The following is a 72,089-nucleotide window of genomic DNA, read 5'->3' on the forward strand; positions in this document are numbered from 1 at the left end:
CTTAATGGGCAAATCCAGAGTTTTCTTTGTAGTTATATTGAGATGCAAGGTTACCAGGGTTTATCAAGCCCTTTCTGAAGGCAATTTTCTTGTAAGACTGCCACTGCCCAGAGTGACCTTGGACAAGTTACTTAAGCCCTTTGTTAAATTGTTTCATTTATCATTCTTTTCACATCAGTAAAATTGGGATAATAAAATAACAAGTTTGTAATGACTTTGTGAAGATTGAGTAATACATAAGAATCCCTCAGAGGATTGCTTGTCATATGCAAACAATGGCTGTTAGTTATTGCTGCTCCTATTTAGATATTTTTGTATTTGACTTTGTGTCCATTTTCTGTTGTCATCATACTTGTGCAAAACACACAACCAAAAACTTCAGTGATGACCAACAGCAGGATCTTGACTCACATATTCTAAACCTGGGGAAAGTGAGATCCTTGCCAGCTCCTTTCATGTGGCCAGGTGTTGATGGACAGTCAACTGGAGTGAAGGGAAGACTGGGCTCTGCTCCACAGTTCTCTCACTGTATAGTAAGTAAAGCAGCTGTGTTCATGGAGATGGCGGGGGCATGAGAGCAAAACAGATCCCAGCAATGACGTTCACACTCCATATTCAATGGTCTCTCTGCATGTCCATGATGCTCAAATCTATTTCTGATCTGTCCAGAGGTCAGAAAGCAGTAAAGGATACCTGATGAAATTTGCATTTCCAAAAAATGAGAAAACATTTTTAGTATAAATACATCTATAATATTGCATGTAACAAGCTTAGCCAAAAAAACAACAACAACAAAAAAAAAAGAAACAAAAAAAAAAACTATGGTTGTTTATCTAAAATTCAAATTTAACTGGACTCACTGCAGGTTTTATCTGCTAAGTCTGGCATCTCTCCCAATCTGGCTTTTCTTCTATTTATCTGCCTGAAAAATGATTCCAAATTTGTGTCTACATGACAGCCAAACCTCAGCATGTTTTAACCAAAAGATCATTTTTTCCCACACATTGCCTTTCTGTTCCTCTCCCTCCTAGAATTTCTATTCACTAGGTCCTTTAAAATGAAAAATTTAGTCATGAAAACAATTCTCCATTTATCTCCTTGTTCATGGGCTGCTTATTCTTACTCTTGGGATTTATATGTTCTTTGGAAAGATACTGTTTTCTTCATCACCAGTTTTTCCCTTATTTCAGGTCTTTTCATGTCTTCATCACAAATTGATGCCCATCGATTAAGTCAGACTGTTTGGATTTCAATGTGAACTTGACTGCTGATTAATGCTATGACCTGGGGCAATTTATCTTATCTTATTAAATCTCATTTTTGCTATGTGCAAACTAAAGATAAAGGCAGTGCAATGTAGTGGGGGTTAAAAGAACTAATGTTCTCAAAGCAAAAAGAATGGACAGAAACAGAATAAACAATAGATCCTGGTCATAATGATAATAATCATCATTATTATTGTGATACATTTGTCTTTTTCTAATACCTTACTTCTCTGTTTCATTCCATAGAAACAGCTTAATACTCAAAAGCTACTCTGACATCCTGGTATGTGAAATTCAATGAGCAAGAAACACTTTATCCTAAACTATACCCTTTCTCCATGTTTTCATTTCCCCACACCTATTTCTATTTCACAGTGTAATATTTGCAAATATTTCTCTTCTGCTCAATTATTACCTTCTTATTGAAACAATTTTAATGTATCTAAATTGAAATTCATTTCAGACTCATAAATTTAAATGTTTTACTTTGTATTTCACTCATGGTTATAATACTAGATGGTTATTTAACTTTATCTGTTTCCATTTTAAGAGGTATTTATTGTATGTTATATTTTCATGTTAAAATGTTAACTGACATAGTTTACCAAAATGATATAAATAGCTCATATGAAATAACAGGATTGCTCTATTGGCAGATGGTAAATGCATAATACTAGTACAATAAATTATTAGCACCTCCCTTCTAATACACACATGCAGGAAGAGACCCACACCCCTGCTCTCTCCACCAGGCAGCAAGCTGCCTCTTTTACTTCAAGGCTCTATTCAAATATCTTAGGATAGCCCTATTTAATAAGGAAACAAATAGTTAAAGAAAAGATTACAAAACCATCAAAATGTCTTGCATTTTTTCTAGGAATAAAGAATGTGAGAAGAATTAGGATTTGTATCAGATAAGGTGGAAGTTGCTGGCAAAATAAAATAATAAATTTATTATGGATAGCTCAAAACACCTATGGGAAATCCAGGAAGGGAATTGACACACTACACAGAAGTCAGTTGACAAACTGATAAAGCGGTTGTTTTGTTAGGATATTGTTTTTGTCTTTTCCGCCATTGCTGCTTTTAGCTACCACTAGAGTGGACTGCTGTCACTGCCATTCCTGGACACTGTTGGTGCCATCTCTTCTGCTTCTGGATACCTGCACTCTAGGTGAGTTCTGACTCATCCTACTGCCCTTGTGGCACTTTGTGCAAGATCCAAGACCAAGTGACACTCTTGATTAGACAAACCTAATTAAGTACCAAAGACACATAATTAATTAATTAATCAATTAGTTAAAAAGAATTAGATATTCCTCTTCAAGTTCTGTTCTGGGGGCCATGGTCCTTCATTCTTGTCCCAAACAAGAACAAGACTTAGATATTGGGGAGCCTCCATGATGGCACGTCAAGGACACCAAGTTATTTCAAAGTGAAGAGTGAACTTACATATTTTCCTCCACAGATTCAGCTGAGTCTGCAAATAAGCACAACTCTCTTAGCTAAATTACATGAGTACTAGTGAAAATGTATTTCTCCACTATGCATCCCAAAAGATGCTTCACTTTTCTAGAGTGACTGCAATCCCCTGAATCAAACCATCTAGTACCAGGGTTAAGACACATGGCCATGTTTAGAACCATAATATCATTTCCTGAGGATTTAGGGAGAGACTAGTACTGTTCATTCTCCTTTGCCCTAGAACACTGGGCACACAAATGTAGTGAGGCAAAGGGGAAAAGAGAAGGAGAAAGTGAGAGGACATATCCAGAGCCAGCAACATAGCACCAAAGGGACAAGCTCACTCAAGTGACACAGGATAAGTTTTCCCAGGAGGGCACAGGTGGTGACTGGCTTCTTGAAGGTGAATGAGACGGGGATGAGTGTCAGCAACCTAAAGGAAGCAAGTTCTTCTCTGTGAATGAGAAGTCAAAAAATAAATAAATAAATAAGCCACCTCCACAAAACTGGCGCCAGCTAAGCATGCTGCAGCAAAGCCCATGAAGAGACAGCAGTCCCACCTCCCTTCTGCAGGGCTCTCTAACTCAGCGTTGCAGCTGAGTGGGAAACACAGGCTCTGGAGCCAACTGACCCAGGTTCTAATCCAACTTATGCACTTAATCACCACTTTGGCTTTAAGCACATCATTACCTCAGCTGTTGAAGCCATCTATAAATGAGGGTAATAGTAGTATCTACCTCATATGGTGATTGTATTAAGTGAATTCATTCATCTGAAGTTGCTGGGACCTAATACATTTTAATAAACACTATTCATACTATTATTATTGCTAGGATGAGGAATGTGTACATCCCAGGGATTCAGTTGAAGTGGTTAACCATTTAATGGATGTTGGTTTTGAAAACTGGTGAAAAGACCACAATGTTTACCTAAAATATCTACTTACAGGTAATGTCAGAAGCAGTCATATGTAATTAGTGAACCCAAACTATCTTTCAAAATACGGTTGGAGTATTACCTCATGTCCTGGAGTAAATTTATGGGAATTTCAACCAGGATCATAAAAGGCAAGGCTTTGAGGATAGAAACATTACCTCTAATAGGCACAAAGGTGATTAAAGGTACAGTGAATTAAAATATGTGAAGATGCAGGAAGCCCTCCCTTTCTGGAATCAAGAGAATATTAAAAGGCTTTGGGGGCTCAAGATGTAAAGGCTGCAGGATTTATCACTGCCACTTCTGAGGGTTTGTAAATTCACTGTGCAGAGAGTGACATTTAAGAACAAGTAACACGGCTTTTATTACCCAACTGATTTAATTCCTGTACTGAGAGTAAGCGTGGGTTATTGATAATGCAGGCTTCCAGAGGCTGGGAAGGGAGTTTTGTGACCCGGCCAGGGTTGAGGTCACCAATCTCATTTTGCCTGTGAAGATGAGACCTTTGTGAGACAGGTGAGAATAATACTTTCTGGCCACAGAAGGTATACATTCTCAGTAACCAATTGATCCATGAACAAGATGCTGACATTCTTCACTTATTGAGTTAGTATTATCTTTGTCCCTTTATTTGGACCTATATTGATCATTTGCAGACCAGGATCTTTAAAGCATGATCTTATGATCATTTTTTCCCCCTCAAACTATTTTGGTGGATTTTTTCAGGTGTGGCTTGTACCACAGTTGTTTTCTTTCCATTTAATTACTACAGGCAGTTTTTTTCCCCTCAAAGTAGGAAATATAGAAATATCATAATATTTAAGACCAAAATCAGTAATTGTAAGAGCAATATGTATAAGCAGTATTCCGAAAGAGCTTAGGAGGCTATATTAGAACTAAGTCTGCATTAATCAAGAAAAATCAACTCCATAAATGGTTGGCTAAATTGATTTTGAACCACATAAGGAAAAATATACTTAATTACTTATTTTTTAATTTTTCTCCAAAGTTTGGACATATGAAAGATTCAGTCTTTGGGGGGAAAAAGAGAACCTATATTTATCACAAAGACTTAGAAGAAGAAATGGCAATCTAACCTGAATAAAGATTTAATAATATGGAAAGTCAAGATTTGGAACCATATACAACATATTCAGTGCTTTTGATTGTACTAATTCTCAATTTAGACAGATTTGTCACAGCTCATGTCACATGGTGGTAGTGCTTGTGAAGTGACCTTTTGACATTGGCTTGATCTTGACCCCCTTATTAAGTTCACATTTTTTATAATGACCAGGAAGGTATTATTCTTCTCTATGTGTTTTTCTTTGAATTTAATTGTTGTTTTATAGGGCAATTATTTCTAAGAACCATGCTTCTTGTTGATTGGGTCTTCTAAATAAAAAGTGCTTTCTTCTTTTTAGTGACAGTAAACATTGCTCCCATAGACACTTGATTATGACAACTGAATAGACATGAGTTTTTGAAAGCAAATTTAAATAATGGAACTGATTTTAATATTCTTTTAACTCTTAACAAAAATTTGTATCTTCTTCTCTTTTAGAAACACCAGTAAAGAGTCTGTGGTGATGTTAGCAGTGACTTATCTGTGGAGTTGATTTTTTTTCAACCTTTATTCCAAAGAGTAGTGTAGTACAAGGTCATACAGCACTTACACACCTTGCTCATGTCCTGTGAAAGCATCCATAGTTCATCAAGCTCACGCTGTGCATCTACAAATTATGGCTATTGCACAAGTTTTACATCCTCGGCATTTTTACATTCCATCATCCTGATTGTACCATTATCACTGAGCAGAATATTAGAAAATGAAGTCATATAACTTCAAAAACAATATGAATCCTTTGGTTTTAAGATAAATGGTTAGGAAATCATCTATTACTGTAAGTTGTTACATATGTGTTTTAAAAATTTTATGTCACAAGCAAATATGCATTTATACAGTTACACATGGAGATATACATATGTCTCTAAGACAGGAAAGTAAAAGCCCTTCCACTTCATGAAACATGTTGTTTCTTATCCCTTTTGTCCCAAGACAGTAGTTGTCTTGGATACCCATGAACTCACAACGTTTTTGTTCTTTGTCCCAAGATTTTTTTCATTATACATGATTTAGGTCACTTTAGTAAACTCCTTTATCCAATTCCCCCTTATTTCCTCTAAATTTCCATTAAATGCTGCTTATACTAAAACAAACAAGAAAAATCTCTACCTCATCTGCCTCCCTAAATTCTTCTTACAGTGCATCTCTGAAGTAAAGGGAAATATTAGAATAATGCATAGAATTGACAGTGCACTCCTTAACAGATGAGCCAGAAACTACGAGTGTCAAAAATATCCTTCATTTTGAAAATATCAAGTATGAGTCTCCTCATGAACAAAAATATCTGTTTGTTGCTGTTTAAATTTGAACTTCCACTCTGTGAGAGGACCATCCTTATAGGCTACAAAACAGATTTCTGTTCATTTTTGCATGCATTGATGTTAAGAGGAATACCTTCCCTATTGGAAGGGAATTGTGTGGCTGAAAAACTTTTGAGAATCTAACCTATGAACAGGAAAATTTTTGAAAAAAACACACTTTTTAAATATAAATTGATAAAGCACTAAAATAAATGGTTTTAGCTTGACTGTTCACCAGCTGTCACTGAAAATTTGATGACATAGTTCCCAACACATACATTCCTATGTCTTTTTTTTTTTTCTTTTCTTTTCTTCTTAAATTGCTAAAGGAAGAGAATTGAATTTGGGGAACTCAAAATGAAGAGTGCAGAGAAATTTTTTAAAAAGATTTTGGTAAATTGCCTTTACTCTTGATATATAGAGGCTGGGAAACACTATCCTGGTAGGGAGGAGTTTTTCAGTTTCTCATATATACCTATTACTATCTGGGAATTAATCTCAACAATAATTTCCATCCAGTGTTTAAAAAACAACTTCTGGTAAGTTTAATAAACTCCTGATTACTCAAGCAATGTTCTCATCAAACTTTAAAGTACCATGTCTAGGATTTAAATATTTGTATAAATTTCTAGACCTAAGGAAAATTTTATATAACTCTGTCAGTTCCCATTTGGTACAATTCTTAGCCATTTCTGTTTTGAGTGAAAGATACTAGAAGTTTCATGGACGGCTTTATAAAGTATTGTTTCTATAAAATAAAATTAATATTGAAAATATAGTACTAAAGAAAAAAAGTGAGACTAGCTAGTATCAAGACCCTAGGAACCTTAAAAGTGGTATGTATAATAACAGAATTATTGCATACCAAAATAATATAGTGTCATTTATTTTGAATTCAAGCCAGGACTTTAAATACCTTACATAAATTCTGAAAGTGTTGTTATCCTGCATGTAAGGGTAAGAATATTGCATCAGAGAGGTTAAGCAACTCAAACAAGATCACATAGCTTGTATATGGTAAAGTTAGAATTTGAATCTGGATTTAAAATCTGTGTTGGTTCTTTTCACTGTACACTGCTGTAGTCAGAATCAGGCATCAAGAATAATATATGGGTCAATTAAGTCCTAAGAGTTGGTAGATTAAGTTTGTAGTCTTCACTGGTTAACTAAAATTGAGTGTAAGTTGGTAAAACTTAACAGAATTCTAGGAGCCAGGATAATAGAGGGCCAGTGGATCTTATTTAAGATCATCAGCTTTAGATTGGCCCATGTCTGGGAAAATCAAGGAGGCTAGTCTGGTATAAGCCAGTTCTAAGCAGTTCTCATTAGTACTTGTGTTTAGTGTATCTAATTTTAAGTGGAATAACTATCAATAATACTTTATGTGTGGCTGTTAAAAAAACTCATAATTCTAGATAGAAAATGAACAATAAAGTTACTTTATTAGAGGCTAAACTGTAAGGTTCAGGATTTTGATGATGAGATCCAAGGTAGTGAGATATGGCTAGGAAAGAGCAGCTGAGCCAGCACAAGATTCCAGTCTTCTCTCTCCTCTTCTCCTCCTTTTACCTTTCTCTCTTTCATCGTGGGATAGATTATGTTTTAAAACCAATCTGCTAACTTTTAAGGTAAGGTAAATTTCGTAACAGTGTCCCCAGGAAAAAGATGACTTTTCATTGATCATAGACTAGAAGTTTAGATGGAGACAATTTTAAAAGATGATTTGAAAGGACAGTGAATTCTGAGAGAGGGAAGAACCAGTCTCCCATTCACCCATCAATTTTCTTTTTTTTTAAATTTTTTAAATTGATTTTTAAAAATAAATGATGGCAGAATGTATTATAATTCTTATTATACATATATAGCACAATTTTTCATATCTCTGGTTGTAAATAAAGTATGTTGACACCAATTTGTATCTTTAGACATGTATTTTGGATAATGATGTCCATCCATCCCACTATCCTTGCTAACCCCCTGCCCCCTCCTTTTCCCTCCCACCCCTCTGCCCTATCTAGAGTTTGCCTAGTCCTCTCATGCCCCCTCTCTCTACTCCACTATGAATCAGCCTCCTTATATCAGAAAAAAATTTTTCCTAATTTTCAGGACTACTTGGCATGTAACAGCCAACTCCTCTACTGAAAGTGGTTGGTAGTTCCAGAGGGGGAAGTTTGAGCCACAGAGGTTACATACATGGGGTGTTCATCAACAAAGTTTTAAAGAAAACAATATTTGAAGGTAAAAGAAAATCATGATTGTGGAGAAATTCTGTATAATTCCTTTCCAGTTCTAGCATCTCTAGAAATTTCCTAACATATGTCAGTTTCTTCTTGTAGGTGAAGACCATAAAAGGTCGTATGGTACCTTCCCTACACAAGGAGCATCCACACTCATCATCCCAGACCTTCTATTCATTCTCTGTCTCCCTCATCTCTCCATTGACCTTGGGTATATTTTTAAAGACTGCTCCTGGTGTCTCTTTATACCATTGTCGAGTCCAAAGTCTTCTAGTTAGCTGGGAGTTTCTACTTGAAATGCCAGTTATAGGGCCATAGAGAGCTATTTTAAGATTGGAATAAACTTTTTCAAATTTTTTTATTCATTAGCTCTAAGCCTAAGCTCTTTGTTCTGTGAAGCCTGACATTTCTGTTGAGGTAGAAACTGCTGCAAATTAGGATGAGCACGACCTAGTTTTGCATGACTTACATCCTTTGAGTGGCTGTATTCCACTTTTAGATCTTACTAAAAAGAACAATTCCCATTAAATCAATCACAGAAAAGAAATACCTAAAGACACACCAAAAAGATTCCTAAACTATTGTTTAACAATTCAATCAAAAATATTTAACAGTAAAAATATTTTCTTTTTAGTTATTTAAAAGTGTAATACTTTTGAGAACTATTGTAACACAACGTTTCAGTGTAAAGAACATACCACTGCAGACTTTCTGCCTTTGGTCAACAAAAGAAAAAAGCGAAGAAAAAAGAAAAAATAATATAACAATTTTAAGACACATGGTAAACACATATTGAATTCAAAAAATGTTTTCTTTCTCTTTCTTGATAAGGCATGTCAAAGTTTTATTATTTGGTGCACCAATATTCTAGAGAAAGTTTTGTCAGCTAGTTGATTTTTAATGCTGGAACTTGAAGGAAACAGAGGTTGCCCCAGTAATGGAAAACATGATCTTCTTTGGGCTCTGAGAACACAGCATTTGTGAGGTGGGTGCTTCATACAGGACAGGTAAAACAATGAAGAACAGCAACTGGTGTAGTTTCCGAGGTGTGTCATAAATCATACCCTATTTGGACTCCAGAAATATCTCTGCTAGCAATCACCTCTGTATTTGGGGGTCAAGTGGAATACTCATCTCCTATTAAATTCAATGCAAACTACAAAGCAAGGCTTAGTGACTGTGTTGTGGTTTATTTCTCAAGAGACTATAGTAATTATAAGTGAAAAAATCCTGGACTGTTCTCATGATAATTTTTTTGGAAAAAAAAATTGCACAATGTTGCTTAGCAACATGGTTTTCAGAAGAAAAAAAAGAAACAATTGTAGAACCTCTCAAAGAGTCACTGCATTGAGTGAACTATATCTTCATTCCTCCACTGAAAAGGTTGAAGAATTGGCAAATTTTGACCCCACCACCAATGCCAATCTAGCAATGCTAACCTGTGAGTTCAAATATTGGTTTATTCTCACAATAATTTACATTTCATTGAACATCTATAGCAAGCTATATCTGTATTCTAAATTTAATAACCCTTCACCTCATCAGGATATCATCTGCTGCTCTTTATAGAAGTATAAGATTATCAGTAAAAACGATTACCTGTCCTAGTATTTCCATGCTTGTTAATGGCGACAGAGTTACAGACAAGTGCAATTATAGGAATTATTATTTAAAACATTGTTCATCCAGATAGCTCTCTGTATATTAAACATAACCAATAAACATTAGTGGAGGGTATAGTATGTAATAATAATAATAATGTTGTGCTGCTTGCTATATTAATTTTTAAAAATTTGCCACAGGCAGAATTCCTGATTTAGAGTTCATACTCAAAATGTAGAAAATAAATACATATGAGTGCCCATGATTCAAGAAGAAAAATAGTTAACACAATCTAAGTGCCAGTCTCACAGGGCACAAAACTACGGCTGAGAGATGCAAGTGAAAGAAAACTTGGATAGAATCTAGGATTTAAGCATGTTAAAAAAAAAAAAAAGAGAGAGAGAGAGAGAGAGAGAGAGAGAGAACAAGAGAAGTAAAAGCAACGGATTATAAAAGCACAGAATAAGGGGAGGCTGATGAACAATTTGGAGTGCAATAAGCAACAAATTGCCAAATAGCTTGAAAGCAAACCATAGCTCAACAGGCTTTGGATTCAAACAGAGATAAACTTGATTCCTGTCTTCAAAAATTATTAACTGTTTGACCCTAGTTATGCTGTTTGTTTGCTGTTTTGGTAACCACACAAAGAGCTGTAAGAATTAAGTAAGTAAGATAGGCCATGTAAAACTCAGACCACATATTCAAACAGCAACAAAATCCAGACAGCTTATATCATGAGTGCAACACATTTCAAATGGCATCTTAAGTTTATTTTTCCTTTTCTATACACACTTGACTGTGTGCTCAGTATGTAGAAATCACCTTCTTTAACAAATTATTTTTTCATTTATATTTTTTAAAATATAGATTTCTCCATTGATTTTCGTCACTTTTGATAGACACTAGAGATAAATTAATGTTTAGCTAATTTTTAAATTTTAATATAGAAAATAGTACAAACCCATGGAGAAATTCTAATGCTAGTGTTCAGTGTAAAAAAAGAGGACTGCAATAAACTGGAGAAAATATACTGGGGCAAAAGGAAATATCTACACAAAATTAGTAGCTTGTTGTACAAAAAATATCAGCCTGAAATTTATCAGATTTTAGAAAAAAATAATAAAGAAGATTTTTTTAAATCTCACTAGATTACAATGTTAAAAACCTGTTTAAATAAAAATAATAGGTCAATCAGCTATGTCAGTTGGAGAAAATATGGAAAAGTCATTGACATACAGAGGGACTCACTGAATGAATGATGAATGAATCAATAAATAAATTCAGCCCCACTTTGGCCCAAAGGGTTTTGACTTCTGAAGTAAAGCATGTATCATGTATCTTAACAAATACTAAGTATCAGTTATTCATTGATGTTTTTACTCTGGCAAACCACTGAATGTCTTTAAAAGGAAATAAGATGATGACTTTGGTTTATTTTCAAATCTGTCTTATGATGAGATTCAGAGACTAAACTAATGGGAAAAGAAATTAGAAGCAGGAGGTTATTGATGTACTGCTTAGAAAGAAGTCACACAAGCTGAAAAAGATGGTAGAATAGCAATGAAAAGAAATGATAAGGAGTATGAATTAGTTTAATTTCTGTGAAGGTTAAAGGAAAGATAATAATCAAATTATTACCAAAATTTTAAGTCATAGGAATGGAAATAATGAACCATCAGTGTTTATCCCAAAGAACTAAAGTTAGCACATTATAACAATACATGCACACCCATGTTTATGACTTACATGAATTCTAAGAAGGAAACATAATTGAAGTTCAAATTTTAACAAGCTATATTTGAGATGGTGATGATACATATGCATATGTATATATATTCATATATATGTTCATATATATATAAAATAATGCCTAGGAATTATATAACAGAATTTCCTTAGAATAGTTAATATTTCATACGCACATTTTAAAATTTTTCAGCCAAATTGTTAGAAAAATACATGGCAGTAGACACAATCATCTTGGAAGGGAATATGGAGCTTAAATAAAGGGAGCATGGTATTACTGCATCTCCAAAGAAGAGTACATTTGAGAACTGAATAGAAGAAAGTGGAAATAGAGAACTTACAGTGAGATGGTTAGTAAAAGATTCAGGGGTATGCAATAAAAATAGTAATTTCACAAGAAGTTCAAGGGAACAGAGAGAATGTAGTAGAGGGAAGGGAAATGGTCCAACCATTGGGCACTTGAGAGTAGGCTGGAAACATTAAAATTGAGAACTAATAAACGAGTCTGATCCCTAGGACAGCATTAAGTGACCTCTGACCAAGCACTTCCAGTGGAGCAGAAGTAGTGATGGCCAACAATGAAAGGATTGGTTATCTGATGTCTATAAGTGTCATGGAGGTGACAAATGGGATGAAACTGACAACTTAGTTGGAGGAAGGTGGAAGGACATCAGCCAATAGATTTTACCAGCTTTTTTTCAGTTATTCTCTGTTCTCATGCCACTTATAAATTCAGCTTTGCACTTTTTCTTTGCTACAGGATAATGGGTTTCGTTGGGGTTATTCTTGAACTCAACATTAATGGCTTTTCCTTCCAAATTATTTTCTACAATAAGGGAAAGGGCATCCTGGGTTCACCCTTGGCCATGGGCAATTATGAAGAGAGCTGGTAACATTAACAATGGTGTGACCTTTCTTAGAGAATGGGGAAAAGGTACAGTGGCATGAAAAGTGATTTCTCAACTTATAGGTTAAAATTAGACCACTTTTCTAAAAAAAAATTCCCAAATAAAATATATATGGAAAATGTTAAATAAAAATACAACATGAGTTTCTTCATACCCTTGATTCTTTTTAAGTATTTTTGAATATGGTAGATTTCTGTACACAATCTATATATGACATTTTCTCAGTTGTTTATAAAAAAGCCAACTACAAATGAGGTGGTGCTTTATTAAAAATACAGAAAGCACTGCAGTAATAATTTGTGCTTTCTCGTTATCAATATTTTGGATGGTTTTACCACTGTGACTCTGGTTTTGTTGATTGGTGATTGTTTACTTGATTCAAACTCACTAATTACACTTTAGAGTTTTACCAAATATAAGCACTATACTGGGTTTTATAGAAAAAAATTAAATTTTATAAAACATGGTCCTTGTTTTAAAGGAGCAGAAAACTTAGGGCATATAAGACTCAAATATTGTGAGGCTTGTTTTAAGAATCAAGTCGTATATTTAGTATTATTAAAGGTAAAATGAAACACCAGCAATACCTGCTATCTAAAACCATATTTGTTTTTAATTCCAATAATAATTAAAATTTATTAAACTATAATTTAATATTAAATTAAATTAAATATAATACTAAAAATGATATGTATGTATAATGAATAAAAAATAAAGACACTCTGATAATTTTAATTTTCTCATTTGGGCAAATACTCTCAATAAGTTAAACCTAGTTATTATAAAATGAGCATTATGTTATTATTTATGTGATTAGATTATGAGAATAATTGGAAATAGGTATTATATGCATTTAGCATAATGCCTGATACTATAAGTCCTCTCTTGATATAAACTATGGATTGGAAAACTTTCTAAAGTGCAAATCTTCATTTACTCATTAATTCATTCATTGCTTTATGCATTCAGCAAATACTATAGAAACACAGACTTGACCATGGCTCTGTATAGACACTGACTAAACAGCAGTATAGAAAACAAATGATGGCAGAACATGCATTGTTTGCATGTTGTCCTTTGAATTATCTGTGTAGTTTGTGAGGTTAGGCTACATATTTGTATCATGACACTGGAAGAAGAATTGCTCAGACTCTTTACTTTGAATTATGATGCTATTAATTTTAAAGTAACCACTTTCAGTTAAAATTTAGTAGTGTGAATGGGAAAGGTCAGGAGGAAACATCAGAAATAAGAAGGAACCAGGAATTTCACATGGCCTTTTCTAGGGGAAAAAAACAAACAAACAAACTGTTATCTGAGTTAGCAGATATATGTAGCAAAATTAGCATTGGCCTGAACAACTTGGATTATTATTGATTTAATTACTAAACTGGTAATGCCACTGGGAGGTGAGCTATCTGCAGTCAGCGATCTTTTTTGCCTTTTCCGTGACCCTATAACAAGCATGTGCATGACACCTAATGGTTGATCAAAAGATGTTGACCAACTGAGGTAGAAGCCCTTTCTGACTCACTTGCTCTATGGTTCTATGGTTCTAGGTTTTCGTCGCTTTCATCAAAATACTCAGATGTATTTCTCAAAATGATGGAGATAGGGAAGTGTAAAATCAAGGCGCTAGTCAATTTAGTTCCTGAGTATGGTTCTTTATTTTGGTTCGCAGATGGGGATGTTCTCTCTAAATCCTTATGTGATAGAGACTGGAGAAAGGTGAAGCAAGCTCTCTTGTGTCTTTTGTCCCTGTACATTAATTGAGATTAATAATTTGAGGACTCCAATAAAAACTAATCATGTTTCAAAGGTCCCATCTCTATATTTATCAAAGTTGAGATTAAGAGTTCAGTATATGGGAGTGGAGGTAAAAACACATAGTCTGAAACATGTGATAACAGAATATTTAACAGGAAAGGCAGGCACTGGTGAATTGTAAAGACCTTTATGTCCCTACTGAGCAGCATATAACATTGCTAGAAATCTGTTAATAAGGCAACATACAGTGTTCAAACTTATTATAATAAGAAAGAATGCAATCATAGCATGCTGAATCTACAAACAGAAATGAGATTCTGGATTCAGATGGTTTACGGTATGTCTTTCACTGCAGAAAACTAATTGGAATTTATTATATGATCCTTTAGAACTTGGGCAGGGAGTATGGCAAAGAGAGGGACTTGAAATAAGTCTTTTGATACACAAACTGTTGCTTAATTAGGGAGATGTTTATACAGGTTTGCAGACTATTATTTCCAATAAATCAGCCAGTAGGAATTTTCTGAAGCACCTATTGAAATGTTGACTGATTGGTACAATCTTAATCTTTTCCAAGCAAAAAGTTTGCATAACTGAACTACAAAGTGATGTTGGCACAGGTGGTCTGAAGAATGATATAGAGATGGTGGCCTCAAGGGTTATTTCATTTCCTCTAATTCTTTCCTTTTATTTCAAAAGAAGAAGGGAGGATAACCAAAGATGACAAGGTAGAGTAAAAAAAAAAAAAAGGTAATTTTATTTAGAAAAAAATAATCAACCTCCTCCAGATCACCAGTGATCTGTAGGACCCCAGGGCAGGCCAGATCAGCAAGAAGAAGGAGAAGATTTGATGTGGCTCTAAGATTGTTGTTTAACTCATAGTGGACTGGGTTGAGTTACTAATATGAAATAAAATATTTATTGGTATCCTAATGACCATAGATCTTTTCATTGTATCATTCAGATTTCACAGAAGTTAAAGCCATCAGATCAAGAATGAAGTTCAGTGGTGTTAGAAAAATGAAGCCATTTCCTAATTTTGTCCTACTGTGTTCGTTCTGCTTAATATATTAGTTTATATTAAAGATAACTATATAATAATTCTCAGTTCTCTCTTCTATTTGATTGTAGTGATAGACTTTCATTTAGTGGGCCCTGACTTGATTGGCTTTTGATTAAAAAAAGAAAAAAAATGAAAAATATAATATCATTTCACCATAGTTCATCAGTGAATTAGCTTACTTAAAATCAGAATAAATATAATGAACATAAAAGTTATGAAAATCAGTTTCTGATATCTTCTATTTCAGGTAGTATTATTGATTGATAGCCAACTGTGTTTGTGCCAAAGTCATGCTGGTGCTCTCTGTTCTTGGTCTGTGAATGAGCCTTGCAGGGGACCTATGGATAGAATGTTTTAGTAAGATTTGGGAATCCTTTGATGGGTGACTTCCTAAGATTTTCTTAAAGTTGCTTCTAACCCAGCCTCGTTTCTTCCCTTTTTCCTTCCTTTCCACCAGACATACATCAAAGCAAGATGGCTCTCCCAGACCTCCCCAAATAACTTCCTATTTTCCCTCACAAATATTTTTAATAACAAATCCCTTTCCTGTCTAATCCCATTTGGTGTCTGCTTTTCAAAGAACACAATACATCAGTGATATTTATATTATTTAAATGAGTATTACCTTGAGCTTTTTTGTTTTAAATAATGGACTTTTTGTGATTTTCTCAGACTCTCTGAAGTTCTTCCTTGTGTTTCCACTGAATCCTTTGTTTTCTCCCTATTATTGACTTGTCACATGATGTTAAGTTAGAATTTTATTTGTGTGAGTTTCTTGAAGGCAGATATTTTGTGTCTTTGTTCAGAACAATGTCTGTTGTACAAAGCAGCTCAATACATACTCTTGTCAATGAAAGCCCCTCTGGAAGCAAAATTTCTGATGCAATTATAAGAACACCTGAACTCATGAGAAGACATAAATCTCTTAATATATGAGATAGATGACATAGTTGTGTCATATATTTGAATTTTCTCTGAAAACTCCTCTTTTCATGTCCAAAAATATTAATGAAACATGAAACCGGGAAAACAAAAACTAAAGATGGTTGAAGGTATGGGGTGTATTAAATAAATGTATCATATTAATACAAGACAATGGAATGCCAGAATTCATGTTAGAGAATTTTTTTTAATTTTAAATAAAATAGTCTAATGAAGAATCACTGTATGGAGGGAAAATAAATGAGAGAAGAATTTCAGAAAGATGGCAACAGCATTGATTCTAAGCATTGGCATAAAAATTAAAATTCAAGATCAATCTCATGTCAAATTTAGGAAAGATCATAGACCCAAATTGCTTAGTCCACAGTAAATTATTTACTTCCGGGAGACTGTGATGGTGAATCCTAGTGGTGAAAATGGTCAGCAATCACAGGTATGGGACAAGTGGAAAGTTAAAGTTCCATAAAGTGCAGAAATAATCATGAGAGGATCAGGAATATTCAGCAGGATGATCCAAAATAGTGAGAGCCAATGGCTGGGCGGAAACAAGTCGACTGGCAACTCCTGGAAGGGAAGTAAGCTGGACGGTGGAAGCTGGACCCACATCCCACAGACTGGAACCCAGTGCTTCCAAATCCAAAACATCCATGGCCGGCGCTACCATATCCAAGAGATCCAGAGTAATTCGCTTGGCAGGGACTGGAGAAAATGAAGTTCTTTGGGCAATAACTAGATGTCTGGTAGGATCTGGTTCCAGGGCAGGATGTTTCATAGCTGATGGGCTCAGAGTAAGACTCCTGATGGCCACCATAGAAAGAGGAGCCCAGCTGGTAGGTTCCTGGAAAGTAGGCTACATCACTGGGGTAGAAGGAGTTATACTGGGAAACTGGGTACCTCAGGTAACCTCCAAGAGATTGGGAGGAGAATCTTCCAGAGCCACAATTGTAAGACATTTTGTCAGGAGTTCTGAGTTCAGGAGAGCTGCAGTGAGGAGTCTCAGGTAAATGTCACCTTCGACACTGGGTACTTATATACCCTGGAAGTGGGTGTAGCATGTGCCTATTTTAATAAGAATATTTAATTAGGCTCCAATAAAAAATGAAATACATCAATCTTCAAAGATCTTTATATGAATACAAACTTTTAAATGAAACGATACCATTAGTTTTTCAAAGCAGTTGTTCATGAAACAAAAATGTAATTTCTCATGAAAACCACCATGATTCTATCTATAAGACTGGGACTTTATTCATCCTGTTCTTCAAGATACTAAGTAAAATGGATAACATAGCAAAAATAGCAAAGATGCTTTGTAGTATAAGGGAGACAATTATACTGCTTCAAGTTTGGGAACTTAATGGAGAATAGAAAAAAGTAATGGTCTTTCTCCCAAATCTTGTGGAAATTATGAAAGAAGAAACCCACTAACCTTAACTGGTAATAATGCTAAATGAATAGATAATAAATAAATAGATAATAAATTCAGGTTTAGTTTTCTTATAATACAAATAGTGAAATTACTTTTGTCTATGTGAATATTTAGATCCATGGGTCCAAGTTTTAATGAATACTTTGAAGGTTAATTATTTTTTTTTTTCTGTGTGTGCGTGTGTGATGCTGAGGAATTAACCCAGGGACTTGTATATGCTAAGCCTACCAGTAAACTATATCCCCAACTCTTTCATTTGTCTCTTGATTGAAGTCATTAGTGAACTTCATAAACTTGGTTATATAAAACTCTCCACTTGTACAATGTTTAAGTAATATGTTTTGGTGTCACTGATGTATTGAGAAGAAAATAATGAGCACTATACAAAAAGTATAGAACTTTACTCTTTTTCCCCTCACAATGTAAAAGTTTTACTATGAAGGATTAAGAAAATGAGAAATGCCAAATGTTTCCATCCTGCATAGATTTCACAGAAGTATCAGGGATTTGAAAAATTCATAGTTACAAATGATCTTCATGAATTGAAATATGGTTGGGGGAGGGATCTCTGATGTAATACATCCATCAAGTCATCAATGTTTATCTTATAGGACTTGGTAGCCTGAGGATTTTTCTGGACTCTTTCATAAAGTTCACCAAAGCTAAATGTAAATAAAGATAGTGTATAGCCTGTGGGAATGGTAAAACATCTTAGGATACCTATCTTCAAAACTAATAATATTTTCTAATCACAATGAGCTGATTCTATGAAGAATTAGGGTTACTAGGTGGACATTTTAAGAAAAAATTTAAAGTTATCTGCTATTGCAACTAATGAGATTTCTATCTTGAGTGTCCTGGGAATTTGCAATCAGAATATAGTCAATAAAATTCCAGTCTAATAAGAATATGGAGATTTTTGCCAAACTTTCTTCTGAAATGTGGACTTTATGGGTCTGAACAGTTTGAGTTGACACAATGGTTTCATTTATTAGATAACATAGCTTGTCCACTGTTTGTAAAATAAACAATTTTTATTTAGTAGGCCTCTTAATTATGAATTGAAAGAAGCATTTTAGTAGTTTCCAAATCTGCTTCATTTGTCAATAAAATATTGAACATCAAAATCCCACATAAATATTTAACTGATCTTAATTGAATTTGCTTGCTTGCTTCAATGTTATCTGATTTTATATAGGATATTGCTGTAGAAAAAAATATTCTGTGAGATCAGATATTAAGTAATTTTGAGCATTCGTTTCTCAAAAAAAAAAGGATGCTTTTGCATCCAAACACTTTTGTTCGGAATTAAGAAGTGGAAAGGAAAAACTTTTCTATGAAACAAACAAATCAAACAGCTCATAAGCCACAGCAAGATAAACCTTCTCCATCTCTCTTATTCTTTCAGGTATCAGTCTTCATTAGAGTCTTACATAGACAAGGATCACAAGTCATGGAAGGAGAAGAAATATGGCCCTTCTTTTAGAAATGTTGTAATCCTTGTCAGAAACACCTGGAAACAATTTAAATCAAATTGATGTATGTTGCTTTCTGAGGCAAAGGAAGAATCTCCTTAAGATGGTTTCTTTGGTCTAACAATTATTTTATATTTTCTTTAGAACAAGAATATTTTCCAGATTCTGAGAAATCCTTTTAGTGGAACAGTGACTCTGATTAGAGATAGAAATGCATTGGGCATTTTGGTCTCATGATTTGTTCTTATTTTTAATGCTTTTTTCAGTAATTTAGATGAATAATCTCTAACATTTCAAAATACCATAAAGCAACTTATGTGTGCTATTAGGCTGACATCACAGTAAACACACATATGCAAAAAGAAAAGAAACAACTAAGATTGGCTTTTAGCTCTGAATGGTCCACAGTTTCAAGCAGAAGCTGGGAATCCAGGGAATCTTTCAGTAAATAGTTAACTAAAGCCTTTCAATTTGAAGTCTGATTTTTAAAAAAATCTTACACATTCTGCATATCAGTATAGCTGCTTTCTGATGACAACTTTCATTTAGTAAGCTTGACACTGTGCACGACAATAAACCTATGCTGTTGTTCAAAAGACATAACTATGAATAGGTTACTTAACAACATTGCTAGTTGGGTGTCAACAATTCTGATTGTGAAATGGGTTGCAATTATTTTTAATTAAGCCAGCTTCCCCAACCCAGATACTGTCTACCTCTAAAGCACTTCTCTGAGTGATCTTCAGGGCGACCTTTGCTAAGGGAAGATGAATAATAGCTTTGAAGTTCAACACTATTACCTGCAGTCCAAGGCCACAGACATGACTGCACTTTACAGTTGTAAAACCACAGTTCAATTAAAACCTGCAGGTAACTTGTTTTCATGAACCATGGGGTTGACACCACACCCAATGAAAAGGGTATATAAATGTGCCAGTCCAAGAAGTGGCATTCCAGCTGAGAACCTTGTCATCTAAAGTTCTATCTCCTGTCAACATGTCCTCCAACTGCTGTTCTGGAAGCTACTCCTCCCGCTCCTTTGGGGGCTACCTGCAACAACAGGACAGCTCCTGCGGCTCTTCCTGCCCCAGCAGCGCGTTCTACTGCCCTGTTTTACAAACTCCCGTCACCCACCAGCTGGGCTCCTCTCTCTCCAGTGGCTGTCAGGAGACCTGCTGTGATCCCACCAGCTGCCAGACATCCTGTGGGGTGTCCAAGCCCTGCCAGACGTCCTGCTACCGCCAGAGGTCCTCCACATTCTGCAGTCCCTGCCACACAACTTTCTCCGGATCCCTGGGCTTCGGGTCCAGGGGCTTTCAGTCTGTTGGTTGTGGCTTTGGATCCAGAGGGTTCCAGTCAGTGGGTTGTGCTCCTCACACATTCTCATCTCTAAATTATGGATCTAACTTTTACCGTCCCTCCTATTTCTCCTCTAGAAGTTGCCAGTCTGCTTCTTACCAACTGCCCTGTGGATCTGGCTTCTACTAATCATATATATTAGGTGAAGAGAAATTTAAAACCTTACTATCTTAAGATCCATGCTGTTTTTTGATCTCCCATATATTCTGTCATCAGCCTAAAAATCTGCTTCTACATTTACCCCCATGAATTAGTAATAACTTGAATTCCAGTAATTGGGAAATGTATTCTTTGGAGATAGATGTTAAAAGTTCTTTTTAAAAAAATTTTAGATAGGCATGCAATCATTGAAGCATAATTCTTTCTTCATGGACCTCCTAGTTATATAAATTTTACAAAGTAAAAAGTGTTGTAAGTTTAAATAAAATTATGTTATATCTTTCTATCGTGTTAGTATTTTCTTTTCCTTTAAAACTCTTTCTAAATATGTGTCTGGGTTTTCCTGTATCTTCTACTTATCATTTAACATTTTAAACTTTAAAGAGTATAATTATTTTTTTGATTCAAAAGATTTTTTTTTCATCTTTTATATTCACTCAATATTTTTACATGAGAGATGAAGGCACACAATTTCAAAACAACAAACTCATACCTGGCTTATTACTATGTAGAGAGTTAAAACTCCAATATTTAAATGGTTATAATTTGCAAGGAGTATTAAATTGTCTCTGTCACTTAATTTTGGAAGAAAGATTACTCACAAAAAATATGTTCTAAAATGCATGGGAAATTGTAATGAAGGTATCCAAAAAGAAGTTAGATGATAGTGAGTTAGATTCAGCAAGGGCTTCAATTCTGCTAGCCTTACTGCCAGATTAAAAATCCAGTTTCTAAATGAAATCTTTAATATATTCTAAGACTTTTTAAGTCAATAAGCCAAACATTTTCCATATAATCCATTTTATAAATTTGATGAACTCCCATTTTTTTTTCTAGTTGTTTTGTTTGAAAAAAAACCTCTTCAAAAACAAGGTAAATATTCTATTGTTGCAGCATTCTGAAGAATATCTAGACAGTTGGTAACACTTGAGCCATCAGTGATGTCCCAATTTGTTTTATCATTTATGTCAAGGAAAACCCTTTAGGGGTCAGGTGACAACCTTTTGGGGGTTCAGGTGATGTGGATCTTTACCCACAGGATCACTCTGTGTCTTGGTTTATTATTTTGTTTTAATATTTAGTCCCATTTGATAATTTTTCCAAAATTTTACATTTTATTTATAATCAATAAAAATTTCATTGGCACAAGTTGCAGTAGGTTTAAAGAACTTCCACTTTACTTTTGCCATGGATTCATTCATTTGGAAGAATACAAGATGCATATACAATAACACCTTTGGATTTGACTCAATTGTTGAAGTTGAAAATTGACAGGCATCCCTCTTTATTAACCTTCCTGAACAAAATAGATCACTTTTTGTTCAAAGACAGCATGTAGAGGGATCACTTGGAAAACAAATTACACTCATATACAATGAATAGGACAACCTACAGATTTAAACAAACGACCCACTGGAGTTTCATTGTTATTCTAACCTAGTTATACTAACTAGTAAGGCAAGCTCCACTCCAGGAAAGATGCAGCGATATATACCAAACCACCAGTAGGTGGAGGTAGTGGGAAACTTGAGAGTAACAGGTTAGATGGATGAAGTATGAATGAGCACCAAGCTGATGCTGCTTCAGAGCATATAAAGAATAATCTAAATGGTCTTGCTTCAGTGGTTAGGGGATGTATTGTATTGTTAAAATCTTCAACTTTTATTTCATTTTAGATAGCACCTTTCCTCTTTAAATATTATTTAGAAATGGGCAAAAAAGAAAAACTCGTTCTAAATTCAGTATATATATATATATATATATATATATATATATATATATATATATATATACACATATATATATACTGAATTTCTACTACCAAAAGAAAGTAGATGATAAGTACATAGATTACACAGGAAATCAATGATGTTATTATTCATCAGGACAATATTATATTTTTATCCAAGATAAGTGGCCTCATGTAAATTAAAAGACAAAATTTTACCAAATATCAACCTCTACTTCAAACACAGTCAAAGTTCTAAGAAAACTGCTTCCAAAGACGATGACCTGCCATTAGAAATTGCAAATGCTGATTCATATTTTACTTTGATACATAAATCTTCTTTTAGGTTAAATAATTTTGAAAACATTTTCATTCATATTAAATTCTAAGTTTTCTTGTGCATGTAAAAATAGAAAAAAAATGATAATATGCCCCTTCATTAGCAGAAGAGAGACATAGATATGAATAAAATAAGTAAGTTTTATATCAAGACTGTTAAATGAGCTGGATGGATGACTAACACCTGTCATTGCAACAGCTCAACAGGTTGAGGCAGGAGGTTCACAAATTCAAAACCAGCTTCATCAAATTAGAAAGGACCTAAGCAATTTAGAAAGACCATGTCTCTAAATAAAATTTGAAAAGAGGTTGGGATATGGCTCAGTGGTTAAGCAACCTTGGGTTCAATCCCCAGTACACACACACACACACACACACACACACACACACAGGACTCTCAGATGTTTCAAGTATAAAATGAATTCAAATGACTGTCAATTTTTTAATATGGTCCAAAGAATCCAAAGCTGTGAAAAGTCCACAGTGTTCTTTTTGATAATACTAATGTAAAGTCGCTTACAACTCTCAACATTGAAGATGCATGCACATACTGGTTGTCTTGGTAATAATAAAAATCACAAATTTTGGTGAAGAAGACATCAGATTTAAGACAACAAAAATGCAAGAGTTATTAATAATATTTTACTTCAATAAGATTTATCATCTGAATTTATAGCAATTTCTTTCTGAGATGCCATCAAATATTTCTCTATCTATATATCATTTGGTGTAATAGTTAATACAATTTTTCTTTTGTAAAGAACAACTCCTTTTTGATTTCTGGTTTTGATTTATAGTTTTTTCTTCATTTAGTCTTCAAGTCATCATAGATTTAAGCTAATTTTTTCTTATTTCTTTTTTATTTGTTCTTTTTAGTTATATATGATAGCATAATTCATTTCAACAAATTTATACAAGTGTGGAATAATTGTTTTTTAAATAAATTGGTTTATAATCATGTCATCTTCAAATAGTGATAATTTAAGTTCTTCTTTTCCTATTTTTATGCCTTTAATTTCTTTCGTCTGTCTAATTGCTCTGGCCAGTGTTTCGAGGACTATATTGAATAGAAGTGGTGATAGAGGGCATCCCTGTCTTGTTCCAGATTTTAGAGGGAATGCCTTCAATTTTTCTCCATTCAGAATGATGCTAGCCTGAGGCTTAGCATAGATAGCTTTTACAATGTTGAGGTAAGTTCCTGTTATCCCTAGTTTTTCTAGTGTTTTGAACATAAAGGGATGCTGTACTTTGTCGAATGCTTTTTCTGCGTCTATCAAGATGATCATATGGTTCTTATTTTTGAGTCTATTGATGTGGTGAATAACATTTATTTATTGATTTCCATATATTGAACCATCCTTGTATCCCAGGGATGAATCCTACTTGATAATGGTGCACAATTTTTTTGATGTGTTTTTGTATCCGATTCGCCAGAATTTTATTGAGGATTTTTGCATCTAGGTTCATTAGAGATATTGGTCTGTAGTTTTCTTTCTTTGAAGTGTCTTTGTCTGGTTTCGGAATCAGGGTGATGTTGGCCTCATAGAATGAATTTGGAAGGGCTCCCTCTTTTTCTATTTCCTGAAATAACTTGAAAAGTATTGGTTTTAATTCTTCTTTAAAGGTTTTGTAAAACTCCGCTGTATACCCATCCGGTCCTGGGCTTTTCTTCGTTGGTAGTCCTTTGATTGCTTCTTCTATTTCATCCATTGATATTGGTCTGTTCAAATTGTGTGTATCCTCCTGATTCAGTCTGGGCAAATCATATGACTTAAGAAATTTATCAATGTCTTCACTATCTTCTATTTTATCGGAATATAGGGTTTCAAAATAATTGCTAATTGTCTTCTGTAGAAGACCCAAAAGGGTCTACAAAGAAACTACTAGAATTAATAAATGAATTCACCAAAGTGGCAGGATATAAAATCAACATGCATAAATCAAAGGCATTCCTGTATATCAGCAACAAAACTTCTGAAATGAAAATGAGGAAAAACACCCCATTCACAATATCCTCAAAAAAAAAAAAAAATACTTGGGAATCAACCTAACAAAAGAGGTGAAAGACTTATACAATGAAAACTACAAAACCCTAAAGAGAGAAATAGAAGAAGATCTTAGAAGACGGAAAAATATACCCTGTTCATGGATAGGCAGAACTAACATCATCAAAATGGCGATATTACCAAAAGTTCTCTATAGGTTCAATGCAATGCCAATCAAAATCCCAATGACATTTCTTGTAGAAATAGATAAAGCAATCATGAAATTCATATGGAAAAATAAAAGACCCAGAATAGCAAAAGCAACTCTAAGCAGGAAGTGTGAATCAGGCGGTATAGCGATACCAGATTTCAAATTATACTACAGAGCAATAGTAACAAAAACAGCATGGTACTGGTACCAAAACAGGCGGGTGGACCAATGGTACAGAATAGAGGACACAGAGACTAATCCACAAAGTTACAACTATCTTCTATTTGATAAAGGGGCTAAAAACATGCAATGGAGGAAGGATAGCATCTTCAACAAATGGTGCTGGGAAAACTGGAAATCCATATGCAACAAAATGAAACTGAATCCCTTTCTCTCGCCATGCACAAAAGTTAACTCAAAATGGATCAAGGAGCTTGATATCAAATCAGAGACTCTACGTCTGATAGAATAAAAAGTTGGGTCCAACCTACAGACTGTGGGGTTGGGCTCCAAATTTCTTAATAGGACATCCATAGCACAAGAGTTAATAACAAGAATCAACAAATGGGGCTTACTTAAACTAAAAAGTTTATTTTCTCAGCAAGAGAAACAATAAGAGAGGTAAATACGGAGCCTACATCATGGGAACAAATTTTTACTCCTCACACTTCAGATAGAGCCCTAATATCCAGAGTATACAAAGAACTCAAAAAATTAAGCAATAAGATAACAAATAACCCAATCAACAAATGGGCCAAGGACCTGAACAGACACTTCTCAGAGGAGGACATACAATCAATCAACAAGTGCATGAAAAAATGCTCACCATCTCTAGCTGTCAGAGAAATGCAAATCAAAACCACCCTAAGATACTATCTCACTCCAGTGAGATTGGCAGCCATTATGAAGTCAAACAACAACAAGTGCTGGTGAGGATGTGGGGAAAAGGGTACATTTGTACATTGCTGGTGGGACTGCAAATTGGTGCGGCCAATTTGGAAAGCAGTATGGAGATTCATTGGAAAGCTGGGAAGGGAACCACCATTTGACCCAACTATTCTCCTTCTTGGACTATTCCCTAAAGACCTTAAAAGAGAGTGCTATAGGGACACAGCTACAACAATGTTCATAGCAGCACAATTCACAATAGCTAGACTGTGGAACCAACCTAGATGCCCTTCAATAGATGAATGGATAAAAAAAATGTGGCATTTATACACAATGGAGTATTACTCTGAACTAAAAAAATGACAAAATCATGGAATTTGCAGGGAAGTGGATGGCACTAGAGCAGATTATGCTAAGTGAAGCTAGCCAATCCCTAAAAATAAATGCCAAATGTCTTCTTTGATATAAGGAGAGCAACTAAGAACAGAATAGAGAGGAAGAGCATGAGAAGATCACCACTAAACAGGGATGAGAGGGGGGAGGGAAATAGAGAGAGAAGGGAAATTGCATGGTAAAGGAAGGAGACCGTCACTGTTACACAAAATTACGTATAAGAGGAAGTGAGGGGAAAGGGAAAAAAACAAGAGAGAGAAATGAATTACAGTAGATGGGATAGGGAGAGAAGACAGGAAGGGAGGGGATGGGAGGGGAGGGAAGGGGAAGGGAGGGGGGATAGTAGAGTTTAGGAAAGGCAGCAGAATACAACATACACTAGTATGGCAGTAGGTAAAAAAGTGGATGTGTAACCAATGTGAATCTGCATTATGTATATAGGGTAAAAATGGGAGTTCATAATCTGCTTGAATCAAATGTATGAAATATGATATGTCAAGAACTTTGTAATGTTTTGAACAACTAATAAATAAATAAATAAATAAATTGGTTTAACATCATTGATGCTCTTTTAATTAATCTAAATTTATTTTTACTTTTACTCTATTATGGATACTACTTGTGAGGCTAATCACATAGATGGGGTAGTAGATTAAATCTATTCTGTTGAAATAATTGTCACAGTGTCAGAAGTACATAAGACTCCATGGTTAATCTAAGATTTATATATTCACAAACAAAATTCAGGAAAGAACCACAAAACAAGATTCCTTTTAGAATTCAGAGTCTTTGATCTAAAACTTTGGCCAAGTTTCAAATACATATTTAGTCTCCTTTCCTTTGTATATGCAAATATCTATAGAATATAATCGGTCTCTCTCATGGGAATGATTGAATGTTAAGTTAAAATTGTATGTTTGGAATTATTTCCTGCCATATTGCATGCTCTCACGATGATCCCAGGCATAGCTATGTCAAACAATTTTATTGAGGCTTCAGGCACTTTTGCACTCCTGCAAGCATAGGCAACACTTGTTTGACTGTCCCCAAATATTTCAAAAGTCACACTAAGAAAACCAGAGAGTCCACTGTGATTCCTCACGCTCACAAAAATGAGGATCAAGGAGAATATATGCCTTAGGCAATGATCAACCAATGAAAGATAGAAGCTGATGAAGAAGTGTTTCTCCCTGTTGATCATATGCTGGAGTGAACGATTTAAAAACTCATTGCACGTTCTTCAAGAAAGTGCCTGCAGGATTGCATCCCAACTGTTCATCATGAAATCATGCAAAAAATGTGACTTTCTGAGATTTTCCTCTTTGGTTGTTTCCATGGACTGTCATACGTGCTTTTTAGGGTCTTGTGACAAATAAACTAAACCCAGATCTTGGATTTTAACTCTGCTTTGAATACAGACTACAACTAATGAATGAAAATGGTAATTCAATGGGGCTCAGGTGTAGGACTCTTAGCTTGAAGGAAACTGAGCCTTGGAGAAGCATCAGGAGCTTACCTGTACCTCATACGATTGTTGATTCTCCTTGTACATGGTCAGAGATGAGGTTTAGGAAGATCTCAACAGTGGGAGGCAGGAGTCCTGGCTTTTAAATCAGCTAAGACCAAAGTGTCTACCCTGAAATTTGCTTAAAGCTCATTTTCCCTTGACTGAAAAATCTATTTTCGTATACCAACCATACATAAGATTCTGTCTATGTATACAGCTCTCCTTATATATTACACACTATTATTGTTGTCCATATTTCTAGTTTATGTACTATTTATTTTCTTATATCTGCAAAAATGAATCTCCTTCATTCTCAGGCAATGAGAATCAGCAGCAATTCTCATTGCTGCTCAGATTGGTTTGCACATGTAAATAGTGATCTTCCAAGAAACAATTATTCCTACAAGGGAATTTATCAAATGGAAACAAAATTTTCTAACATTTATCAAATTATATGTTCCCAAAACCCAGTTTAAAGTCAGAATAATCTGTATTTAAATCTCCCAAATCCTTGAATGAAAAAGCTCCTTGCAAGAAATAATCATGTGAACAATGTATTTAGATGTCAGATTTCGTACATTTATTAAATTAAAATTTTCATTTTCAACTATTTTGGATGAAAGCCAGATAATATACAACATTATTAACATTTAATTGGAAAGATACTCATGAACTTGAGAGTTTGCTAGAAATTGAAGAGGCAAGAAGTTGTCAATAGAAGAATAAAAGGAGCAGGTGACAAGAATGAAAATAATGCTGCTCAAAGTAGACTTTAATCTACAGGTTCAGAATGCAGGCACTTAGCAAGTGAATCTATAGATGCCAGATCCACAGGCTGGTCTGTAACAAGAAGACTGGTAGCTTCTAGAAAGAAAAGAAATTGGGTTGCAGAAACTGGATCTGTAACCCAGAAAAGGGAAGCCAGAGACACCATAATTCAGGGATCTGAAGCCACTGGATCCACAGCCCAGTGAGTAGCAGCTTCTAGATCCATAGCCCAGGGAGTGGCAGCTGCTGGACCCAAAGCCCAGAGATCCAGCATAGGTCCTCTGGCAGGGCCTGCAGAGTGTGGATGTCCTCTGGCCATAGCAGGAAGGCTGGCAGGGGCTGGACACCACACAGGACTTCTGGCAGCTGGTGGGCTCACAGCAGGTCTCCTGACTGTCCCTGTAGAGAGAGGAGCCCAGCTGGCAGGTGCTGGGATAGCACAGGTCAGTGCTGTAGAGCAGGTTGCTGGGGTAGGAAGAGCCACAGGAGCTTGGGAAGCGCAGGGAGCCCCCAAGGGAGCGGGAGGAGAAGTTTCCAGAGCAGCAGCTGGAGGACATGTTGAGAGGAGATGGGAGCTCAGCTGAGTGGAACTGAGAAGATGCTGAGTTTTAATGTCCCCTTCTGGACAGAGGCATTTATATACTCTCTGCAGTAGGTGTGGTACCCAACAGGTCATCTTTTACATATTTGTGTTCCCTCATTCACAAATGTATAACTCAGTGATCTCTTTGTAATTGCTGTTGCATTTGAATAGTTTTCCTCATAGTGCATTTATGGTGCTATGATTCTGTTATTACAGGGAAAGCCAAGGAACTATTCCTATGTCAGAAATGCTATGACTGTTTTATATTATTGCCTGTTCCATCTCAGCAAGGGAAGAACTTCCTGCTTCTCTTTTACATGCTTCCTCTTTGTCTACATTTGGCTTTACTGGTGGATGATTTTCTAAGATTAGAGAAAGAGAACATTAATTTTCTTTTGAAATAATAGATCAGTACTCACCTGGATCATTTTCCCATTGTCCATTATTCCTCTGTGGTACTTTATTATGACGGTCACAAAACAGTATCACACTAAGTACCAAGTCACAGTCTTGTCTCTCATTCAATGAAGAGAGCCAGAAAACAGGTAAAACAAAGAGACTAGGAGAAAGACCTTGCCATGTTTTTAGGGACAAGTGGACACCAAAGGTATCCATTGAAACAGCCCCAGGGGATCAGTCTGGGTTCATTCCCAAGTAGCTGAAAGCCACTTTTTTGATAGGGGGAGAAAATTACCAATGGAGGAACAATGAGAAGGCTCAAGAATTTCAGATGTTTCTTTTTGTGTTGCACTCTCAAACCATAATTTATCTTGTCCAATTTTCTTTACAAATCAAAAATTTTCAAAATTAGTATATTTTAGGAATTTTGATATGGCTACCCTCTAGATCTTTAATTATCCAGGGCTTGTACCCCTTAGAATGTCTCCATCATTCCACAGTACAGGTTTCCTATGACTCCCTACCCCTTCCTTAGCAGGCACTACCCTGCCTTGTCCTGTCTAATCATGAAGTTTCTTTCTACCCCAGTTATTTTTTCCTCTGCAGTGTTTATAAATCTCTCTCTCATTTGCTTTTCCTCTTTATCAATCCTACCTCCATTTGCCTATTTTAATTTTTCTGTGTTGAAATTTGATTTAATCTTTTGTTTTTCATATTTGGCTTATTATTTTTATTGTTTGTTGACTAGTTGGTTTGCTTCTGGTGAGCTCTTAGATCCAAAGCTGAGGGGAAAAAAAAGTTTGATTTATCATATTCCCAGAATATAATCAGCTATTTTCTATGTTCACTTAAAAATATTCTGCATTATAGCCAGGCATGTGGCTCACACCTGTAGCCCCAGTGGCTGGGGAGGCTAAGACAGAAAGATCACAAGTTCAAGGCCTGCTTCAACAACTTTGTGAGGCCTTGACTAACTGCGGAAGCCCTGTCTCAAAATAAAAATATTTTTAAAAATAAGGGCTGGGGATATACCTTAGTGGTTAAATCTCCCTGAGTTCAATCCCTTGTACAAAAAAAAATGTTAAGACAAAACTAGTTAAATTATATTCAGGACTAAAAAATGTATATTGCTGTATTGGTGGCAACATATACTATTACATTTTCTAATATAATCTAATGAAGTTACAGTAATAATGTAAGAAATGGCAAATGTATTGCAATTTTAAAAAGTAACATAATACAGACTTTCTAGAAGGAATGGGAATGATAGAAGAAGGTAATACCCTTAATTCAAGTAGCTTTTCTGTGAATCCTTTAGTTTTTATTCTTTAAAACCAGAATTCATGTCTTCTTATTTTGTGCCTCAGCAAGGAGGTTAAGTGTCCTATCAATATGATATTGCAGATTTTGTTTCTCTCTCATGTTTTTTTGGTGTTGTTTCAAATATAACTATTTTTAATAACTTGAAGATAAAATTTAAGAGTTAAACAAGGTGCAGTAAAATTTAAGAGTTAAACCAGGTGCAGTGGCACATCCCTGTATTCCCAAGGGCTTAGGAGGCAGGAGGATTGCAAGTTCAAAGCCAGCCTCAGCCACTTAATGAGGCCATAAACAATTCAGCAAGACCCTGTCTCTAAATAAAATATATTTTTAAAAAGGGCTGGGGATGTGGCTCAGTGGCTAAGTACCCCCAGGGTTCAATCTCTGGTACCCCAGAAAAACAAACAACCAAAAAATACTTAAGAGTTAGAAGGGGACCATACATTTATAGTTCAAAACTGGAGGATTTATTAATTGTTCTTTAGTTACTCTTACTCCTTATTCAAGGATGTTTCTCTGAATCAGTGAATGGGAAAGAGATATTCTTCCCTTCGCTTTATGTCTAAATCTTTAAAACTTTGCCCATATTAAGTTAAATTTAAGGATAATTTATAAATGCCCCAGCTTTGAACTAAATTAATCTCAAAAGTTTTATTGCTTGTTCTTCATAATACAGGTATCATTTTTAACTTAATCATTAAACGTTGGACTATTTCACTTAAATTTTATGAATTGGACTTATGCACACAGAGGCTTCTGATGTTTTGTTTATAATTTCTCATCATCAGGCTACAGTTAAAATGCTTTTGATACTGGCAGTGTGCTTCTAGCTGAACTTCATCCATAGTTGAAAGATACAGCTTTTGCTTCCCACCTACTTTTCTTCTCAAAATTACCATGTTCCTCACATACTGGAGATCTTATTTTTATCAATCACTTACTTTATGACTTTGATAAACACAAGCCAACTTTTACATAAAATCATTGTTAATCGCTTATTCTATTACAAATTGCCACAAGATATAATTTATTGTTGTTGTTGTTGTTAGATGACTTTTGAATTCTCTATTCTCAAAAGTACATAAATTGGAGAAGGTACCATAGATATTTTCCTTAAATCTGCCATGTGCAATACTAAAACAGACTTCTTCTTTAATATATTATTGGGATTTTTCTCCAGGAATCATTTTATAAAAATTTTATAAGGAGGAGACACACTGAAAGTTGTCCAAAATAAACATACTGATGAAGCATCCAAATATGTTTTTTAATACATAGTCCTCCCCGCAAATATTGAAAACTTGGATTCAATATACATTCTTTATTTGGCAGGTTATCCAGGTAAACACCTAAATGGAGAGGGAAAATGTAACAAGGAATAGAAGGAGCACAGACAGGATGCATTATTACTCCAGCTGTCACTCTGGGACTGTTCCACTGGAGTTCAGGCCTAGTGGAGGATCCCTTGTAAGAGTGCAGCATGCTTTTGAGAAGTGAAAAAGACCGAAGGCAGAATTTTACAGATGCTCTATAAAATCAGTCTTCAGTGTATACAAATGATTCCCCATGGGTGATAGGTAAAGCACTCACAGCTGCTACTGAGGGTGGCATGTCCTTTTGAACACCATAGATAACAAAACAGATGGAAATAAGTAAGGTAGCCTCTGGAAGGATGACACTGAAATAAAAGGCAAAATGGTATAAAACCTTGAGGTGAGTTTTAAACTGCATTGTGATCCAGTAGAAAGCAGATGCATGTGGTATAAAAATGACAGTGTTAGAAAATCAGGCTGGAAACCCTCAACTACAGCATTTGAAATTGCAGAATCCTGGAAGGTTGCTTCTACTGCAATTGAAGCTACTGCGATGGACTTTTAAATGGCCAACCTCATGGTAGCTACTTTTTTTACTTGAGTCATTCCTATATATTTTGAAAATAAATACATCTTTCAAAATTATATGAGTAATTGCACGTGGCTGAAAATATTAAATCATTTGTTCTAATGTACATAAAATAGTTGGAGAAAATGTCTAGAAGTGTGTGTATATATGTATATGTGTGTATGTTTACATGCATATGCTCTGTATATGTATGTAAATTTCAGAGAAATATCAAAACACAGAGATACTCTGAGGGCCAAAACTGAAGTCAAAAGAAAGGAGCCTGCACCTGTAGCTGCAATTCCCTTAAAATTCTATGCTGATTTTCAAAGTAGTGATTAAGAGACTGAGGGAATTTTCACAAACTCACTAGAGAAACTAAATTGGAATTCAGGCCTTATCAAAGACTTTGGGCTCTGGGAAATATCCCAGACCTTAAAGAACCATTTCTTAGAAATAAAATTAAATTTCTACTAGACTGCTTCTCATAAGGACTGAAGCCCAGGTTTAAATTCTATCAATCCCTGATTGGATTAAGATGATCTAGGGTACGGGTTTCTTTATTCTAGCAGCCTGTCAGAAACAGAAGAAAATTCTCTCTAGAAAAAGGTTAAATTATCCAGTTTTTTTTTCATATGAAGTGTGTATTATTCACTCCAAACATAATAAGAATAAAAGAAGAATAAAACTCAAAAGAACACAAGAAAATAGAATCTGAATCACAGGATCCATATAACGCACAGGACAAAATCACACATTAAAATACATCCGTGTATCACATAACCATGTTTCAGTCGATGACAAATTGCACATATAGTGGTAAGTCCATTAGACTGCACCTCCCTGTGACTCAGAGCCTTCTTTTTTCAAGGAGACCTCATGGCATTGGAAATGGGATGCCCTCACATTTCTCATTAAATGACACATGATTGCACCTATGTGAAGAATTTTGCAGTAAGAAATGAGAGCACTTTATTCTCAATAAAAAGTATGTTTAAAAAATGAAGGATAAGACAGAATTTTGGTGGAATATTGAACACAATGCAATAGTATCTAATAAAAATTTACGAAATTTGAAATACAGTAACAAATTTGAAAAACTTGATGAATTTTGAAGGGAGATTAAACATAGATTCATAGGCAGTGTACTAAAACAGAGAATAGAAGAAAATTCCCAAACTGAAACATAAAGAGACAAAAGATTTGAAAATGCAGAAGAGATTCTAAAAGGTATATTCAACCTAGTTACAAAGTGTGACTTCTAATTGGAATCTAAAAAAAAAGTAGGAACAGATGGGACAGAAACAATATCTGAAGAGAACACAGTTGAGAATTTACTGTATTGATAAAAGGCATCAACTCACATGTGAAATTGTAACAACAACAACAACAAAATGATGTTGACCTGTCCTGACCAGCGTGGAGATGGCTAAAAGATGGCTTTAGTGGACATTTCTCAGAGCCAGTCTGCAGATGGGCTCCAAAGACAAACACCTAACTTATTTAAAATCATTAAACAACTGAAATAATTTTGTTTTCTAACTCTAGTCAGTATGCCCAAGAGGAATTACTCATTTCAAATTCATTTGTAAACACCAATTGATTAGTTATGTCCAAAAGAAGTATAAAAATATTCAATATATTAAAACTTCCTACATTCTTCTTCTTCAAAATCTCCCCTGAGAGAAGGCTGAAGGAGAGAGGGAAAGGGGTTCCTGAGCCTGGGCAGAGTAAGGGTAGTTCCTTAAAAGGTCAGTGGGGAAACAGTCAAAGGTAGCAATCGAAGGGATCCTTTCTCCCAGGAACCCATCAATCTCTGCTGGCAAAGTTTTTACCTAGGAGCAGCCAACAGAAAGCAAGGTTTTTGAAAAATAACAGTGACATATTTTTGGACCACAGCAGGTAGACTGTAAGTAAATCAAGACTTATGGAGTGTAAGATAAGAGGAGGGAATTCTCCAGGGAGCTACACAAACAGATGAGAATCCAGTCCAAGCACGGTCCTCATGTCATATACATTGAATCTAAAATTCTTCTTTCTCTCATCCTATGAGTTTTTACCACTTTAATCCTCTTCCTAAGAGTGCAAATAGGACACGACTTGACTCTGTCTCAGTTCTATTCTTCACGGCCACCAAGACCCCGAATAGTTGCTCAGGTTTCTCTCTGGTCCTAGGCATCAATATTATTCAATTGGTCTTGGCTCATATTTTCCCTCTCTATAGTGTGAGACACAATAGGACAATGATATGGAATCCATGAATGGTAATTTTGGAAAATGAGAAATGATGGCAACAAGTTATTCCACCGTAATATCCAGTGACAAAACAAATAGAAAGATGCCAAGAAGAAAAGGAAGGGCCTTCCTGGACAGGATAGAATAGCACGAAGGTGAAACAGTCAGAGCATTTCTGACATAGGAGTGTTTATTGGCTTTGGCTATAAAAACACAATAATAGCATCCACAAATAGACTATGTGGAAAAATATTCAAATGCAATTATAAAGACATTACTGACTTACACATTTGTAAATGAAGGAGCACAAGTATGTAAAGGATGGCCCTTGTTGGGTACCACACCTACTGCAGAGAGTATATAAATGCCTCTGTCCAGAAGGGGACATTAAAACTCAGCATCTTCTCAGTTCCACTCAGCTGAGCTCCCATCTCCTCTCAACATGTCCTCCAGCTGCTGCTCTGGAAACTTCTCCTCTCGCTCCCTTGGGGGCTCCCTGTGCTTCCCAAGCTCCTGTGGCTCTTCCTACCCCAGCAACCTGCTCTACAGCACTGACCTGTGCTATCCCAGCACCTGCCAGCTGGGCTCCTCTCTCTACAGGGACAGTCAGGAGACCTGCTGTGAGCCCACCAGCTGCCAGAAGTCCTGTGTGGTGTCCAGCCCCTGCCAGCCTTCCTGCTATGGCCAGAGGACATCCACACTCTGCAGGCCCTGCCAGAGGACCTATGCTGGATCTCTGGGCTTTGGGTCCAGCAGCTGCCACTCCCTGGGCTATGGATCTAGAAGCTGCTACTCACTGGGCTGTGGATCCAGTGGCTTCAGATCTCTGAATTATGGTGTCTCTGGCTTCCCTTTCCAGGGTTTCAGATCCAGTTTCTGCAACCCAGTTTATTTTCCTTCTAGGGTTTTCCATTCATCTTGTTGCCAGCCATTATATAGACGAGGCTTCTAATCATTAACCTGTTGATTGGTCAAATCCATTTAGGAAATGCAAATTATGTAATAAATTTATTTATTAATTTCTTCTCTGAGAAGCATTCTGATATTCTTAATTATGACCTTCCTATTATTTTTCACCCTCACATATTGGCTGCTACATTGACTGTCAAACTATAAAATTAATAAATAATCCAAATTGTATTGTTGCTAGAAATGATAGCTTTTGCATTTCCCTCTAAAATAGTTGAATGATTTTATTTTAATAAACTCTTTATTATATCGTTCAATTGCGTTGTTTACATTATTATTTTCTTGGAATATATCGACTAGAATTGGTATTGCCATTACTTGCAGTTGTGGGTTTGGAAAGCTCCAATCTTCAGGTACATGCACAAATTTTGATCAGGTTTTAGATATTTTTTCTTATCTAAGAAGGAGTTTCCTGGATACTCATTCGTTTTCTCTTAACTAGAATGTAAAGAGAATTGAATATTCATGTTCACTCAATGAATATGCCTTTCATCTCTAAGTTTAGAATGTATCAGAAGTTTGAAAAGTACAAGAACAAAATTTAGCTTTAGATGATGAGGTCTGTGCATAAATAAAATTAGAATGAAGACTAATGGGTTGGTATAGATTTTTCAGAAAAAGACTCCCTACAAATTTTATGTATTCACAGTGTAGGAGTATCACTTTTTATAAATTGTCTAAATCCCTGACCTTCAGTTACTATTTTCAATATGCTCAAATTATCTCCATTTGTGTAAGAAGGCAGCCAGCAAACTTAGAAAGGAAAAAAAAAAGTAGTCCCAACAGGTGTGAAGATGCACCTGGGTTCCTTGCCAACATATAAACTAAGTCTAATTGAAAACATCAAAACCTTTGCTAACATCAAAAGCAGCTATCTCAGTTGTGTCTTGAAATGAAATTGCATAGGCCTGTTTTTTTTTTTTTCTACACCATTCTTCTTACATCCAAGTGTTAGAGAAAGATACTATCAAGTAAAAATGTACTTAGGCAGTATGATAATAAAACAACACTCAATATTTATATAGTACAAGTGATGTTCAAATATTTCCCTTATGCTTTGCTTAAGATATTCTTCACTTAAGATCTTAAAACATTCTCTAAAATTAAAAATGCAATGCAGAGTATTAGACACTTGGCAAAAAAGCTAATCTCATAGCACATCACAGTTATCTCCTCATGTTCTCTTTCCTGTTTTACTACCAAACCAATAAAATATTAAGAATAAAAGAAGTTCATTGAATTTGAAACACTTATTCAGAGGTAGAAACTAAAATGGAAGAGCAAGATAGAATTTTAAAATGTTACACAATAACTTACTGTTGGGCTATGGGTAGAACTACTTTATTGTATTGAATTTGAGACTTTTGTTTTTGCTTTTTGTGTTTTGTTTTTCTTTGTTTTGCTGGGGGGTATGCTGGGGATTGAACCTAAGGGCCTTTTACCACTGAACTACATTGCCAGCCCTTTATATTTTGAGACATGGTTGCACTAATTTGTTGAGGGTCTAACTATGTTGCTGGGTCAGGCCTTGAACCCCAGTTTGTCCTGTCTCAGCTTCCTGAGTAGATGGGATTATAAGTGCGCAACTGAGCACCTGGTTATTGTATGAAATTTGTTTCATAATTTCTAACCAACGGTGGCTTCTTTCATGGCTTCTCTTTCTCCTTTGTTCCCTGTTTCCTTCTCCTTTCTCTTCTTTCTCCATCATATTTAAAAATATTCATGGCACTGATACAGTTAAAGAATAAACTAAAAGAACAATGAAAGAAAATTGGGGGGGGGGGCTTAAATCAGTGATTACATTGTAAAAATTAACATAGAAAATAGTGAACTTAGTCATTGAAGTAATTTCATTTGTTTCCAATTTTTTGAGATCCAAGCTATCCCTATGCTAACATTCTTTGCAAGGGTAGATTGCTAAGTTTCGTATACTAAGACATTGATAGCTGCTGGGTTTTCCCAAGGAGCTACTGTAGTTTCTTGGCTGGACCCAGGTCTCTGTTACTGTCTCCATATTTCAGAGGAGAGAGTGGTTTCCTGGGTTTCAGAAATGCAATACAGGTTGTCCCTAGCCTTTGATGGTTCATCTTGTAATATTTCCATGTTAGAGTAGTGCCAAAGTGTTGCATATTCAGTAGAAACCTCTCTTCAAATTTTGAATTTTGGTCTTCCCCAGGCTAGTGATAAGTGGTGCAAAACTCATGATTCTCAGTAGCAAGTAGGGTCTACAACCAATATTCTACAGGATGCAATGTTGCTAAGCTATAATATTTGGTAGATAAGTTGCATTTCTTACCTATGGTATTTTCAATTTACAATGAGTTTACAGGGTTGTAAACCTGTCTTAAGTCAGGAAGCATCTTTACTCTCTTAGTTCCCTGTTACTGCCATAACAAACTAGATCAAACTAATCAGCATAAGCACCACAAGTTTTTTATCTTAAAATTTTGCATTAGTTTCTGAACTTGTCAGCATGCATTATCATTTTTTTATTCCAACAATTAAATATAGTACAGTAAATAACAGCCTTTAAATTTTTGTCATGTTAACCCACTCTCCACAATTAACAGAAGGCCAGCACTTATCTGTGCTTTATCTAGGTACTTCCACTCTTCCAGCTTCTCCTGCTACATATTTTGACAAATGCATATGGCATGGATTTTTAAACCCAGAGGCTTATATCCCAAGCATCTGCTTCCCACACAACTACTCTTCCAAAAGCTGCTGATCATCTGTCTACCAACTAGTTTGCAGTTCTGGTTTCCAAGAATTTATATAACCAGTTTACCAGGAAATTCTCTCCAGAATCATTTCTAGGCACTTGATTTTATAATTTCTATGTATTAATTCTTATTTCATTAGTGTTTCTAGGGAGCAGCAGTGTCCTCCCAAATCCTTGCCCAAGTTGTTTTGTTGTTGCTGCTCGACACGCCTCAGGACACACTGTCAAACATTTTGTGAGCACAGGTTGAGCATCCCTCATTTGGAAGTCCAAAATCTGAAATGCTTCAGTATTTGAAACTTTCCAGTGCCAAAATAACACCACAAATGGAAAATTCTATGCCTGAACTCCTGTAATGGCTCACAGTCAAAACAGGTGCATGAAAAACTTTGTATGAAATTACCTCCAGGCTATGTGGGTAAGTTGTGCATCAAACCAATGAGTTTTGTGCTTAGACTTTGTCCCATCCCCACGATAATCCCATTATGCATGAGCAAGTGCTCAAAAATTTGAAAAAATCTAAAATCTGAAATACTTCCATTCCCAATAATTTGGCATAAGGAATATTTAACAATATTTAATAATCACTTTTCAAATTATACTCATTCAATCATTACCATGAACCAAAATCTGCACTATAGATGCACACTGTGGAATATTTTTTTTTTAAAAAAAACAAGTTTACACTTGCTCATCACTCTATATTAAAGAATACTATAAAGAAAATATATAATAACTATCCTTATAAGGCTAAGAGTCTAATACCAAAGCAAATATCAAATAAATAGTTATAATTATGATGAACTGTGGAAAAGAAGTCCTTAATAACATGCATCAAAGGAAATACATTTAGTCTTAGAAATCAGGAAAAGTTTTCCACAGGAATAACATTTCAAATAGGTTTGACAAGTACCTAGGGGGTAGGAAGCTGGGGCAGGGACAGGTTATTTTTAGACTCAAAATCTTGAGATGTGCATTATAAAATTGAAAACCATTTTGGCTAGACTTTGAGAGAAAAAGGAAGAAATGACTTGAAATGAGGCCACAGAGGCATTTTGAAGCCATTCTTTGTAGGTATTTAGAGGTCTCATTCTTGAGGACAGACCTTCTCCTAAAAGCAATAAGAAGCTACGAAATGGTTTTAAGCAAAGATATGAGATTGGCTGATTTTTTTTTGTTTGTTATCTAAATAATTTTTTTATTCAGTTAGTTCATTATAATAAAATGGACAAAATTTAAAGGATAAAGAATGATTTTTTGACAAATATGCCTAATTGTATGACAACTTGGTCATGATATAGAACATTTCCCTACCTTGGATCACTCCTTCATGCTCCTTTTAATAAATCTCTACCTCCCAGAACCAAGGATTGCAATAACTTTTATCACCATAGATTAATCTGCTTCTTCTGGGAGTTCATAAAAATGAAATCATACAATATTTCTCGCCTATCCAGCTTTTTTACTCAACATAATGTTTCTGGGATTCTTTATATTGTTGCATATGTTTATTTTATTGCTGTCTCCTGTTTCTTTTGTCAATGTATTATCATGTGTTTATTCTTTCACCCATTGATGAATGTGGAATAAAGCAGCAAAGGATAAAGCCGCAATGGATATTGATTGTTCCAGTCCTTTGCGGACCTATGTTTATACTTTTTTTTTTTTTTTGAGAAAAATCTAACAATGGAATTTCTGGGCTATAAAATGAAAGTTTGCTTAACTTTACTGGAAATTGCCAAACATTTTTCTAAAGTTAATTTTCTCATTTTACCCCCCATCACCAATGCCCTGGAGTTTTAGGAACTCCACACTATCAATAACATTTTTATTCATATTTCTTTCAGCCATGTAGTGGATCCCAAGTGGCAGTTCATTGATATTTTAAGTTTCATTTACTTAGAAACAGTGATTTTTGGCACCTTTTATTTTGGCTACTGGCCATCCCCATGTTTTCTTTTAGGTAGTGTATGCTCATTTTTCCACCTTAATTTAAATGGGTTGCAGTCATTTTATTGATATAAAAGTTGAAATTCTTTACATACTTGGGAAATAAGTACAGCAATAATTTGTGCACTTCCTTGCTAAGCAATAAGTTCAGAGAAACAGGAACCTTGTTTTTAAGAATTGCTTTTAAATTTTGTCATTATAGAGTAACATGTGAATGAACATATTCTCCTGGAAAATATATCAAAATATTTGTTCATCATGCATTCCCTAGAAACAGTGCTAGATGAATATTATTTTGAGAACTGACTGGTACTGATAAGATGTTTGACAATGTGCTACTGAAGCATGACTAATACAAAAAAGCACTGGAGTTAAGTTTGGGGGTACAAAGCTGCTATCTGTAATCACTCATGTGACAAGAATACATAAAAAGAAACTAGTGAAATCAGTTACATAGAAATGACTCATGATGAGTCTCCTGGGAAACTGAATATATGAATCCATCAAGGTTAGAAGTACAGGTTGGCTAGGAGCAAGATGACTGGCAATTCCTGCACACAGAGTTGCCAGGGCAGTAGTTTAGACATGAATCCCTGCATTCAAGAGTCACAGAGTGAGTCAGTATAATAGAGTGGGTAGGAAGGCAGCAGGGGAAGACTCAAAAGTCTAGAAGGGACAAGACCTTTGGATGGCATACTAATAATTTGGCAGAGAACAGGGATGCCTTTGAAGAGAATTAAGAGATTCAGGATCATGATGGCTAAGTTGCAGGAACAGAGGAAGAATAATGTTTTGATCCTGGTAAACTCAGAAAGTTGAGAAAGTCTTGGGAGTTGGAATAAGCTGTTTCTAGAGCAACTTTTGTATAGGATTAGAGCCATTTCTTGAGATATGATGATAAAATTTTGATACTTTAATATGTGCATCCTAAAATGTTATATTATTGTGCTTAACTTCAGTACTATTATAATAGTACATGTTTATTGTTCCCAACATTGTAATTACCAACTGTGTGTGAGGGCTTCATTATATTATTGTATAGTATGTATTGATTCTTTCCCTCATTATTTTTAAAAGGAAGTTTTCTCTTCTATCTAGAGTATTTACAAGGACCAGAGAACCACTTTTACTTCTAATATGCAGATAATTTTAATCATCAGAGATGGCTCCAGCTTAGCTAAAAGTATTCCTTAGCATCAATGCTATTTTTGTGGATGTTTAGAATCTCTAAGATGACTGAGGCCCACCCACAGATGGGGTTTGGTACGTGGGCATAACATCAATTATAACATTTTTTAAACATCATGAAATTTGTAAATGAAATAAAAATTAGTTCATAGAGGAACATCTGACATTTCAGTTTCTATCAGGGAAATATGAATATAATTGTCTAAATTTTTATCATTATTTCAGTATTTAGTTTTAGATTTTAAAGAAGAAGTATAGAAACTCTTATTACTTCTAAGTTATCTGGAGATGATGATGCTGGCAGTGATAATAGGGATGAGAAGAGGAAGAGGGGAGAGGGAAGGTGAAGGAAGATGTCACAAGGCACTGTTGAAACAATATTAAAACAGGACTTAGGAACCAGGAATTCTAGAATTAGTTGGCTGCACACCCACACACAACACTGGTAGGTCTCAAGACTCACATTTATATGGCAAGCTTACCTTGGTGGCCTGTACAGCCACCTTATCCGTGCTACTTAACTCTCAGGAGGAAATTGGAAACTTCTAATTCTCAGAGAAAGTAACTCTTTAGTCAAGTCTCTGATTCTCTTTGAGTCTCTACTTTCTCAAATATCAAAAAACACTAGAATAAATGAGTGAATTCCTCACTGGACTAGTCAAGATTGTGAAATGATATACAGAAAAAAATTTTAAAGGTTGCTTGGTTCTATAAAAAGATCACTTTATTTTTAAATTTGTCTCATTTATAATGATCCATCTTTTGTTCTAGGAACTAGTGATTTCCTGGAATACAGCATTTGTAAGAACTTAGGAGCCATAAAGGTGAAATTAAAGACTTTCCTTTTTTTGATGAGATGCAACTGAAGCAGTCCTGTTGGAAGTTAGCTTATTTACAGCTACACTGGAATAAGCTTTGGGAAGGCACCAACAGGGAACCCACACCTTTAGAACCTAGACCCTTCCCAGCTGGGCTCAGTGATGATCTGTTTGCACACTCTTAGAGAAGTGAATTAGCCCAGAAGGCAGTGTGTGGCATACAAGGTATTATTGTTTGGGTGTTAGGAGTCCCCCAAAAGCTCATGTGTGAGACAATGCAAGAAGGTACTCTTGTACAAGAGTACCTTACAAGAGTACCTTCTTGGGTTGTGAGAGTCTTAACCCAATCAATGAATTATTCCCCTGATAGGGATTAACTGAGTGGTAACTAAAGTGGTAGGGTGTGGCTGGAGTAGGTGGGAATTGAGGAATGGTTTTGGGGTATATATTTATATCTGGCAAGTGGAGTATCTCTCTGCTTTCTGATCATCATATGAGCTGCTTCCCTCTACCACACTCTCCTGCCATGATGTTCTGCCTCACCTTGAGCCCCAAGAATGGAGCCAACCCTCCATGGACTAAGACATCTGAAACCTTGAGCCCTCAAATAAACTTTTCCTCCTCTACAGCTGTTCTGATCAGGTCCTTTAGTCATAGTAATGAAAAATCTGACTAAAACACAAGGATTTAAATACCTTTCGAACTAAATCAAATGAGCTCAAATGTAAGTACAAGTTAGGGTTTCTAAAGAAATTAGAAAACATTTTGAAATGCAGGATGATAATATAATATAGTAAAAATAGGCACTGTTTCCTCAAGTGTACATGCTTCTTAATCTGGACCACACCCTAGAAACCTGAATTGTTATCTTGCTATGTACATCCCTAGTATATGTGCTTAAATTCCCTCTGGTTGACAGCAGTTGTACATAGTCAATTTTCATTGAGTGCATTAAGTTCTCTGCTCCTGAGATATTTAGGTAGAGAGAGTTAAAACTTAAACTATCAGAAAAAAAACTTGAACTACCAATACAAGAGAGTTGGAACTTGTATTGTTTAAGACAAATAACTTACACACAAATAACTTATACAAAAAGGCCTTATACACAAAAACCCATCAGATTTTAAACTAGAGCTCTTGTTTAGTTCACCACTAGTGATGCATATCTTTAAAAACTAAATATGAGGAAATATAGGATATAAATTAATTGGTACTAATGTTAACTCAAAACTTACAGTATTGCAAGTTAATTAATGTCATTTATCATGATTCAGATGTCACTGAAAAAAATGCCATGAAAGAAATTAGAAAATATTTTGAAATGCAGGATGATAATATAATATAGTAAAATTAGAGATATTGCTCTCCAAGAGGACACAAATTGAATTTCAATAATAGAAGAAGTCTTGAAATGGAATATTCAGCATGCTTTGTGTGGCAGCTAGCAAAAATGTAGAGAAACTTAAAAAAATTTTAGAAATTACAAAGATGGGAATTAGATAAGAACAGAATTCATTAAAATCATAATAAAATATAAAATAAATAATCCAAAATGCCAAAATTTAAATTTTATGATGGTCAGCAATTTTAATTTAAAAAGTGACATTATGTAAGAAAATGAATGAGCCAAAAGCTACAAAAAACTTGCATATTTTTAAAAATATATACATATATTTTATTGTTTAGATAGAAGGTATCCCAAAAAGCTCATGTGTAAGACAATGCAAGAAAGTTAACAGGTAAAACCATTAGGTTATGAGGACCTTGACCTGGAGAATTGACCCACTGATATGGATTGACTGGGTGGTAACTGTAGGCGGGTAGAGTGTAGCCCGAGGAGGTAGAGCATGTAGGCAAGCCTTTGGGGTTTATGTTGTGCCCCTGGTGAATGGTGCTATCTCTGCTTGCTGGTGCCACATCCTAAGCTGTTTTCCTCCACTACACTTTTCTGCCATGGTGTTTTGCTTCACTGCTGACCCAGAGCAAGGGGGTTGGTTCTCTCTTCAGACCCCTGAAGCTGTGAGCCCCATATTATCTTTTTTTTTTCTCTAAGTAGTTCTTGTTAGGTCTTTTTTCACAGTGACAAAAAAGAAAATCAACAAAAAGAATTATTTTTTGCTTCTGTGTTAAAAAGTAGAAGTTTTTTTTTTTTTTCCTTTATTTCTTTGGGCAAGTAAAGTAGTTTAGCTTTCTTCATTACTTCTGTTTTAAAAACAGGTATTCAAAATGTTCTTCCTAGTAAAATGTTAGAGTAATAAATTAAGACCTGAACTCCTCTAACACAAGTGGAAAGTTAATTAATTTGTTTTCAAAGAGGATAGAATTCTGCCTCATGTTCTCTGTATCAATCAAAGGGGTTGCTAATTCTCTTACTCTTTACTCTTATTCTGATTCTTCACTTGTACAATCATGCATCATTTAAGATGGGGGAATACATACTGAGAAATATGTTATTAGGTGATTTTATTGTGCCAACAATAGCAAGTATATTTATACAAAGTAGAACAATTATGACCTCCCTAGGTGATAACACTTATATGACCACCATAGAATATGTGATCTCTTGTTGGCCAAAAAAAATCATTATGCATCACAAAACTGTACTGAGATGTAAATGATGAGAAGTATCAGTTTAAAGAGATGTCATGTGCTCTTATGGTCAACCCCGTACAATATAGGTTATTGGAAATATTATTGTTTAAAAAATGAATAAATAAATAACTTGTCCACAACATACATGTGGACAATTTCAAAACATGTGCTTTTCATTATAGATATATCAGACTGTGATATTTTTGTTTTAGTATTTGCAGCCCCAGATATGCAAAAAAAAAAAAAAAAATTCTGGTCTGAGGAGAGTCATTCAGAGATCATAGATCTTACTTTGCAAATCCAACCACTTCTAGCAATGGATAATTGAATTATTACTTACTAATCAGACTAGATCAAATTATTTATTAGAATTTCGTAAGGATATTGACTTTCTGAAAGTGTTTTATTTTATTACAAAGGATATTTTAAACTAATATCAAATTCCAGGTTGACATATTTTTAGCCTTTTAAAATTATCTTTCATTTTGTTCTGATTTTATTATATTTCTCCTGATAATCTGGTGGAATTCTTTTCACTATTCCCCTAAATTCAATGTATATGGCTTTTTTAAAAATTCTGCTGGATACCTTTCTGATTTTTCTTTTTGCTTTTGTTTTTCATCAATTAAATGGATTCATTATTATATGCCCATTTGAGATTTTCTTGTGTTTTTTCTGATGTAAGAATCTTAGAATACTTGTGCCTATGGATTGGAGTTTTTATTTGTTTGTTGTTGTATTTTTGATGTGCACATTTTCCAACTATTACATAAAACTTTTTTCCTGTACCATTATTCTGTTGCATTTTTACATAAATTTTATGTTGCTTGATATTTTTCAGAAAGTCTCCAATGTTTTAATTTTCTCTTTTTTCAATCTTGATTCCTTGGTGCAATTGAAACTGAGGAATTAAAACAACAACACCAAAAACTCTCAACTTTATTTTTTTTTGTAATTTCATTTCAATAATAATTCTTTTGATACTATCTCATAAATTTTATTTTTCAATCTTAACTTACTATATAAGAATATCTATTGGGCTGGGGATGGGGCTCAAGCAGTAGCGCGCTTGCCTGGCATGTGTGGCGTGCTGGGTTAGATCCTCAGCACCACATAAAAAATAAAATAAAAAGATGTTGTGTCCACCAAAAACTAAAAAATAAATATTAAAAAATTCTCTCTCTCTCTTTAAAAAAAAAGAATATCTATTAGGCTACTTTTTTATTATTTTCAAGTTGCTTAAAATTTCCGATATATTTATCAATTCTTTCCATATGTTTTAAAAATTCTTCTCATAGCTATTATATTTATTTTGAAGTCTTTCACAACTAATTCTAAATTTGTGTCAAATATGAATCTTTTCTTCTCTCTTATTTCTATTCTTTTGGATTTTAATAACATGTACATGCTTATTCAAAATTTAAGTAATGTTTTGTTCCATTATAGACATAGTATATAAGCATCTATGGATTGGTGGGATATAAATACTTGCATTTGTGCACATGTTTGTACACACATGTATGCACATTTACATATGTAAATATTTTTATTTACCATTTTCCAGATAATGTAAGCCCTCTTAGTAAGATTCCTCAAGTAATTGACAAGCAACATTGTCTCTTGGTTTAGTCTCTGAGTTTACCTCCAGTTTGCTTAAACTCCAACAAGATATGCAGCTACTCCTTGATCTGAGGTCATCATTGCCTTCTCTGCTTTAGCTGGGAGATAGGTTGACCCATTGTTTTAGTGTGCTCTTGAAACCATTTAAGTTTTTGTTAATCTAGTTATTATATATTATAGTTGCAACATGCTGTGGAAATTTTTATATATTATACAAATTTATTTGTGAATTATTTAATAAAAATTAGAATTCCTTTTTTTTTCTTTTTAATAAGTGCATCCCCTGTGGCTCCTGTGGCTTTGTTTGTACTCTGTCTGCACGTCTTTCAGAAAACGATACACTGCTATGATAGACCAAATTTTGACAAGGACAGAAATCTACAAAGAAAAAGGCTTATCTATGAATTGAAAAAAAAAGACTTATTGAATTGAATTGAATACGTTTCAGAGGTTTAAAGATCATTATTACTGGAAGATCTTAAACAGCATTTGGTGAAAGATAAATTTTATGCTCTTCCTTTTCTGAACATGAGGCAATGGAAACTGAAATTGAATAAAGATCTGGCCTTGATCTTGTCTTATACAAAAATTGACATCCAAAGTTCCTGAAGGATGGAACCTAGTGTGATAAGCAAAACAGGAAATATTGCAGAATGTAGTTGGGAAAGTTTGAGAAATTGAAATAAAATGAATAAAGACATAACTCATTGTGTGTGCTTACAGATTGCTTTGACAGATAGTTGACAGTGAAAATCTGTTAACTGTGGCTGGGCATTTATATAGGGTACATATTATTCTATAATTTTTAGTAATTTGCATGCTGAGTTTTAAATAGTTTTCATCTCCACACATTCATTTTACTGGAAAAGATCTCTGATTGATATTTTGCCTTGGATTTCTTCGGTTATGTTTTACTCTATCGAGTGATCAGAGGCACAGCTTTGCTCTTTGCAAGGATGCTTTTATGATTGACTGCTTGTCACTGCTGATTCGCCTTCTCCTAATGTATCTTCCATCTACTACCACTGTGGTATAGTGCTTCTAACACGTAACAGAAATAGCTAGAAACAGAGAGAAACCAGGAAAACCTTTACTGACAAAGCCTGAACTCTAAAATGACTCAAAGCTTTCCCCTGTTCAAATTATAAATGAGTTGTTTTTACATTCAAATGTCAGTTCTTTTTCACAATTTTATCCAAAAACATAAATATCCTTTTTAGAGGCTCATAATATGAAGACTGCTGATCAAACCTGCCTACCCTCAATTGGCAGGACACCTAGTCTCCTTGATATAGTTATTCTTTCACAGTAAACGTGTTCTAGTGGATATTAAGAAGAAACACAAAGATCTTCTACATTATGCCCACTCTAATATGTTTATCTACATGTCTTAACTAGTTGTGTCAATTTCCACTGTCTGGGATCTAGAGGTTTCATCAACTGAGCTGGGGTCACATTTTATTTTATAACAAGTAGACAACAAGGTGCTCAATGTGAAGTTCTGACCACAGAGAAGGCAGTTTCCTCACCATGATGTTCAGACATCACGTAAAGATGCAATCCATCTGCAAGCCTAACTTGGACTTCTTCCCTTCTTTTTCAGCTGGTCATTTATAATTTCCTATGTGACCATATACATGATCTGAGAAAGGGGTGAATGGTGTCAAGGGGGTATGGATTTCTTTTCATAAGGTCTTCTTGCTTGTACTATTTGATTTCATTCCTGTATTTCTACCTTAACATAGTTGCTGTTGAGTCCTCATGATTTTATCATGGATGGTTCAAAAGGACTCTGCTCATGATGAACAATTGCAGATAGACTTATGGTAACTCGGTGTCCTTTGGTCAAGTTTTGTATCTCTGCTGCAGCCCAGTAGTATTCCAGGAGCTAACTTTCCATATATTTGTGATTTTTTTTCACTGCATAATACGGACCTGGTTCTATAATTCTATTTGCCTGTATTATGATTCTTCCACTGGGGCTGGCTATAAAATCCATATTGCATCTTAGTGTATCATAGATGTATTTAATAACGTTAAGGTCTGTTGGGCTGCTTGGTGAAAACAACAGATGTATTTGCATCTGTACATACACAGGCAGAATATTTTCCTGCACCTGCTACTAACTAAAAGCTGTGTATATAGAACAGAGAGGTATTTCTACATGGCAGATATATTTATTCTAGCAATTGAAAATTGTTCTAGGTCTTCTGCTTTCTTACTTGTATTAGAGGATGCAAGAGCTTTAATTGTTTATTACATATTCACACATTTTTGTGTAATGATTACATACTTAACATAAACAAATATATTTATATAAAATAATTAAATATAACAATGTATTATTCTACCCGATATTTGACAATAGTGTTATTTTATGTATTATTTAAGACTATTTAGGCATAAAAATAGAGATATAAGGACCACGCAGGAAGCTAATTTAATAGTATAGGAATAAGAGCAGGTGAATCCTAAGATTAATGTTAACCCAAATTCAAGATATCCAAACAATGGAGTGGTTAGTATGTATCATACATCTCTAGACTGATTTTCTGTTGTTATGCTGTATAAATTATAACTTGATATTTAATAAGTCATTGACCACAAGTATCTTTATATGGCTCTACTTTGTTCATTTTAGTTCATTATCTCAAGTTGTCCCTAATCTTTCCCAAAACTACTGGTGTCTTTGCTTCTTCTAGTATTCTCCATCTCCCATAAAATCTCTGAGTCTGGATGCCTTACAGGACTGAGACCTGCTGTGAATCCTTGTCCACTTTGAGTAATATGTAGAGTAATCATAGTTCATAAAATGTGTGTTTCTCATGATTCCTGCTAAGATCTATAATGAATAGATAGGAAAATGCCTTAAACTTTTCTTTTATCTATATACAAATATAATACTTTTTTGTTACTTACTTTAGACTTTGTCAATATGCTACCTATCTTAGCACTTTCCTATTTTCCATAATACTTGGCTTATAAAATATAACAATGGCAGCATAAAATGTAAAGCCAAAGGGGTTCACGTATGTATGGTGAAATATGAATGAAACAATAATTCCTAATGATATGAAAGACTGCTTCACCATCCATGTTCAGTTTGAGTCATAGACCAAGAAGGTGAAACCTCATATCTCATGAATAAATTAACTCTCACAAGGGATAATTGGCTTCATCCTTATTTTATGTAAAGAAATTAAATTATATATAAGTTAAATTATATACAAAGTGCTCCGTGAGATGAAAGGATGTGATTCTTTTACCCACGCAACATTGACTGAATCAAAAAAGCTTCTGAGCTTTTGTATAAAACTTTCCCTATGATCTTAATTTTTTTCACACTTGTTGTATCTCCTAAGTTCCATGTACTCAGAAAACATAAAGGCCTTGTGTTAGTTGGCTTTCATCACTGTGCACAAAATACCCAATGAGAACAATTTAGAGGAAGCAAAGTTCATTTTTGGTTCACGTTTTGAGAGGTTCAGCCCATGCTTGTGATAGTCCATTGCTCTGGTCCTGAGATGAGGCAGAACATCATGATGGAAATCATAGCAAAGGGTCATTGCTACAGGGAAGCAGAGGGGGTGAGGAAGGAGCCAGTGGAACAAGATGCCCAAAAACATTCCCCCAGAGACCTACATCTTCCAGCCATACCCCATCTTCCTATAGGTGCCATCCAGTACAGTACACCTTTCAAAACAGTAATCCATCCAATGCACAAATCCACTGATGATCTTATAGCTCTTATAATCCTCTCATTTTACCTCTGAATGGTCCACATTGTCTGTCACAGGAGCTTATTGGTGGTCACCTCATATCCCAACCTTCAGAGGCCCCGTATCCTTCAAAGATAATATATTTTATACTGTTTTTGAGATGATTATTAACATAAAGTCTGTGCATGCTATGCAAGAACTTCACAAAATCCCAGTTTTGCAGAAAAAAAAATGTTTAAGTTCTAAAATACATTAATTCTAATCCACCAATCTGTCAGGTTTCCAAAGTTTTCACAGAGAAGCATAATAACTTTTACCCTAAGCATCACAAAACAAAATAAAACAAAATTTTTCCCTAACTAAAAATAACAGATGAATTAACAACACATTTGGAAACCAGAATTTGAGTTTTGGAAATAACAGGTTGGATTTTCACTTATTTTGTGAACACAGAGCTTGAACAAAAATTCTATTAATTCATCAATATTAAGTCACTATGTGTTAATATAAGTTCCACTAAATGGCCTATTTATTTATTTAATTCCACTAACTCCATTAATATATAGAACATATTTGTTTACTCATTCAGTATGTATTAGAGATGGAGTTTTGGCCAGTGATTTGTGACTGAAGGAAAGGTGAGGATCAGCTGATCAGAGACTCAAAGGAGAGTTTTCCTGAAGATAATGAAGATTTTTGGTTAAAGGTTAGACATATTGCTAAAAAGGTCTAGACCCTAAATAAATTGATCTAATCCAAATCCACAGGTTGATCTTGACAAGAAAAGTGGCCACACCTCGAGGCAAAGTTTGTTGGAGAGGGGAGGCTGAATTCATAACCCGGGGAATCCAAAGCAATGGGATCCACAGCTGAATGAGAAACAGCTTCTATTTCAAAGCCCAGGGAGCAATCTATACTGGACCCAAAGCCCAGATATTCAGCGTAAGTCTTCTGGCAGGAACTACAGGGGATGGAGGTCCTCTGGGAGTCACAGGATGGCCAGCGGGACCTGGATCCCATGTCTGGCAGCTGGTGGGCTCACAGCAGGTCTTCTGACAACCACTTAAGACAGAGGAGCCCAGCTGACCAGTGCTGGGAGAGCAGAGGTCAGTTCTTTTTTATTTTATTTTTTAAATTTGTTCTAATTAGTTATATATGAAAGCAGGATGCATTTTGATTCACTGTCCACAAATGGAACCCAGCTTTTTATTTCTCTGGTTGTACACGATGTAGGCACACCACAAGTGCAGTCATACAGGTACCTAGGGTAAAGATGTTTATCTCATTCCACCATGTTTTCTACTCCCATGCCCCCTCCCCTAACCTCCCTCCTGTTTGCCCTATCCAAAGTTCCTCCATTCTCCCCATCCCCCCACCCCTATATGTGTCAGCATCCACATATCAAAGAGAACATTTGGACTTTGTTTTTTTGGGATTGGTTTACTTTGCTTAGCATCATAGTCTCCAACTTCATCTATTTAACTACAAATGTCATAATTTTATTCTCTTTTAATACTGAGTAATATTTCATTGTATAGGTACCATAGTTTCTTTATTTATTCATCTGTTGAAGGGCATCTAGGTTGGTTCCACAGTTTAGCTATTATGAATTGAGCTGCTATGAACATTGATGTGGCTGTGTCACTATAGTATATGATTTTCTGTAGCAAGAACCACATGAGGAGTAGAGCAGGTAGCCTCCTGGGGAACCAAGGGAATATATTTCTTGTTCAGCAGTTGTAGGACATATTGAGAGGAGAGGCGAGCTCAGCCAGTGTAACTGAGAAGATTCACGTTTTGGTGACACATTCTGGAATTGGACACTTATATACTCGTAGTGAAAGAAGTGATGTCTACTCTGTCATCATTCCCCTAGTCCTACCCACGTCCCATGCAGCCTGTGGGAATGGGGTTCCCCTGTGGAATGAGGTGGCTGAGAAATAAAAGCTAAGAGAAATAAAATGTCAAAAAAAAAAAACACTCACAGAACACAGAAAGTAGTTTCAAAAGTGGGGGAAGGATGGACAAGCTAATCAGATGTATCTAGTTTCTGGACAATATGGAGCCCACACCTTTATTTATATAGGAAAACATCAAAGAGATCATATAGAATGTTATTCTCCGAAAAAATGGTTAAAGGTGGGCTGTTCAGTTTCTAACAGGTGATACCCATCTCCAGAGCTACTATGAGGAATCTTCCTAGCAGAGTGGAGAGAAAGGTCATATGCATTGAGCAATCTACTTCAATGGGAGAGCCACGGAAAGGTCCCAGTGCCAGGCCTATCTCTAGCTTCCATTCCGAGAGAAGATCCTCATGTATTTCATGGATGGCTTCCCACACCACAGGAATCTCATTTCTGTATGTGTAGTTCAGTAACGTTTTCTGTAATGGCAAATGAATAATTCCATTTCACATTTATGGGTGAATTCATTGTGTTAGTAGAGCACTATGCTAATAAGCTACTTCTGTATCAGAAATGCAATGGTTGTGTGTTTTTAATGCCATGCAATTATCACAGGGAAAATCCCTGCTTTTCCCCTTGGCCAAGCCTTCTTGTGTATTTGCCTGTATGTTGGCTGGGGAATGTTTATTTCTGTGGGTGAGGAGTGAGCTGAAGTCAGTGTTCTATGTCCTCAAGAGAGACACCATTTGACAGCAGTGTTTCTTTCATCCCTAAAATTCTTTACCATAGATTACATTATATCTGATTCTCAAATCTACTGGAGAGGAAACCATCAATAGGTTACATTGAAAGACATGGTAGAACACAGAAATAAGCTGCAACAAGTATTTAGAAGCAAAATGACTAAAGACTGATTTTAAAAACAAGTCTCAGAGGAAAACTATTTGTGCATCTATGAAAAGATTCAGAGTCAGATAACTTTAAAGCAAGATAAATGTTGACTATAGCTCTTCTACTTCTGTGTAATTCAAACCAAAACTGGTCCATTGTCTATCAATTAATCCATCTATCTAACTTAAAAAATAGTATAAAAGAAGAGACAAAGGAAATATAAGATGTATCAAACAGCAACAAAATAGTAAATACATAAAAATTAAATATAATCTGACTGAAAATGCAAATATAATACTTCAAATGTCAAGTGGCTAAAAATCAAAACTATTTTCTATTTAAAGATTTCTTAAAATATAAGAAAACAGAAAAGATAAATAAAAAGATATATCAGACAAAATAAGAAATAAAAAAAATGCTATTTCTGTTTTATAGCAGACACACCTGGCTAACACAAAAGGAAGTTCATTAGATATAAAGAAACATTTTTCTTAACAATCATTGCCAGTTTTCCTGAATGAAACACTTAAATCTGTTATCCATTTAGCAGTTTCCCTAAAGACTCTTACCAATTCAAGTTGCCACTAGCCACATACATCATGATTGTTATATTAATCAAAATAAGATTTAAAATGAAGTTCTTTAATCACATTAGCCATATTTCAAGGGCATGATACATAAATGTGATTAATGGCAACATACTTTGGAAAGTACAATGTGATAACGTTTTCATCTTCACAGAAAATTCTATTGAACAGAGTTGCTTACAAATCACAGCATACTTTATTGCTGTATTAGCATAATTTAGTACTTTTACCAGTGTAAAAAAAGTTAGAAGTAATTTAAGTCCAGGTAACCTTACCTCAATTCATGTACAGATGTTAGGGTTTTTCTGTATTTTGTTTCATATATGCTTACGCATATTGATATATACATATGTCTTTATTTTTTTCTAATATTTAATTAAATTTACCCAGTTTGGTCTTTTGTTTATTCTTATTCATTACATCTACTTGTTCTTGTATTATTTCATTTTTACTGTGTATAAGTACTATCATATATGTTTTAAAACTTTTTTTAATATTTATTTTTTAATTGTAATTTGGCACAATACCTTTATTTATTTATTTATTTTTATGTGGTGCTGAGAATCAAACCCAGGGCCTCACATGTGCTAGGCGAGTGCTCTACCACTGAGCCACAAACCCAGCCCCCCATCATATACTTGATGATGAAAAACTAGTGACACATTCTCTAAGTATTTCATTGACTGAAAATTTCTGTATTTCATCTTCATTTTGAAACAGAAACTACTATCATTTTTTAGTTTTGAACTTTTACTTCCTAAGAAAGTTGAGAGCATTTAATTGTTTTCCTACCTTTCTTCTTTTGGTCTTTGCTTAGAATTCACCTGCCAATATCATTGGTGCTTTAAGTTTTTCTTTTTTATATTTCGTGCTCACCACTTTGACTCTACAATGGCTGATTTTCATTTTTTCCCTACTTTTCATACAAGGTATTTACAGCAGTTCTAGAAATCTGTTAATTTGATCCCTATTTGGAAAATCTTTCTGGATCGCCTATGGAGGTGTTTCTACTCATGTTACTTCTCTTGGATGTAGTAATACATTGATTTGTCATAAGCTCTAAATTTCTCATCAGATATAAAAAATATATACACATATGCACACACATATGCAATTCTGTTTTAAGGGTCCAATTATAATTATGCTAGATCTTTTTCACATATTCCATAATTTCTGAAGCTTCTTTTAATACTTTTCTTACCTTTTTTGTATTCTATGATACACTATCTTATACTGAATTTTTAATTGATTCACCAAATCTTATTTGATTTATTGCATTTTGCAATTTTAGAATTTGTTTCTTTCTTATTCTTTCTCTCTCTCTCTCTCTCTCTCTCTCTCTCTCTCTCTCTCTCTCTCTCTTTCTTTCTTTCTTTTTCCCCTCTTTTTCTTTATTTCTTTGTACCTGGGACTGAAACCAGGGGGCACTCTAGCACTGAGCTAAATTCCCAGCACATTTCATTTTTTATTTTGACAAAGGGCTTTGCTAAGTTGTTTAGGGCCTCACTAAATTGCTTATGGTGGCCTTGCAATCCTCCTGCCTCAGCCTAAAGATGTGGATCACCATGACTGGACACTATTAGTTTCTTTTATAAGTCCAATGCTCTGCCCCCAAAGTAATTCTATGCACTTTTAAGTTAAAGATGGGGAAATCTTAAGAAGTTATGAAATATATTTTCTTGATAAGTTCATTGTTACCTTTTGTTTCCATATTCTTCATTTAACAAAGACCAAGTTTGTAATGTGTACCTTTCTCTAAAGGCTGATGAACAATCTAAAGGAATAATGGCTTAGAATATTTATGGACACTTGTTTTAACTCCCTATATTATCAGACTCAGTTATATTATCAAAGGCTTTCCATGTTTATGTTCTGTTGTTACTGGAACTACTTGACCCCCAAAGCATATAATATAACCATGAAAAATAACAATAATATTTCCCTTATTTTATGTTCAGATGTTACATCACTTACAATGATATAAAAAACCTATTATCTTCATTTTTACTTAGTAAAACATTTTAAGTATAAAACTTAGATGGACTTTAAAATCTATCTATTCTTTTAGCAATTTTAAAAATAAACTTTTCATTATTATTAACTGGTTGCTATACAATGCAAGAACTCACTAAAACTAATTGTTCCAATCTAACTCAAACTGTTTATCCTTTAATCAAGCTATTCCCACACCCCATTTCTATCCCTCCCCCTCACCTCTGATGACTACCTTCCTACTGTTTCTATGAGGTCAACAATTTTAGATTTCACATGACTGAGATCATGAAGTATTTATTTTTTATCTTTTTTTTATATATGACAGCAGAATGTATTACAATTCACACTACACATATAGAGCACATTTTTTTCATATCTCTGGATGTATACATAGTACGTTCACACCAATTTGTGTCTTCATACATGTACTTTGGATACTGATGTCCATCACATTCCACCATCATTTCTAACCCCCTGCCCTCTCTCTTCCCCTCCCACACCTCTGTCCTATCTAGAGTTTGTCCATTCCTTTCATACTCCCCCTCCCTACCCCACTATAAATCAGTCTTCTTATATCAGAGAAAACTTTTGGCATTTTTTTTTGTATTGGTTAATTTCACTTAGCATTATCTTCTCCAACTCCATCCATTTACCTACAAATCCATGCTTTTATTCTCTTTTATTGCTGAGTAATATTCCATTGTGTATATATGCCACATTTTTTTTTAAATTTATTCATCTACCCAAGGGTATCTAGGTTGGTTCCAAAGTTTAGCTGTTGTGAATTGTGCTGCTATAAACATTGATGTGGCTGTGTCCCTGTAGTATGCTGCTTTTAAGTCCGTTGGGTATAGACTGAGGAGAGGGATAGCTGGGTCAAATGGTGGTTCCATTCCCAGTTTTCCAAAGAATCTCCATACTATGTCTAATAGAAGAAAAAGTAGATTCTAATCTTCATCATGTCAGATTAGGCCCCAATTTCCTTAATAAGACTCCTATAGCACAAGAATTAAAATCTAGAATCAATAAATAGGATGGATTCAAACTAAAAAGTTTCTTCTCAGCAAAAGAAACAATCTGTGAAGTGATTAGAGAACCTACATCTTGGGAGCAAATATTTACCCCTCACACATCAGATAAAGCACAAATCTCCAGGGTTATATAAAGAACTCAAAATGCTAAATAACAAAAATCCAAATAACTCAATCAATAAATTGACAAAGGACCTGAACAGACACTTTTCAGAAGAGGATATAAAATCAGTCAAATTTTATGAAAAAATGTTCATCATCTCTAGCAATTAGAAAAATGCAAATCAAAACTACTCTAAGATTTCATCTACTCCAGTCAGAATGGCATCTGTTACGAACACAAACAACAATAAGTGTTGACGAGGATGTAGGAGAAAAGGTATACTCATAAGTTGCCGGTGAGACTACAGATTAGTGCAGCCAATATGGAAAGAAGTATGGAGATTTCATGCAGTATTTCTTTCAATACCTGGATATTTTTATTAAGCTTTATGTCCTCCAGTTTCATCCATAATTTTGCAGATGACAGTGTTTCCTTCATTTAAATATCTCTCAAACATTTATCATTACTTTATGGTAAACATTCAAAATATTTTCTTCTAGCTTGTTGAAATGTATAATTCATTGCCATTATCTACCATCACCCTACTGTGTAATAAGACACAAGTACTTTTACTTCCATTTAACTCTAAATCAATACCCATCAATCGATGTGTTAATCATCTTTTCATCAATCTGACTAGGACAGCTTAGATGAGGGAAGAATTGTTGTGGTTCACAGTTTCAGATGTCTCAGCCCCTGTTCGAACAATTCCACAGTGTGTTTGAAGGGCATGGCACAGGAAAGCTTCTCAGCTCATGGCAACCAGGAAAACAGACAGAGAGAAAGTGGAGGCAGACCCTTTCAGGACGCATTCCCAGTGACCTACTTTCTCCAACTAGATCCTACCTCTTAGTAGTCCAGTGATTAACCCACTGATGCCTAAAAGCCCCACCTCTGAAGCTTGTTGCAGAGGGCACATGATTTTGATACATGAGTCTTTTAGGAAATATTCTATCCAAACTATAACAATCAACCTTCCCCATCCTAACCACCCTTGCCAGTCTCTGGAAACCACCATTCTACTCTTGTCAAATTTAGCTTTTCTTTGTAATAGCAAAAACACCTGAAAAAAAAAACTTTAAAAATGAAATATTTTATTTTGCTCATGGTTCCAGAGTTTTCAGTCCATTGTCAACCAACTTCATAATGTCTGGTCCTGTGATGAAGCAGTATGGTGAAAGGGCATGGAAAAGGAAAGCTGATCATCTTGCCGTGGCTAGGAAGAAGAGAGAGAAAGGACACAGGGACAAACTATACTCTCCAACTGCAAACTCCAACACCTACTCCCTTCAACCAGGTCGCACCTCCTGCAGTGTCCACAACCTTCCAACAGTACATTTAATTATGGTCTTGTTAACACCTTCATGATCCATCACTTTCCAAAAACTTTACCTTTGAACATTGCTGCCATGAAGGACCAAGCACTAAACAATAATCCTTTGGGAAAACATTCCAGATTCAACTGGAACTATTCTCAACTTCTATATGAATACCTATATTATATGTACACATGAGTGAGATCACGTAGTGCTTGCCTTTCTGTGTCTGGCTGATTTTAGTTAGCATAATGATCTACAATCCATCATATTGTCTCAATGACAAGATTTCATTCTTTTAATGGCTAAGTAGTTTTCCATTGTGCATATATGTCACATTTTCTATATCCATTCATCAGTTGATGGACATTTAGGTTATTTCACTTTCTTGGCTATTGAGAATGGTGCTGTAATGAACATGGGGATGTGGATGTCTCACCAACACATTGATTTAATTTTCTTTGGATACACACTGTAGTAGGAATTGCTTTATCACAGGGTAGGTGTAGTTTTGAAGAACTTTCATGCTGTTTTCTTAATCTCTGTGATAATTTACATTCTCAAGTATAGTGTGCGATATTTCTCTTTTCTCCACATCCTCGCCAGCGCATGTTACTATTAGACTTTCTGTTAATTGTACTTCTTACCAGGTTAAGAAGATATCTCATGGTGCTTTTGGTTTCCATTTCTCTGATGACTAGTGATTTTGAGTATCCTTCTCTTTGAAAGTTGTCTTATTTGATGAGATGATAGATTTGTTAATTAGCTTCAATGAATCTTTATACAAAGTATGCATAGATCAAAACATCACATTGTGCCACATTGTTACACTTGGATTTGGAATGTCCCAAAAAGGCTTATATGTTAAAGGCTTTGTAGATGGTGAGACTATTGGGAAGTGATAGAATCATTAGAAAGTGCCTTGTGGGAGGATGTGGGTCACTGGGGAAGGTATTTGAGAATGCATATTTGCCTTTTCTCCCCCACTCCCAATGCTTTCTAGCATCTAAGAGGTGAGCAACTTTGTCTCACCATATCTTTCTGTCATGATGTACTGCTTCAACACAGGCACATATAATGGGACCAAGCAACCATGATTGATACCATAATCTAGAATAAATCCTTCTTCCTGTAAGTTCATTTTTTCATGCACTGTTGTAGAAGTAGAAAGCTAACTAACAAAAAATTGGTATTTTGATGTGGGCTCCTGCCTGTGACTATACTCCACAATATGGTTCAGAATCCTTTGGAATGGTTTATGAAGGAACTGGGGAATTTTGAATATGTGGACTAGAAGAGCCCTAGAATGCTATAATAAGGGCATAATGGGCAATTATTGTATGAATTAAAAGGATCAGAATCCTGATAAGAATGCAAACAGCAAAGACTGTGCTCATGGGGTTTCAGATGGAAATGAGTACACTCTTGAGAACTGGACTGGAGAACCATTATTGTTATATTCTGGTTAAAAATTTGTCCTCATGTCTATCTCCTGAGACTTCATGTGATGCTGAGTTTAAAGGTGATGGACTAATTAATCTGATAGAGAAAACTGAAGGCAGGAAAGCATCTAGGCAGTGGCATGGGTAATTCTAATTGCTTTTGGCCAGTTTTACTGTGATAATCAAGAGCAAAGAGCAGAGCACAGAGATGTGAAAAATTGGCAGTTTGTCAGAAAAAAAGCAAGTGTAAAATAAGAGCCTAGAAGAATATGGTTGCTGAACAGATTCACTCCATTCAAAAGCAGCCAACTACTGTGGATGGAGACAATAGGAGGGATAACTCAAGAGCATCTCAGGAATTGGCCAACCCCACCCACCTCAGGTTCCAGGGTATGAAAGCAGTACCCTGATCCCACAAGGTCGCCTAGGGAGTTATTTCCTCAGCATATAATTAAGGATTTAATGTTTGAGTAACTGAGTTTCAATCTTGGTTTGGTCCCATCCCTCCTTTCCTTGCCTTCATTCCTCCCTTTTGGAATGGGAATGCTTACCCTGTGCCTTTCCCACCATATGTAGCTTTTCCTTTTTGTTTTCTTTAACAGAGGCTCACAGCTAATAGTTGCCTTGAGTCTAGGAGGACTTGGAACTTTTGAGACTATTGGACATGAACTTTTGTGGACCAGGAGCAGAATGTTATAGTTCAGATCCAGAATGTCCTCTCAAAATTCGTGTGTTAAATATTTGGTCCCCAGCTGGTAACACTATTGGAAGGTGGTGGAAACTTAATAGGTGTGGCCTAGCAGAAAGAAGAGGCACAGTGTGGCCTCACATTTGAAGGTGTGTTATTTCACTGGTACCACTCTTTCTTCTTCTCTCTCTGATTCCTGGTTACCACGAGGTGAGCATTTTTGCTCCATCACCCACTTCTGCCGTGATACCCTACCTTACCACAGGCCTATAGCCTTAGGGTGCAATGACCATGGACTTAAACCTCCTAAACCATGAACCAAAATAAATGCTTCATCCTCTAAATTGATTTTCTTGCTTAATTGCTTAATTGCTTAATCACAATAATGGAAACTGACTATGACACTCATAAATATGTAAAGTTATTATACATCTATTAAAAGTAAATTTATAAAAAAATCCAAGGTGAAATCTAAACTCTATGATCTTGACCCTTCACTGAAGTTTCATGGCTTTTCTTATTATGTATATTTAGGTAACTGAATTATAATTTGGATATTCTTCAGTAAGATGAATGTATTTTGCAACATTTACAAGTAAATATCAGATGGTTATATGGAAAACTATATAAAATTCAAATATTATCATCTTCCATTTTCCCCAGTTTATTTTTCCTTCATAATCATATGGATCTAAATATTCCTTTTTTTTTAAGTCTCTGCATTCCTTATGGAACTGTCAAATAGTTTGTCTTTGTTTAACAAAGACCTCAGGATTTACATTTTAGGAAGGGATCAGTCTAATTCTTTATTATGACATTAATTAATAAAGCACTATATATTCAAATGATGTATTAATACTTCCTGTAGTTTACATTAAAAAAATCTGAGGCCTCCCAAATTTATTCAAATCTCCACATTAATCAATTTTTAATTATTTTTTATATGCCTATTGATTACATACTAATGATCCCCTTAATACTGTGCAACCAATACCTAAGTTAGTAAGCAACTTACAAAAGCAAACATAGCTCAATATTAGAATCAATGCATTTATTAAAGTTTGAATTTTCATAAAATTTTGAAAGAAATCCAATACTATAAATCCCATCTCTAATGCAGGCTTTAGACTTTATTTTGAGTTACTATGCTAATTACAGAGTTTTTCAGATGGAGTCTATCAGCTATTTGCTAGTCCCAGACAAGGTGAGAAATCAGCAATCTGAGAATAAGAAGGCAATTCTTCTTGTACATAATGAAGGTGATAAAGATTGGAAGAGGAGGCACTGATGACATTTGTCAAAAAATTAGAAACATAATAAGATGATCAGTAGAACCCACATCCTGATGTACAGGTTGGTCTGTAGCAAGAAGACTGGCAGGGTCTGGAAGCCAAATAGGATGGACGGTATAGCCCGGATCCACAGCCCAGAGAAGAGAAGCCACCAACTCTGTAATTCAGGTGTCTAAAGCCACTAGATCCACAGCATCTTGAGCCATAGCCCTGAGAGCAACAGCTACTAGACACAGATCTCACAGATCTAGCATAAGTTGTCTTGCAGGGACTGCAGAATGTGGAGGTCCTTGGGCGGTAGCAGGAAGGCTGGCAGGGCCTGGACACCACACAGGACGTCTGACATCTGGTGGGCCTGTGGAAGGTCTTCTGACAGCCCCTGTAGTGAGAGGAGCCCAGCTGGCAGGTGCTGGGAAAGCAGAGGTTCTGGCTGTAGATCAGGTTTCTGTTGTAGGAGGAGCCACAGGAGGAGCCTGAGTAGGGCAGGTAGCCCCCAAAGGAGCGGGAGGAGAAGTTTCTAGAGCAGCAGTTGTAGGGCATGTTGAGTATGGGTGTGAGTTCAGCTGAGTGTAACCGAGAAGATTCTGAATGTGAATATCACTGCTGAACTGGAATATTTATATACTCTTGGTGATGGGTGTGGGACCTTACAGTGTCATCTTTCCCATATTTGGAATCCCCCATTTGAATGCATGTAACTCAGTAATCTTCTCCATAACTGCAGTTAACTAAATCCCTTCATCTTACTTTATGAGTGAACTCCTTTTGGTTTTATGGCTCTGAGTCAATGAAGGACATTTGTATAACAAATGCTATGACTTGTGTTTAATTAATGCCTACCCTATCATGGCCAGGAAAGCCCCTCTTATTTTCTCTGCCCCTGACTTATACAACTCCTCCTATTTTGGTGGGGAGAATTCTTTCTTCCTAGGGTGGAGACTGTAGTTATTAGCAATTATTAATGTAATTACCATGTAAGTAAGTAATTATCAGTGTTTACTATGTTCAGTCCACCGGAGCATATACAATTAAGTCAAAGGAATTGAGAGATGATGATGAGTGGATGAGTGTTTTCTCAACAAGAAAACATTTAGTGCTTTGAGAAATAAAATCAAGATAAAAACAAGAGGAGACCATAATCAACCCATGTGAGGAAAAGTTGTCCCAGACACAACTGAGATTGGATGGAAAAGTGACAGTGGCAGCAAAGAGGAGCAGGGCTGTTAGGATTTTCTTCTACTCCCGTCATGATTCAATCACGTCGATATTATTTAAAAATAAACTTAAATCCAAGCTTTCCTATAATACACTTTAATTGTGAATTCTACTGGGACCATCCCCCCCAGCCCACCTCCCATATCTCTAAACTTCATTTTAAAATTTGGAATGCCTTTGGAGCATTTCCATGGTCAGGCCTACTTCTAATTTGTTTTTTCTTCCTACTTGTGGTACATGATTCTAACCCAGCTTTTTAGAAGAGGTGGACCAGAGTTTTTAGGTCTTGGAGAGTATAATTCCGGGTGTCCTCATTAAGAAAAGAATATAACATTATGCTTATTACATTAGTTATATAAAAATAATATTGTTATATAACAGCAGTTATACAAGAATCATATAAATACAAGTCACAACAATACCATCATCCTTCTCATCATCTACAATGTTTTCCCTAAATCTCACAGCCGCATAGTCTTTGATAGCCATTGTACATGACCATGATTTTGTCAGCATTGTCTTCTGGAGAAAGAGTAGAAATATAACTTAATTTTTCCTATGGAAATTCTATATTAAAAATTATTTAAATTATTTTTGATGACACAGAAATGCTTTCAACATTCCAGTTGTTATCTGGAATGACACATCTGTAACATCCTCTGTCATTTCTTCTCATTCAGTGCTTCAAGCCTAACATGATAGACGTCTCAGCCATGTGCCACTCATTTACCTTCCCACCCAATCCTGAAACCATGAGGCTGTTTGTGTGAGAATCTGCAGTAAATGCCTGTAGCCATGGATTGTAGGGTCTATGAAAATCATCCTTGTCTGACCCAGCAAAGTTAGAACCAGATGCTAGTTCATGCTTGCCTGTTTGAGATAAATACCATTTCAGAGACTTTCTACACTCCCCATGAAAGATTCTTTCTCCTTCTAGAAGCTCCTTGTGCTTGGCATGCCTCCCACATGCATATATGCACAGATTTCTGTAACCAAATTTATACTCAACACTTTTTAAGACTGCAACTGCAACAATTCAGCCAGGGTGCTTTGGAGAGAGCAACTGCCCACAATAGCACCTCCACCTATGAGCTGACATCAACTCCTGCCTTCTCCTTGAGTCTCCAAAACGAATAAACTTTGCGTTCAAGTAACTTATGTAAATTTCCCCATTTTTGCTTTAGGAACTTCCCCTGGCCTCAACTTCTTTGAATATGCACATAGTCTATTTCTCTGCTATTACAAAATAAATAGCATTCATTATACATTGTAGAATCTCTCTGTGTCATTTAGGTTGACAGGGCCTCCTGGCAGATAGAAGAATGGTGTCTTGTACAATATTTCTAGATCAAAGCTTCCTAAAATTCAGTTTGACACTGGGGGCTGGAGGTGTTTAATAGTAGTGCAGGCAGTGTCTGGTTCCACAGCAACCCTAAGACTACCAGCAGCGATTCTCAGGCTATAGTAGTGTAGCTGCTGGAATGACAAGTTCCTCCCAGGCTCCCTGGAAGAGTGCCAATAGCGCTTTGGAACTAGCAAGAGAAGGGCCCCTGGGTTTAAGATTCATTAAGTTGCATCTGTCTCTGTGTCTATCCAAGGCACCCATCCCAAGACACCTAAACATGTGCTCAGATGATCTCTCTGCACTATCAGGGACCTATATGGGGTCCCCAGGTCTCCCAGGGTACATTTCATCTTTCTCCAAAGATTCACCTTCAGTTTTAGTGATTGTCTTCGTGTATGTTTGGCTATTCTTTTTGTTATTTGTCTTTGAGTCCCTCTAACTCCAAATCAAAATGCAAAACAAAGTACAAAAGTATCTGATAGATTTAAAATGATTTTTTAATATAACTCTAGGTTTCTTGACAATTCAAAGCAAATGCACTGATGTGATAGATTCAAGGTCAAATATGCAGAGATAAGGGTTAGGGCTGAAGTCATTTAATTTCAAATCCATTCAAATAAAAATACTATAAAATTATGTGATAGATGCTGAACTCATCAATGTTTCTTTATATTTGATTGGAAATTTTTAAAGAAGCATCACTACACAGGATTTGAACAAGTCAAAGGAGTGGCAAATTTCCTGCACACAGCCCACAGTGACTTTGGAAAAGTCTAAATTTCTTCCTGTGGACTCCTGGTTACTGAGGTAAAAGTCCTAGACATGCAATATTGTGAAGATCACTCTTTTCTCAAATCCCCATTTTCTAAAGAAATTTTTAGAATAGCTATCCTACCATAACTAGGAAAAGGAAACTTTTTTGTTTCATGGGAGCAAGCCCAGCATTAGTCAAATAACAAAGTCTGCAAACATATCTACCATGGCGCAACATTCTGGCCACCTTCCCAGGTGAACATGGTGCCCTCTTCTTCCCTGTACATATCCAACCCTCTTCTCTTTGATGTGGGGGTGTGAAATAATAGACCACAAGCTCTCAGGTCCTCTAGCAAATCCAGCCCACTCAGTCTTGTTCATTTCATAGGTAATGAGTTTTATATTAGACTCCAAATTAGTTGTCAGCATTTAAAAATCAAAAGAATTCACAAAAAATATGGAATTCTGATTTCTTAAAGAAAAAATCTGAACATCTGGTGAAAGAGGGCTCTCTTTCTGAAATGGGAACAAGTTGCTCTGTTCACTTGGAATATTTACTTCCTAATTCTCAACAGCCCTAGACCTCTTTCCTCCAGCTCACAAGCCAGACTTCAGTCCCCATTGGTGGCCTTTCCTGCAGTTACTTTGTTGTGTTTGTTAATATCTCTATCACTAATGCAAGACTTAGAAGTGGATTAAGAAGCTTTGGGTTTAAAGAAAGCTTGTAGGAAAAATATAGAGAAGGAAAAATAAACTGTTTTTATGCATTAAAAGCATACTCTTTCATGTTTAATGGAAAAGTACCATGTATTTGTGCTGATGAAATAAAATATAAAGCATCATGCATGAAGCAAATCACAGGTCAATCTCACTTAAATTTATAGTCTGCCCAGACTATGTAGTGCCTTGAAGTTAGATCCTCTGACTTTAAATGCTTCACAAGCTAGAACAATTTGAGTTGGAGTTATATGCTAGACAAAGTCTTGGATCAGTGGTGTTCTTTCAACTAAATATTGCAAAATTAACAGTGGGTCACTTTAGGATATGCAAATAAACAAGAAATAAGTAATGTTTTATAAGTCAGATGATTCAGTTCTTCCTAAGCTTGTTTTACCTGTGATTCTGAGGTACCACCATGGTTGGAAATCAGTCCATTGAATTAAAGTGTTAGCATCCAGCCTGAAACCCAAGAGATCATCACAGTCCTGTGAAATAGATCTACCAGCCTGACCACTATATCCACTTCTGCACATGACTTGTCTGTCCAAGCAAATCAAGTAAGAAATTTAAAACAGAGGAAAGGTAATCTATTTTCTGTTGGTAATATTATAATTTTGTTGTCATGGGCAGTTGTCCAAAACAATGTACCACTCCCTCTTTCATGCAAGTGTGCAGATATAATAGCTATTATGGGCAATATTGTTTAATAATGTAGAAGATGAATTTGGTGGCATTAATATCTGTCCTGCAAGACTCAGCATCTTAAAAGTTTGGATGAAGACAATGTGTCACTATCCAACATTGTACAGATGGCCTCATGATGCCTAGTTATAACTCCTTTTATCATAAATACCAGAGGGAAGAGTAGCAATTTTGGCAGACTGTGACAGCTGGTTTGGGAGGCAGAACAAAAAGGCCTTTTGAGTTAGAAGTCAAATAAATGGTATGCAGAATCCATGACTGGCATAAAAAACATCCCTGGTATACAGTAGTTACTTTGCAGATGCATGCTGATGCAATGAAAAAGGAACTTGAATATGTAGAGGTTTTAAAGGAACAAAGCATGTGGGAAAGTTCTGTAAATATTAAATACAGTTCATTTGTTTATTATTTCTTTGGGAAGCTGAGTAGAGGTTGGCTGTATGTAGTACGTAGATTTGTAAGTTACTTTGTTCAGAAGCAGGAACACTCAAAGAAGTGTCAGGCAAGATCCATGGTCTGTATCCATCTAGATGAGAGGACATGCTTAGGAAGAAGTGGTAACAAAGGAGAAAGAGAACATGCTAGAAATATGGGTAAGAGCCTCTCCTTCACTCCTTTGAAGACATGTGCTCTCTTCCTGATCCTGGGACACCACCACATCCTGCTTCATTTCCTTCTTTTTACTCATTTCTCCTAAAATGTTTTAAATTTAATTGATTTATTGGTATTTTATGTGATTTTAGATTAGAAATCATTAAAAAGTTTTTTGGCACCATTTCAAAATTTTAAATCCCATCCTTATAATACCTTTGTAATGGAATGTGCCCCAAAGTCAGAGCATTCCAATGTGACTTGCAAAGATGGCTCCTATGAAATTTTGTTTGTGATTGTATACGTCTGGCTTCCACAGTTCTTAACCGGTTGTTCCTCTGGAAAGCTTCCAAGAATCCCAGCTTCATGTAATAACTCATCTTCAGCTACCATGCCAAAAGGACCATGAAGATGAGGATAAGGTTTATTCCTCAGTTTCTGGCTCTCAGTGCACATTTAGTAATTAATGTCTGTTAAAAAAAAATGAGTTCAGTATTTTTAGTATCAACTCTATTATTTCTTGTTGGCAATTAAACACATGAGATTATCACTTTGGGATCTAAGAGATTTCTCTTTCTGGCTCCTGAGGAAACAGCCATTAAAGATCCAGTATCTTGCCGTCCTGAGATGGCACAGAATGGGGGTGGCAGTGCCTCTGAAGTGCTGCATTTTGATCACTGGGTTATTGGCCATGAAAATAGCCACCTTTCTCCTATAAATGAAGAAAGAATGATCCGTGTCTCTTAAATAAATGAATAAAACATATTCAGCCATGTCTTTACAGGAGAAAATCAATTTCATTTTAATTAGAACGCTGATTAGTGAAAACCCAAAGGGCTCTATGAATACCAGCATGTGTTCTTTACATACCATGTTCAGATTTAAAGGTTTATAAAGTGCTTTAGGAAAAAATTCACTCCAAATATCATTAAATCATAGGAAAACCACAGTCAGGAAACAGTATCTAATCAAAATCCACCATGTCTTTGTTCTTACTTTTGGTTGCTGCTTATCTCCTGTTACAAGTTGAATTATATCATCCATAAAACTCATATGTTCAGGTGCTATTTCCCAGTGCCACAGAATACCACCTCATTCACAGATAGGGTTTTCTCAGAGTTAATTAGGTTACAGTGAAGTCATTGTGGTGAACCCTAATCCAATAAGGCTCGCATCATTATAAAAAGGGGAAATTGGGACACGGAGAAAGACTCACAATGAGGGAATATTAGGTGAATAAATAAGGAGAAGATGGACATCAATAAGCCAAGGGAAGAGGCCTAGAACAGATCATTCCCTTACAGCCCTTAGCAGAAAACAACCTTGTCCGCCCTTTGATCCCAGACTTTGAGCCTCTGGAGTTGTGAGAAAATATATTTCTGCCTAAGTCACCCCATTTATTGTACTCTGTTTTGGCTGGCCTAGTGCATACCCCATTTGTCACAGAGGTCTCCTCTTATCCCAGAAGTTGAGTACCTTGGTGATTCTCTTTCCCCAGTGTCTACCAACTTTCCACTGGCCACAAGAGAACCTGCCAGTCATCTTGTGTCCATCTGCAAACATCCTGTCTCCTCAGCTGTCCAGAGAAGAAGGCTGTGAGTGTGGAACTGTGGATTCATCGTTTCTAGTGTCTGGGCTGTGGGTCTGGAACCTTCCTCACTCTGATGATGCACTGGTCTTCCATGACTCTCCTCTTCCTCTGGGAGAGGTCAGTAACCTAATTCCCAGCCAACGTGTGACCATAGGTCTATGGGTCAGTACATTGCATTTGTAGGATCTCACAACTTTTATTTTTTTCTTAACTTTATTACAAGGAGATTCTAGATCAGCCAACTCAGGAGTTGCCTAGCAATATCCAGGAAATATTCAGGTGCTATCTTCCAGTGCCACAGAATACCACCTCATTCACAGATAGGGTCTTCACAGAGTTAATTAAGTTATAGTAAAGTCATTGGGGTGAACCATAAAGATGGTTTTTAGAGCCATCTTTAAGCACCGGTAACCCATGCTACCATTAGAATGCAATTTCTTGCCTCAAAAATTCTCTTTCTTTTATATTCTTCTTCTACCTTTCCTTCTCCTTCCCCACTCTTTCCCTTCTCTGTCTCTCCTCTCTCTCCCTTCCCTTTCTTAGAATGTTTTGTGTTCCATATTTTTGTACCATCTCTTTCTAATACCATCTCTTTCCCAAAGGAATAGAAAGATGCCAGTTTATTTTCAAATAATTTCCTTACCATAGAAATCAGATTCTTGCATCTACTTACTTATTTTAGTGTGCTTTGTTTGCATTTAGTCAGTTTCCTTTGGCATGAAAATTCTTTGCTTCTGCTTCCCCCAAAGGAGACCATTTAACTGTCAAGTTCAGACTTTTTGGAGACTATTCAAACCAGGTGTCCCAGATATTGAAATCATTCCTATAGTTATAATCTTAATTAGCTCTCCTTATTTCCTTCTTCCCCCACCCCCCTGTTGGTCTCTATCCAAAATTAGAGCCCCAAGGAATTTTTTTTTCTTTAGAAAGCTTAAAACAATGATAAGCTTCTTTCCATCCCTTGTGAGTTAAAACAAAGAGTACTACTAGGAAGTGTGCTGAAAAAAGATCTTTCTTCTGTGCTAGCTGTTCCACTTAAGAACTTGGTATTATATCAAAGAAGCACAATCCAAATTCAGCCTGAGGTCATACAATTCATGCAATTCATATAACTCTTGTCATCTAGAAATATATTTTAGCCTCTTAAAAGAATTAGAGTTAGGGAGAATAAGATAATGGATTTGCTACTAATAACCTTGACTGCAGAAACCTCACAGACCTCATTCATTCATTCATTCATGCACCTTTACATCAAATCATCTGTTCAAAATTAATATCATCTGTTCTAAGAATGCATACTCACAAGAGCAACTGGAGTGAAGAGATTAAATGAATGAAGGAATGGAAGAAATGATGGAGCTTGGAGTAAAATAAACCTGAACCCAAATCTTAATTTTATCAGTTGTAGGAGGTGAACTTCTATAAGTGAGTAAATATTGCTTTCCTGATTTTCATCTGGAAAATATGAATGGTAATGGTATATATTTCCCAGGAGCATTTATAACATGAAAAGTTTTACATGTAAAATTTCTAGTAGAAATCTTGATTATGTATTGGCTCTGTTACTTTCTTTCCCTTCTGTCTAACTTCTGTGTTATTCTATATCCCTTTGCCTTGATCTCCCTTTATCCAGGAAATTTGTACTTTCCAAGGAAGGCTTTTTGACCTGTACTTTCTCAGCTTTTAGTGCTGTGTCTGTGTGTTCTCCTCTGTGAGTTTGGTTTTGATTGGTAGCAGCCAGATCTTGTCTTTTTATGACTTTGAATGCTAATATCTATCTTCTGGTAGGATGTGAACTAGAATTTGAAACGAAGCTATTTTCAGGATGGACATTCAGAAAAGTGTGACGTTAATGGATAAATCTGAACCAGCAGAATTTCAACAGCCAAGAGCTAAGAAAAACCCTATGGATAAAGCATTATTTGAGGTTTATTTCCAAGTTCAAATCTTGAGCTCAGTTGAATCACAGAGAAGGGAAGATCTAAGGATTTGTGAAAGGTGAAAGGATCAGGATAAGAAGTTTTCTGTTTTTATCTTTTAAGAAATTTAGAATGTTTTGATATAGCTGAAGTACAGGTTGATGGCATGAAGATGAAATGGATATCAGATATTGATTTTTCTGGGTTGAGATAATCAGTCAACAAACTAATTAAAATTTATTTTTGACAGAATTGAAAAATAAGAGTCAAATACAAGTCTGGAGACTCAAAAAAAAAAATCCATCATGGAACAGAGTGTATGTTTTCATAGCATGTCTGCAAAAAGAAATAGATATCATTTTGGAACTACTGTGAGTTAAATAGGATGACTTCCGTAGCATCTGTACTGCTTAGCACAGTGCCTGGCCCATATGAAATGCTTATTAAATAGCAACCAATATTATTATTTTATTAAGACAAAAAATGGAGATTTTTGCATTCTGTTCCAAAATTAATCATTAGACTCTCTGATCCATTTTATCTGCTTTTTTTTTTGTTGTTGTTGTTGTTTGTTTGTTTGTTTGTTTTTTTAAACTAGGACTGCTTTTAGGTAGTTTTCTATTTCAGTAACTCTCCAGGACTTTCACATTACTTGAATTAATTATGGTTTAGAGTCATTACGGTCACATCAGAGTTAAAAGGTCTTAGTGCAGTGGATAAAATCTCACATCCTATGGCAAACATAGTTTACAACTTTAAGTGAAGAAATATATCTTAACAAAATGTGATTTGCTACTACAAAGATTCATTGTTTCATGTTTTAAAGTCAAGAATTCTTGAAACTATTATGATAAACATGTCAGTATAGCAGGAAATCACTTTGCACTGCTCGGTAAATAAATGTAGACAGAAGCTTGCCATTCGGATGAGGAATGGAAGGTACAGTGACCTAGCTTCAGTTGAATAGCCCTGGTTTGTGAATACTTTCCAACATTATTTCTTATAAATAAAAACAACATCATTCACAGATGGTGTTTTCTCATTTAAAGCATTGTGTCAGGAGCTTCTTATATTTTTAATCCTTCAAACACTACTGATATTTTTTGAGCTGTGACTAATATAGGCCAATCAAGTATGACTCAAAGATACTGAGATAGTTACAAGTTCCATATTATTAATATAATGAAAACAAAATGAATATATAATAAATAACTTAAAAGTAAATACTTGAATGTCAAACAATTTTATTTTTTCTGATGGAAGAATTAATTGTGACACTGTTTAATTTCTTAGTAACACTCTCCAATGGCTAATTTTAATGTGTTGGTACATAATCCATTTGTTCATTGAATACCAGGTTGATAAAATAATTTTTAGATACAACTCACATTTAAATCATTAAACTTTGA

At 35.4% G+C, this 72,089-nt stretch overlaps 5 protein-coding genes across 5 annotated transcripts; 2 read left to right on the forward strand and 3 right to left on the reverse strand.

The window, feature by feature from the left end:
• Nucleotides 1–16,857: 16,857 nt before the first annotated feature.
• On the reverse strand, nt 16,858–17,310 carry Krtap15-1 (keratin associated protein 15-1). Its single transcript, XM_027929341.2, has one exon. It carries the CDS (start codon nt 17,308–17,310, stop codon nt 16,858–16,860), a length of 453 nt encoding a protein of 150 aa, XP_027785142.2.
• A 2,947-nt stretch (nt 17,311–20,257) lies between these two features.
• On the forward strand, nt 20,258–20,749 carry LOC114087546 (keratin-associated protein 14-like). Its single transcript, XM_027929017.2, has one exon. The coding sequence runs from the start codon at nt 20,258–20,260 to the stop codon at nt 20,747–20,749; it is 492 nt and encodes a 163-aa protein (XP_027784818.2).
• A 7,882-nt stretch (nt 20,750–28,631) lies between these two features.
• LOC114087526 (keratin-associated protein 13-1-like) lies at nt 28,632–29,156 on the reverse strand. Its single transcript, XM_027929000.2, has one exon. The coding sequence runs from the start codon at nt 29,154–29,156 to the stop codon at nt 28,632–28,634; it is 525 nt and encodes a 174-aa protein (XP_027784801.2).
• Nucleotides 29,157–35,459: 6,303 nt separating this feature from the next.
• On the forward strand, nt 35,460–35,969 carry LOC114087783 (keratin-associated protein 13-1-like). The gene has a single exon (XM_027929342.2). The coding sequence runs from the start codon at nt 35,460–35,462 to the stop codon at nt 35,967–35,969; it is 510 nt and encodes a 169-aa protein (XP_027785143.2).
• Nucleotides 35,970–61,877: 25,908 nt separating this feature from the next.
• On the reverse strand, nt 61,878–62,435 carry LOC114087535 (keratin-associated protein 13-1-like). Its single transcript, XM_027929006.2, has one exon. The coding sequence runs from the start codon at nt 62,382–62,384 to the stop codon at nt 61,878–61,880; it is 507 nt and encodes a 168-aa protein (XP_027784807.1). The 5' UTR covers nt 62,385–62,435.
• Nucleotides 62,436–72,089: the final 9,654 nt, after the last annotated feature.

Source organism: Marmota flaviventris, chromosome 8 (genome assembly GCF_047511675.1).
Source record: "Marmota flaviventris isolate mMarFla1 chromosome 8, mMarFla1.hap1, whole genome shotgun sequence".
Taxonomy (NCBI): Eukaryota; Metazoa; Chordata; class Mammalia; order Rodentia; family Sciuridae; genus Marmota; species Marmota flaviventris.

Coding starts and splice junctions, on each gene's coding strand:
- LOC114087535 (XM_027929006.2), bottom strand. CDS start 62,384: ATGCCCTACAACTGCTGCTCTAGAAACTTCTCCTCCCGCTCCTTTGGG.
- LOC114087783 (XM_027929342.2), top strand. CDS start 35,460: ATGTCCTCCAGCTGCTGCTCTGGAAACTTCTCCTCTCGCTCCCTTGGG.
- LOC114087526 (XM_027929000.2), bottom strand. CDS start 29,156: ATGTCCTCCAGCTGCTGCTCTGGAAACTTCTCCTCCCGCTCCCTTGGG.
- Krtap15-1 (XM_027929341.2), bottom strand. CDS start 17,310: ATGTCTTACAATTGTGGCTCTGGAAGATTCTCCTCCCAATCTCTTGGA.
- LOC114087546 (XM_027929017.2), top strand. CDS start 20,258: ATGTCCTCCAACTGCTGTTCTGGAAGCTACTCCTCCCGCTCCTTTGGG.